Raw genomic sequence first — 72089 nt, 5'->3', positions numbered from 1 at the left:
CCAGTCAGTATCTGGTGTGACCACCATTTGCCTCACGCAGTGCAACACATCTCCTTCGCATAGAGTTGATCAGGTTGTTGATTGTGGCCTGTGGAATGTTGGTCCACTCCTCTTCAATGGCTGTGCGAAGTTGCTGGATATTGGCAGGAACTGGAACACGCTGTCGTATACGCCGATCCAGAGCATCCCAAACATGCTCAATGGGTGACATGTCCGGTGAGTATGCTGGCCATGCAAGAACTGGGATGTTTTCAGCCTCCAGGAATTGTGTACAGATCCTTGCAACATGGGGCCGTGCATTATCATGCTGCAACATGAGGTGATGGTCGTGGATGAATGGCACAACAATGGGACTCAGGATCTCTTCACGGTATCTCTGTGCATTCACAATGCCATCAATAAAATGCACCTGTGTTCGTCGTCCATAACATACGCCTGCCCATACCATAACCCCACCACCACCATGGGCCACTCGATTCACAACATTGACATCAGAAAACCGCTCACCCACACGACGCCACACACGCTGTCTGCCATCTGCCCTGAACAGTGAAAACCGGGATTCATCCGTGAAGAGAACACCTCTCCAACGTGCCAGACACCATCGAATGTGAACATTTGCCCGAACCGGAGTCAGGTCGAGACCCCGATGAGGACGACGAGCATGCAGATGAGCTTCCCTGAGACGGTTTCTGACAGCAGAAATTCTTTGGTTATGCAAACCGATTGTTGCAGCAGCTGTCCGAGTGGCTGGTCTCAGACGATCTTGGAGGTGAACATGCTGGATGTGGAGGTCCTGGGCTGGTGTGGTTACACGTGGTCTGCGGTTGTGAGGCCGGTTGGATGTACTGCCAAATTCTCTGAAACGCCTTTGGAGACGGCTTATGGTAGAGAAATGAACATTCAATTCACGGGCAACAGCTCTGGTGGACATTCCTGCTGTCAGCATGCCAATTGCACGCTCCCTCAAAAACTTGCGACATCTGTGGCATTGTGCTGTGTGACAAAACTGAACGTTTTAAAGTGGCCTTTTATTGTGGCCAGCCTAAGGCACACCTGTGCAATAATCATGCTGTCTAATCAGCATCTTGATATGCCACACCTGTGAGGTGGGATGGATTATCTCGGCAAAGGAGAAGTGCTCACTATCACAGATTTTTTCAGATTTGTGAACAATATTTGAGAGAAATGGTTATTTTGTGTATATAGAAAATGTTTTAGATCTTTGAGTTCATCTCATGAAAAATGGGAGCAAAAACAAAAGTGTTGCATTTATATTTTTGTTCAGTGTATTTGTGATAGGAAGTAGGAAAGTATTGGGACAGAAACAAATATTGTCTTTTTGCAAATAAATTAATTAATTACAGACAGAAGTAGTGTCCTTTCACTTGAGGTGTAATCACATATTTATATATAGAGGAAAAATGATTATATGTATTAAAATAATGTACTTTATAAGGCGAAATGGCCTATACACTTCGTATTATAATACCATTAATATTGCATTGTTGCATTATCTTAAAAAAAGTATTTTACTGTTGTTGCTGGTCTTAATTGAGCTACTTTTTCTACTAGTGTGTATTTAAACCTGAAACAGATCTATATAATATTGTAGTGGAGTGAAGTAGCAAAATGTAAAAGTCCTTGAGATGTATATTATCATTCCTCACTGGATTTTGACCTGAAACCAACTTTCTGGTTGGTGTAAAAGCCAAAGATAATTAGCATAATAGCCCTGAGGCTGTATTAGACAGGTGTGCTTGTCTTCTCATCCAACCACTGTGAAAAAAACTCCATTAAGTCAGACCCCCAGCCCTAATGTTTACCTATTGAGTGTAACACTGTAATATGGTCCCTGTATGAGAACAAGCTTCACTATATGGCAGTTATGAGGTGGAAACAATCATGCGATACATGGCCCTCGTCCGTTGGGCTCGAGTCCATTGTCGCAAGCTTCTGTTACAGAGCAATCTATAAGTACTTAGCTGCTAAGGAAATTAGCCGCTCCACCGGCTGGAGAATGGAGAAATCATTGTGGGGCCCGGTATGCTTCTGTGCGCTTGTGTAATTGTGTTTCTAACAAATGCACTCGCCAAGTAGGGGGCTCCGGACCTTTTTCCTCCTTCCAACTCCTCCTCCTCCTCCTCCCTTAACATGCGCGTACCAGCTATGCGCGCACAGGGGCCACGCTAGCGCACCGCAGCCAACCTCATTACCGTGTGATTATGCGAAATCAGCAGAGAGGAGCGAGAGAATCAAAGCCGCCACTGGAGATGAGTGAGTTGTACAGTAAGTGTCCCTGCCCCACCGGATTGGTAGTGGGGAAAGATTAGAGAACTCGCTCCCAGAGACTCGCGAAGATCAAATTCTCTCTTAGTTTGCCTCCCTCTTGGGCGTCAAATGAGTTTCAGTGATGAGACAGATGTCGAGGTCTATCCTCCAGTTGCTGTGGGGATGTGAGGGGAGCAGGTTTGGGGTAAGCTTAGAAAATGAAGGAGATCCACACTATGATAGCCATAAAGAATTCTGGGAGCCTTGCAGAGAGGAGTGGGCTGAAACATTTCATTTATATTCAAGGACAGCTGCAGCCGAGGAGTGGGTATAAAATCGATGCGGGGGCTTTACCTCGTCTCATCCTTACTTTTTGTTCATGCTGAAAAGACGGCTCACTGTTGCGGGCCTCAATAATGGCTGGAATGATGTTAAGGGGGAATTGAACATGCATACACAAATAGGAGCACGAATGCAAGCACACACAGTCTGGCTCAGCAACCATCAGTGTTGTGTGAGATAACAAGACCGTATTGAGGATGACCGGAGGGGCGGAGAAAGGGAAAGGAAAGGTGGATGAGTGAAGGCGTAAGAAAGTGGTCACGCTTGGCTTCCTTTTGCCATGTAGCTGCCCTATCTCCCCGCCGCACTGACCCTCTCCACGGCTATAGCTCTGCTGCCTTATCAGCGCTCGCCTCGGTCCCTCGGTCTTTCTCCCCTGGCACCGCATGGAACGCCACGCTGCAAACGTGACGCCAGATATAGGTTGAGTCACAGAGCGGCACTATCATCTTCCTGCACGGAGCCCGACGGCTTGCAGTCATCAGGCAGTTCAAGGTGCGATTTAAAAAGTGTCTCACCCTCAGGCTGACAGACATATGTTGATGGAGTACACACGCACACACTACAGTATGAAAATACACGGTTAAGTGCGGCCTTTAATTTAAGTGGTAGTTGCAGGTAAAGAGCTCATCTATATGCATTTCTTTAGCCTAAAGCCGATGGCGGACACACATACACACACACACACACACACACACACACACACACACACACACACACACACACACACACACACACACACACACACACACACACAATGGCAACAATACTTATTGAAGCTGACAGGGGCCTTATCCGCTTAATCCACATTTACATACACCACTTCCGCTTGGTATTCCAACAAAAGCATTAGCCCCCTCCCTCTCCCATGCAAATAACCCCAACATTGGGCGTTTTGTCACTGGTGGGGCTTTGCGTGCCAGCCAGTTTGGACTAAAGGTCCAAGATCTGGAACTGCTAAAAGTCAAATGTAAATCCAGCTGCAATGGCCGTTTATTGGTGCTCAATGGAGGGGTTGCGACCCAAAAAATTGAATGCACAATTTCCTTTATTTGAGTTGTCCACTAGACGCCTAAACGGGTTGAAAGCTTTCACCTTATTCTTCAGCAATAGTTATAGTTTGCTCTGATTGGTTATTTTAGAGTCAGTCTGATCATACAAGCGATTTTCTACAGCTGCTGGCGGTGTTGTAGCAAATGCAGTATGTGCTTTTAAAACAGGAACAGGACAAACACTGCCCCAATCAGTCATTAACAAATGCATAGATCCTGGCATGAATAATTTGGAGTCCCTAGTAGCCCTCTTTGGGACGTGCAGAGGGGGGTGCTGCCGAATCAATAGCCATAAGGAGTCTGGCTCTCGTTTGCTTTCAAGATCTACAGCCAAAGGACCCAGTCATCAAAAGTTAATGAGCTATTTAGATCATGCTGTTTCCTCTGCTCTCTACTGAGAAAACACGGCTGGACTACGGGGGGAAAGATCCCAAGTGCGAGTGTGTATTTGTGATTTTATTTTAAATGTGATTTATGTGAGTCCTATAGATCTACAGAGGGAGATTGGCAGCTGAGGAAGAACAAAGCTGGGAAAATGCATGTGCAGTTGTAGTCGCTTTTTTCATTCTAAACGGCTGAGATGGGACCCCTTTTTTTTGTAATGTGAAACAAAGGCTATTTTTGACCCTCCAGTGTAACACTATGATTGGCGTTGCAGTAGCCACATTATTTTTGCTCTAGTTCTCAAAGCAGTACAAAACATGTATCCTTGCTTTTCCACTTGTTAAAGGTGGGCTAGGTAATTTTGGAGAAACCAGCTCGAGTGCGCTAGAATTTGAAAATACACAGCAGGAAAAAAAATCTGCCACTTCCTTACAGAGCCCCTCCTCCAACACACACAAACGCGCACATGACCAATGAGGGCACGAGATAAATTTGTGCACCGATGGAAGGCTGACAGGCAGGTAGGTAGGCCATCCAGTTATTTTAGCGAGGCCGGCTAAAATGTATGGTCGAGCCGGTTTCTCAAACTTACCTACCCCACCTTTAAGTTAAATTCTAGGGCTAAATAATTGTTGTTAATGTAATTTATTTATGTGTGAACACTGAGAAAAGTTAATTTTCTCTGCAATTTGGTCCAAGCCTAAATGATCTTCTATGGCAGAACAATATTTCCAATGGTTTCCAATGGTTTCCAAAGCCTTCGTTATTTTTACTTGTTCCTTCTGGTGGACATTTATTGCATTTCCCCATGATTTGAATCCGGGTAGTAATGATGCAACCAACGTTCATTAGGTTGATTGATGCTGGTCTCACACTGGTTTGTTACTCCCCTTAAAATGATGGTCATTGCAGAGACTTCCTCCCTTGTTTCCCACCTTCTCCCCCAGCTCCTTTATGTCTTCCCACCTCCCTTCCCTTCCTCCTCCACCTGCTAATGACGCTGACATGTCACCCAGGACTGCTGCCTGGTTCCCTCGCTGGCTGTTTCCCTGGCCACTGGCCTTGTTAAAGGGATGGCACATAAACGTGGCAGAGCAAGAAGAAGTTATGGCTATCTCTGGGACTCCTTGTAGCTTTGGCCACAAAACGCGTGTATGTGCAGCAAGAAAGAAATACGTGATCATTAAGAATTCACATTATTCCCACTGTGGCTCTTTTGGAGACATGGGGAAACAACCCGATAGACGTATATAACCTATATATAACTCAGGGCGGCCAGTATTCCCAATCCAAAATGTTATATGTGTTCAATATCGTCGCTGTGGGAGCATGGTGTAACTTTTCTAGGAGTGTTACTAGAAGATTTTGACCACCTTGCCAGCCAAGACGCTTTGAAAAAAAGGAATCAAACTTAGGTGAGGCTAGCAAACATTGATTGTCAGCGTATACCCAGTGGAGGATCTGTTGTGTTCTCCACAGATGAACATTAACCTCCAGCTCTCTTTGAAATACTCCCAAAGCCCAGAGGACGCAAACCTCACCGGGGACGATTAATTGGTCAACCCCTCTGTCCTGCCGCCTCTGCCAGTCTGCCCAGTCGGCTTTTTATTTGTCTCCTTCCATCTGACTGTCGGCTTTGATGCCTTTCCATCTCCAGAGCCTTTTCCCACAAAAAATAAATCTTGCAGCTCTGAGAATCTGGCAGCAGGGGTTCCGAGAGAATAAAGAGATCGGAGAGAACTTTGGCCTGCTGTTGAGTTTGGCAACTCTTCAACATAAGAACTCTAAGAACTAGCATGCTGATCAATGACCACTGGCTGGGAGACTCTTCATTGTAAGACAGTTGCACAAACTTTATCTTGTCTATCTGCTGTGTTCTTTTCAGTCATACTTTACAGGCCTGAATGATAAGACAACCTTCTTCTTAATTGGCTGATGTCAAACTGCAGATTACGCCACATTCTCCATTGACCATTCAAATTGCTGCTGTCCAACTTTAACTGTGGTTTTGTCTGTTGTTGTCAGCTGTCATTTTAAAATAGTTGCAGCTCCTTTAGTCATCATGTCCGGTCTATTCCTCATTACTTCCACGTATGGCTTCAAAACCGCCTTAAAATATATGATGTCACAATGGGGTCTAACTGCCACAGACTTCCTATTTCTCATCCTTTTGGGCACATTTCTTCATGCAGTCAAACGTTGCCGCGGATATATCTGCAAATCCTGTTTCCTGTCTACTTTTTTTTCATCATAAAGTGACAGAAGATTTACATTTTTCAATTAAGAGTGATCTTTTTGACATTCCTTAATTGTGACTTGCCGTTACAAGAAATGGGAGGGAAGAGTAAAATCTAAGTTTTCTCAATTTGACTGAATAATTTAGTTTTCTGCTAGACCTCTGCTTAGGTTGAGGTTTGGCTGTGAGTTAACCAAAGCTGGAAGTCTTCTGTAAAACTACTTATTTTTTAATAAACCTACCCAAGAAGAAGTATGAAGTATAATGAAGAAACCAGACAGGTAAATATCACCCACCTGTAAAGAGGTCTAATCAGCCGGAATAAGTGGAAACAGCTGTGTGTGAACAATGGCTGTGACAATATGGGGTAAAACAAATGTAAACCCATGGTAATTAGCAGCTGAATTTAACATGTGGCCAACTGAAGACAGGAAAAATGTGTTCCGGGATGGAGCTAGGGCCCACTAGGGATGTTCATCGGTCACTGATGAGCGCTCTCCACAGGGCTGGAGCAACAGCCACTGAATTATTGAACACAGCGGCGTCCCTAAGGTGAAGCGCTGCATGGAAGTCTTCCGTCTCCGGCCCTGACAAAGAGAGGAGAAGGCTTGATGAAACATGGTGGGATGCTTACAAGCCATCCGTCACGGCGCCTCCCCATTCACACAGAGGCGGGATTGGATTTCCGGCCAGGGGGATTTGTCGTGCCGGGCAGGGGGAGTGGGGATTGAGCAATACTTCAGCAGGATGGCGTGATAAGAGTAGCCATGATTGTTTCCAGAAATCTTCATGAAAGAAATCTTTTTTAATGTCAATCCTCCCCCTTATATCTGTGGTGGGGAAACATTTATGTGCATACATACAATTATGTGGGTCTATTTTCTTCCATATGCACACATACGAGTAAGTTATGCGTCTGCGCCCGTGAGCCTCATGCCTGACCCAGTGCACCAGTAGTAATACCATCAGAGCTCTCCCGCTGAGCACCTGTTTTATTACATTACATACCCCTGATCCTCAGGCTGCATATGAAACCTGATAACAAGCCACAAGCCTTTGATTTACCTGCCAGAGAGACCGGCTTTGGGCTCATGTTGTCGGTAAAAGCTGGCTCCACTGAAATCAATTGCTAAATCTGCAATCTAATGGTGTTGGTGAGGTATCAATATTGCATCAGATAATGTAGGCTTGTTGTCGAGGGGGGGGGGGGTAATCTTATCGTGCTTATTGTGTTGATGCAGAGAAGCGGGCAGGGTGATTTGGGTTATAAAGCATAGGTTAAGGACGTATATGCAGGCATTGCAACGATACGGTTTCTGATGATAATCTTTGGATAATAAATAGATCGATTTGCATCATTTACACAGAGATTCAATATGCAGATTTGTTGTTGGTACCTTCGCCATGGAAATATGTCTTAAGCCCGTTATGTTGGTCTGTCAGAAGGTTTACAAAAAATAATATAGACAAGATTTTTGTGAAATTTGGTGGAACTGTGTAAAATGTTATAATAAAGAATCCATCATAAGTGGATCCGAATGGCAGGGCAGAAACACACACTGAGTTTAACTTTCTTTAACATTGCGAGATAGGGCTTTTTTGCCATATTCATAATCGGAAAAAGACTGGTCAAATGTTAATTCCGTTGTAGATATTTCATGACTTACATGATCTTTGCTTTACATTAACAAACAAATAGTGGAGTAATTAAGTAGGCCCATAACACATCTTCTTTGTAGAAGTTTGAAGAACGACTATTCCCAAATGAACAAATTGGACCCTCCATTTTATGTACCATTGGCCTAAAATACAGCACTTATTTTTTGTATTTTATTTTTTTCCCCATGCTATTTTTGTCCTGCAGCTTCACATGTCAAACAATAGAGAATATGTTCTTCTATCTCTTGAATGAAACACCCAAGGAGTGAGAGCACCATCCATTCGTCTCCCTAAACAGACATCTCCAGTGCACCCTTACACACAGAAACTGACACATACACAGCTTCTTACACATGCCAACACCTTTCCCATCTCCCCCCGTGTCCCATGTGGGCGCTTGCATCAGCACCGGGGCCTCTGACTGTTGTCATGGTGTGAAATATCCCTGTAACCTCAACGGGTTTACCCACCCCCCCCCTCCGCCTGTGTGTACCTCGCAAGCACCCTGCTACCCAGCCAGCTGCTTTCCACAGGTGTTGTGAACAGATACAAGATACGAGGAAACAAACACAGGCCAACCTCGTCCTACCTGATGGAGTGTATTCTCAGCGAGGCTCCTGAACCCCTAGATGCTTACTTTTACAGGCTTTTCAGACAGGTGCGTCACAAATTGCCTAGCAACCGCACCTGGCGTCATCATTGTGACCCTCGGGAGAATTGGCTATGCACAAACACCTGCTAAATAGCTTTAAAACCACCAGGCTAAAAGGAGAGACTTACCTGCAACAAGATTGTTTGTAAATCAATTCAGAAAAGAGGGGATATTGACTCGAGAGAGCATCTTGATGATACAGAAAGGAGTGGTCATTTTCTCAACATTATTCCTCCGTTACAGTTTAATTACATGGGTTTTTTAATTGCAGAGAAAAACCCATGTATTTTAGGAACAGGACTAAATAACCATGTGATCTAATTTCTACTTATCTTATCGAAGCCCCCAACGTCATTAGACTGAAGATTTTGGTGTTGTTTCTTGACGTAGAATGTATGTGCGTTACTTAGTGACATAAAGTCGTTTAACCCGAGTTAATATTGTAAAACAGTATTTTAAAGGGGACCTATCATGCAAAATGCACTTTGTGATGTCTTTTATACATAAATATGTGTCCCCGGTGCGTCAGGGAACTCACGCAGCGTCAGAAAATAAAACCCTCTCTCTTTTCCTCCGTACCCAAATCTTTTAAAAACGGGTGTACAACGAGCGGATACAGATTTCCATCCGAACTGACGTGTCCATCCGTGGTGAAGTCGGCGGACCCAAAGAAAGTTGCTATCGGAAACAATGCCTGACGTGTTTTGGACGTAATCTCGTTTTTGTTTACATTAGCAAGCCTCGCTAACACTCAGAGCTAACCTGTACTGTAGAGCACATGTGTTTGAAAAGCAGGAAATAAAAAAAGAACTCACCTTGTGGTAAACCTGCAAGAGAAAAAGCATTTGAGCTCCATACTATTTCAGAAATAATCCTTGACGTGGTTTAAACAGGATGGCGTTTTATCACAACCGAATTTTACTTTATCTCCGGTAGATCAGGCATTAGCTCCGCCTCCTCTTCGTTCTTTTTTTTCAAGCTAAGGACCCAAGATCCGCGTTTCTCTAACAGGGCTTCAAAAGAGGGATTTGAGCAGTATGAGGCATGGCTACAATGGGTGATCTGTTTGGTATTTTGAAAAAAAAACTTCACAGACATGTTTTGTATAGGTATGGCCCTACAATATATTTTTCCAAATATAGCATGATAGGTCCACTTTAAGCTACACAACTACTTGGTTAGGCTGGAAAAAAGATCAGCGTTTGGAGTTAAAGGGGACATATTATGCTTATTTTTAGGTTCATTTATTCATTAATGTACAATAAGGTCTCTATTTTTCTCATACTGCCTCTTGTCACCCTCTGTCTAAACTAAGCTATGTACGGAACGTCATGTGATTCAGTTATGTTGCAACATGTGATGTAATATAGCAAATAAAAATAACTCGGAACATGAACGCCAGTCCTGTGGGTGAATGTCCGGTGTTTATTTGACCTACCCCTTTCTCCAACCTGTAATTCACTTTCCCTGTATTTGTACGACGTCCAATGCTTTGCCTGTCTCATGGGTTTACATTGGAGTTATTTGAAAGCCCAGTCATCCTCACAAAGACGCTAGGAGGTCCTTGTGCATCAGTTTCAAAAAGCTGATCTCACTGCCCATGCGTCTTTATTTAACACCCTATAAGTATGGCCAGGCGGTAAAGAAAGCACGAGCTCCATCAACTCCCAATTAGGAGAGCCCTGATCCAATGGCGGAAAGAATAGAGGCTAAAGATTACAGCGTGTGCAAGACAATAAAAGAGCAAGGTAGGACAAATAGATGTAGATAGAGAGAGACTCGATGCAAAAGAGCAGGAATCAGCTAATGGTCAGAATGGGGCCTGGCTGCTTCCTGAATTGTTAATAAACCCTCTCAGAGACCCTGATGAGAGTGATTGATTGGAGCAGGCCTGTAACAATGTGAGCCTCTCCAGTGCACTCATTTACCTTTCAGCGTCTCCGCCTTTGTCCGACTGTGACTTTATCTTTGCCGATCCCCAATAAGACTTTATGCAGAGAATATTAGAGTGAGTCCAAACAGTAATTCATCACCGTATCTCACCAAGGCTCTTGTAAAAGTGCTCAATCGTGTGTACCTGGGATCGCTATCGGCCTCTGTTTGTGCTGCCGCTGCGAAGATAACCATCATTGTGTACTCAAACGTGTGCTAAATGGATATGCATGTCCACCGTGTGTACTTTATTACATGCGACTGTGCGCGATAGCTATCGGTTTGTGTTTGGGCTCCTGTTTGGTAGATAGCTATCTCGGGGTGTGTGTTTACGTGTGTTTTTTAGTGTGTTACACCCCAGACACGGCAGGTAAACACCATCACCGGGGCCTCCTTCTCCCCCGTTCAGATACCGTCTCTCATCTTGCTGACTTCACACACGCCTCCAGATTTGTATTTTGACAAGCGCCGATCATCTCGCTCCGTTCCTGGCATCCGACGGCAGCCAAGATCTTATTAAACAGAAGGGGAGACGGGGAAGAGGAAGTGGTGCGGAACAAAAACAGGGAGAAAACTTCCACAGTGAGTTCATTTCCAATAAGAAATCCTTACAAAATGATGTCCATGTTTGCGGGAAGGTCACTTTTCCGAGTGTGTCTCAAAGGCACTTTAACTGAGAAAGAGAGCAAAACAGAGACACTAAAGTGCAAGCTAATGTGTTGTCAAGGCTGAAGCGACACGCCTAAGATGGAGAGGATAAGATAGGAGGCCCTGGCAGCATTGTGGATGCGGTTGCCAGGGAGCTTCCCGGAATAATCTATGCACGGCGAGATTGGAGCGGAAGAGCCAAACATTATTCAAACATAGGTGAGGAAATGAAAATGGCCAGTAAGAAAAGGAGAAGTGAATCCTTTTGTAAAATATTCCTGATGTAAGTGAGTTGGATTTGACAGCCTTTATTCAAGACTTTTGGTTAATGCATACCCTCGACTAGCCTAGCATCTTCTCCTCCTACCTTTGTGCCACTCATTCCTTTTACTCAGGTGTACTAAAGCCGAGGCCAATCTGTCCCCGAACCATCCATCCACTTCAGCCCCCATCTTCACTCTGTCTTCTTTCCCCCCCCGCTCCTATCACTCATCCATCTCATCTCCTTCCCTGTGCTGCCTCCCCCGCCTCTTTCACTCTCACCTTGCTATCTCATTTCTTCTTCTTTTCTCCCTCTTTGAAATGCCTGTTGCTGATCCGTCAGGCTGCCGGCGGAGTATGTTCCCACTCGTTTCTCACAGTGAGTAAAGTCTGTCTCAGAGGAGGCTGGGAGGTAGCATCTACTCCAGTAGGGTACCAGCCAGTTATTAATTACTCCCCAATTCCTCATCTGTTCTCCGTCTGCCGAGAGAAGTAATTACGTCTCTCCCCGTTTCTACCCCTCGTCGGCATCAGAAATGACGCGATAACCAGAAACCCAAATTACTCCTGCTGATGAGACAATCATTGAGTGAGAGAGAGCACGGCGGAGATTTTTCAGCCCCACCGTGCTTCACCCGTCGGGGTGAATGGCACCTCGATTCGGTTTGGGATGTCTCCCGGGCGCATTTACGGGGCGTTTCCAATTTCCACTTGGAAACACTAGAAGATGGAGGAAGAGATAGGCAGAATTAAATGAAGATTTTCATTTCATTCTGTTTTTTGCTCCCAATAAGCGAGTGCAATCATGAGGCGGTTCCAGCTCCAATCAGTGTTTTGCAGCTGGAGAGGAGCGTGATGGAAGAGGGACATTAGCACCGGATCCTCGTCTGCTACAGATGACAGAGGGAAAGAAAGGGTGGAAAAACAATTAAGGAAGCTTTCTTTCTTCCTTCATTCATTTATTTCGTTCGAAAAAAATCTAAATTGGTGACAACAGGTGTCTTCACAGGTGTGTTCGGGTACATCTCGGCCTGTGTTTGCCATGCCCAAAACAAACAGACAAACCCCACAGAAAAGCTTTTTTTCATTTACATTTACAAATCTGTCAAATGACTTTCTACAATCTTGCGTCAAGATATAAAGTATCCTTGAAACACATCTGCAACTTTCAATTTTGAATACATGCAAAACGTGATTTGTTTGTATGAATTCAGGTATAATTTGGAGACGGATTTCTGAACTACATCGTGGAAAAGCACGTGATAGCATAGCATAGCAGCACAGGTGTGATTCGATTGGGCTGGAGCCTCGTTAAGGAAATGGTTTCACCTGTGCAATCAAGATGGCTGCCGTTAGCGCTATAGCACCTTTAAGACATCAAGGCTTCGTGTTCTATACAGCCTGATTATCCATTCAATGCCTGCTCCTTTTGGTGTTAGCAAGCACAACCAAAATAGCCTAGCTTGCTGATAAGGCATGCCTTTTTCATGGATGACATTTAGACATGTAGAAAAAACACATAATGCAATTAATTAGACTGTATTCCATCAGGGTCTTGACATTGTGCATGTTAGCTCCCCATCACACTGTCATGGCTTACAACTCGTGAATAGAACCGAGCTCTGATTAATGCTATCAATAACACCTGTGCTTTTCCTGTTATGTAACAGATGGCACAGCTTGAGCAGTACGTCTTCAATCAAGCAGATTACTGTTTTTGAGACACAGGAGCGACTCCTGAAAATCACATTCTTTTAACAAACAGCAAATGTACGCATAACTGTTCAGGTTAAGATCCTGGTGTTGGATAAAATAAGTACATCTGTGACGTTACTCAATGTTCTTTTTGGACATGAGTATGTACATAACGTGGAATGAGGGTTGTGTCAACATTGACATATGTAAGACTGGTTGCTCATACTACGTAACCTTAATTTCAAATTCAGCAAATTCAATATTCAGCAAACATTTGAATTCAATGCTCTGACATACAACAACATGACACTTGATTCAAGAAACACCTTGTTTTCTATGGAAACAGCTCTAGAAACAACACATTTTACTCACAAATTGGACTTCTAGGAATCCATAATAGACACAAATAAGGTTTTTTCAGTAGCCACATTTTCGGCTCCCCTATATAAACCATGTGTTAGAGCCAATCGAGACATCTCCAAACGCCTCTCCCCGCTGCTTCCCTCCTTAGCTGTCAAACTGCAGTTTAAAGGGAGCAGAAGAACCAGCAGGCTAGAGCTGTTCTCTATATTGTATTTCAGTACCTGTCAAGTGCTTATTGATTGGCTGCGGTGGATTAGGATGGCTACGTTGCTGCAGAGTGCGAGCGTGCAGTGTGTGTATATATTTATATATCAATGTTAGTCCATGTGTGCATGTGGAGCCACGCTGGAGGTCTCTGAACTGACAACAAACCCTCCAAGTAATCCCCCACCCTCGTACTTTATCTCTTGTCTTCTCTTCTCCCCCATCAGCCCCTCGCTAACGTCCCCTAGCCTCGTCGTCTTCGGTTCAGAATGATTTGGATGCTAATAGTCTTTTTACAGCCGCTGGCTAATGTTGCCATGGGGGAATGTAACGGGGCCATAACGAGACAATCCCATCCCATATGCAGAGGATATGAGGGGGAATTTGTCTGCTTCAGCGGTGACAGGAGCAATCTGTACTGTGGGGCAGTTCCAATGAAGGGCCCATCGAAAGAGAAAACCCTCAGTGTATTCAGGATTATGGTGTAGGAGCCCATTGAAAGTCTAATGGACTAGTCACATCAAATAGACTCGGTAGGAGCATGCTCAGATGAATACATGTTTGCCACCGCGCACACACACTCACAAGCCCAAAGAGAAGCCATTACTAACAGGGGTTGGGCTATTACTCTCTGTCCAGTATGTCAGCATGGGTGTGTGTGTGTCCCAGCCATAATGTATCCAGTCCCAGAGGGGTCTGAGTACAGTACGACCCTCCTAAATAATTACCACAGCTCTCTTTATATAAGAACAGGGGAAGGCAATAAAGAGACCTGCGATATTGCATTGTGCATACTACACCGTGTAGAGAGTTTAAGGAGGAGTGCTTGGAAATATGCCAGGTGGTCATTTCATAGACATGCAATGAAAACATGTTGGCAATTTTGAGAGTGGCTGCTGCTTTATCATACACAGTCTTAGATGCATATTTGAGGCTCTTATTCCCCAAATGTCAAGTAAAAGTTGATTCCATTTTCTCATTAGTTAAGTTATGAGTGTGTGCTGTTTTAAGCTTTATGTTTTATATTATAAATGTCAACATAAAGCCCAAGTCGAAATTAAAACAGTTCATTAGCATGTATGCAATTTGTATAAATCCAAATTATACAAATACCATGCTAACGTTACAGCTAACATTTTAATGAAAAGTCAACTAAAGATGTAAAATGAAAATTAATAAACTGAAAACGTTATTCATCCCATATGGATGCCTATATATTAGATTAAAACAAAGTACTAGCCAGCATGTTAAAGCTAATATTGGTTCATGTGGCAGCAAAATATAAGGCAATATTGTTTATGTGAAGATTGTTATTACTGGGCATCCTGTCCTTAATACCCTTCATTAATATTCATTTCCACAACTTAAAAGACTCACTCTGAGTCTTTAACGACAACAATACTAATAATAAGTACAGTAATAAAAAGTATAATAATAACAAGTGTCCCGTGGAGGCATGCACAATGAACAATAATAAATGTTGAAATGATATGGTGGTTAATTTGATCTTTAGCATGTATTGGATGCTCGTATACATGCGACAACAACAGCTAAAATGAAACAATCATTGTTTTGTTTCCCTCCAGAGGGGCAACTCCCCCAAAGAGGTCACATGGGCTGTTCCTCCAGCAACTTTGGCCCGGTCTTGTGCAGAGAAGGTAATTTATGTTATTGTGTACACTCACTCTTTTCCTAGTCCGACATGTCAAAATCTCTCTTAACTTCAACCATTGCAGAGGTTTAATAAACCAGAAAAGCGTTGGACACTAAATGAATTCATCCTCAAATCCGAGCCTCTCCTCTCACCTGATGACGGCCTTAAGGAAAATTAACATTTTGAAACAACATGAATCTGCCTTTAAGGAATAACTGTACTTTCATAGGCTATACTTAAAAACATTGACATGAACAGGATGTCTTTGTAACTTCTAATCATTGTTATAACTGCATTTGAATAACTATATTTCCAAAGTGGACTGTAGTTTGGAGCAGCATGCTTTCATTCGGTTTTTATTCCACTCTGAAAGAACCGAATTATTGCTACAACCAACTTCGACATTTGAATTTTCTGACAAAATTGTTCAGCTGTCATCTACTCATCTTTCCCAATCTCCCCACAAGCGTGTCAATCTTCATCCTTTCTGTCATTCAGAACGGGGGATATTAAATATAACTGCTTCAAATCACATTTTATGGTAATTACCTGCTTCTTTTTCACATAAAAGCCAAGTGTCATATTTCATTTTTAACAAGTAAAATAAAGTTTTTTCAGGAGTGGGTGGATGTTTTTCAGGAAAACCCCTCCTAAAATATGATTTAAACACATTTCCCTAAGCCCGGTCCCCAGGCCGCTTTAGGAAGAGGGATACGTGCCTGCCGACATGGCACATAGGCCGGCGTCTGCTGCCTCCGATTCCCCACCCCCCCCACCACTCATAATCTGCGTAAGTCATCCTTGATTAACCCCTCCTGAATGACTCTAATTAGAGCCAATTAGCCCAGGCAGAATGAGACGCTCTCCTACAGATAAACGCAGTGGAGAGGTGGAAGGATGGATGGAGCGGGGTCGAAGTGGAGGTGTGGAGAGCCGGGGACGTGCAGCATGAGTGAGGGATGGAGGGGCTCGGGGCATGGAAGAGAGCCGAGATGTGGTGGGAGGCGGGATGGTTGAGAGAGAAATAATGAGGAGATGAAAGAGGGGAAGGGTGGCAGGATCTGAAGAAGCCATGGCTGCTGGATGGCTATCCATGCAGTCAAGCAGTCATCAAAAACACTTGTAGGGGCGGGATGTGTCGCAACTTTCTAATGGGAACAACAAAAGATGCAGTTGAGCTGCTTTATGGGCCTTGTAACATGTATTTCACTTTACAAGTACAACTTATACGACTTTTTATACCTCTAAAAGGAAAATATAATACAATTTCAGCTGCAAAAGATAATCAAAAACATCCATAGAGCAATGGAAATAGCCTTGATTCCAAATCTGTCCCTTTTCAACAAGTCGTAGGGCTCTCTGTACGGTTGTGATGTCACAACAATATAACATATTGGTAGAAAGTGCCACTTCAGTTATTCCCCTGGTGCTATCATGGTGCAGAGGCGACTAAAATGCACATTAGTCGCAATAACCCAGAAACGCCGACCAATCGGTGCAGGCTGGGCTTTTCGGATCTTTCAAATAATTGTGACTACTTTGGGAGAAAATGAGAATCTGTCTCTTTAAATGATAAACATATCCATCCTAGCACAGAGTAGTTTTTCTTGTTTTTAATTAGTGTTTTTTGCCATCTCCGTACCTTTAACCTCCTCGTGCGTCCATCCCGTCTGCCAGGCAGCCCGGGTTGCTCGGAGGCCTACCCCCCATGGTACTGGTGCCAGCCCCCCCCCAGGCCCCCCCCCTGCTATCAACCAGCAGCAGGGGTGGAGAGGCCAGACTGAAGAGCCCACTCAGCCTGCCCAGTGATTGCCTCAGTCTATCATCAGCCAGAAGATTTCTATTATTGCAGATGGATGATTGGTCTGGCTAGCTGCCGGCCTGGCAAAGCAAGCTCATTTTAGAGCGTTCTGAAGTGCGAGCCCCACTGTACTGAGGCAAACGGGAGGGGGACAACAAATCGGAAAAAAAGGGGGATTCGGTGTTGAAATAATGGAGCAGAAATGGTCGTAATGACAAGGCACGCTGAGGCCGGAAGCATTATGCACAGAGGACGAGGTTGTTAATGTGGACTGCCTGTATATCCGACAGCAATTTAACCGCTAATGGGGAGCGCTTTTCTGCTAAACAAATAGACGCCCCGCTCTTAGAACAAGGAGTTTGTTTACTGTTTGCACGCCGATGCCGGATCAACCCAAAACACCATGGCGGATTCATTGCATCTGTGTAAGCGTCATGCTTTCCTTATCACTCAGTGACAGAGATGGGATGAAGGCTGCTTTCATGAAATCAGTTTATGCATTCGAAAGAAGCCTTGACCTGCTTCAAAAAAAATCACAACATTTGGACTCTATGTGTGTGTGTCTTCCTTTTCTTCCCTCCTCTGCAAAGATGTTGTCGGAGCAGTAAAACCCCCCTCTTTGCTACATCGAACAAAAGACCCAGTGTGTTTAAAGCACAGGGTTACCATCATATGACTATCATATGGCTTCGCTCCTTCATGTTGTTCTTCTGCAGCAAATCAAATTACTGCCACACATTTCATCTATGAATATGGGCTATTTAAAGAACTTCATGGTGTAACTTCGCAGCATTGGCTTTACTTTGCCGCCTGACCCGAGGTCAGTCTGCTCGGTTGTCGACGCTCCGGACTCTGCGACCTGCGACTCGAATCGATAGTCTTAAGGGAATTTACAGTATCTGACTACATGGCCTCTGCACTTGGGGGATTGGAGAAGTACAGAGGAAATGCAACCCTACATGTTTTTATACAGTATTGATCCTCGCATCTAGAGCTTTAAAATGGTGTATTACAAAACAGGGGTAAATGTACGATGCTCTTCTATTACTTTTGATGTAAAAAGCCCCTTCCTTTACAGGCAGCATATGGGTGGGCTAAACACTACCATATAAGTAGTATAGGAGCAAAAACTGTTTTTTCATGCCAAAACTTTTTTTAAATCTTGGTCTATTTTGCTTTCATAACTTGTCTTCTTTTACACTGAAAGAACATCCAAAAAACACAATTAGGTACTTATAAAACACCTGAACTGTTGAAGCTAAATCTGTTAAACACCTGAACAGTTGAAACAACATCCCTAATATTCATCTGGCTGCTACTTAAAAAATATTTTAAAAATATGTATCTATTTAACTTTATATCCTATTTCAATAACTTGCATATAGACTCTTATTGCACTATTTCACTATTTACTTTTTTTAAACTATTTTTCTTTTTGTATTACTATTTAATATTTACTTGCACTATATTTTTTTCTGTTTATCTGTGTTTTGTGTTGCTCTGTTGGAGAAGCCTGTGACACAAGATTTTCATCGGCGTGACTACTCTGTAGCTATGTTCGTTAATATGTCGTTTAATATGTCAGAATTCTGAACCTGTCTTCATCCAGTGTACCGATTTCTGTCCAGAAGCATTAACAAATCAATGACTAAGATTTCAGAAAATTGTGCTTCGTTTTTTAACACAATTCCGGACATGTATGATCTTCTTTGAGCGGAGCTACTTTACTCTTTGCTCCCTTTCCCTCTCCCTGACTTTCTTTTCGTCTCATCTATTTGCATAGCAGAGGCTCTTTGAACCTGGAACGCGTCGGTGGCTCTGCGGCTGTCACCTGCTAGTGTCACCGGCGAAGATGTGAAGCTGCTTTCCCCTGAAACGCCGTCACAGGGCCACGACTCAATCATTGCATTTAAGCAAAACAAAGTGCGACAGCAGCAACTGCGAACGAGCCCAGAGAGAGAGGAGCGGCGGCGCTTTCGTCTGCAAATCATTTTGCTAACACCTTTGAAGTGGTGACACAGCTCTGGAAAATGTAAAGACGAGCTCCCGATTCACAGGATGAAAGTGAAGTCTGCTTTTTGTCAACTTTTGACCTCCATACAGGCGGGATCACTCGGGGTTCGGGCCAGCTGCTGCTCCAGATGCTGCTGCGCTGTTTGATAAACGACAGTGAGAGTTCTCTCCTGCGTTTATCGAGTTGAGCTGAGAAAAGGAATCTGAAATGAACTGAACTGAAAGAGAACTGAATCACAGAAATCCATTTACCCGGGAATGAGTTGTTTGTTTCTTCTGGGTCGCGGGGGTTAGCTACAGGGCAGCAACCAGGCAAGGTTTGTCTTGCTTAAGGACACTTCAACAGAGAGGATTATGGGTATACAGACCCATCTCGTGCATGAAAGAGACTGTTATCCTCAGTGTGACCTTACTACAGGACTTTGGTATCCATCTCAATAATTAAAAAGACATAAATATTTGAAATGTGTTCCTTAAAAACACTTGACCTTGCCTAATCTGAGTTCACCTCTCCCTGGTTGACCTCTCACAGCTGTCAGTAGGCCTACTGGTCACTATAGACTGCTGCTCATGTGAAGTAGGCCTTATTGAATTGAGAGAGGTTAAGACATGCAAAGCGCTAAGCTGCAGATCTTTGGCAGATGTTATCAACCAATCAGCATCCACCTTAAAAAGACAACCCCCTTTCCTTTTTTGGAATAATGCTAATAAAGGTTCCTGTTCTTAGCAACTTAACCACTACTTAGCAGGAAATAATCCATATTGCGTGACTTAACATCTGCTAGGAACTCACTGCCCAACAGTGCCATCATTTAGAAGAATTTTAAATAATGTTGGGATCAATTGGAGACTAGACCCTTCCACTTGGGTTAAAACAAAATGGCAAATTTAGAAAGTAGTTTAAATATGATCATTTTCCTTTAACATACAATCATTTTAAGCATCTAGTATGATAGTTTAACATGTCCCATTTGGCATTGCTGCATGTAAATACATCACAAATTAACCTTTTATTTTGACTTTATGAATGATAACATTGTAGTATCACAGTTTGTTGAAGTAAAGCTAAGACAGTCACTGATTCATGATCACCTTGGCTGAATGTTGGCACACTCGTTCTGGATCACAGTTGGCTGCACAATAAAATATTTGGGGGGAATTTTTGGATGAATTTGGCTGAAAGTGAACTCTATTTAGCAGCACTGGTTCAGCTTAGGGCTATTGGCAGGACCTGGACGCAGACTACTGTGCTTGTACTGATTCTGGGGCGCCGGACATAAATAGGCTTCAGTAATTCTATTCTTGTATCTCGGTATTGCATTTAGGTGACTTTCTCTTAATCTACATTTCTGACTGTAGCTTTCCTGACATGCAAATAGGCCAAAACACTGTGCATTACCAGCAGCAGGATGGGGACATCACATAAATCATCACTCCTCACCGACAAGAGTACATTTAGCATTTGCATTGATTCCCCGTGAGCATTGTTTTCCAACGCTCCAGCCTCCTCATTGAATTCAGCTCGGAACCTGTGAATCTAGTGCTCGCTAAGCCCTTACAATGATCGCTGATGCGGTGGGCGTGCTGTCAATATTGGCCCATTCGCTGTGAGTGAGCAAATCTCCCCTTGACATGGCCAGCCATGCAAGTAATAGCTAGGATTAAGATAGGAAGGTACACACATGAATATACAAAACGCAGTATGGCGCGGGCGGATCTGAGGTGGCAGCCGGGGGAAATTACAGAGGCCTCAGATGTGCGACGTGCATAGAAACAAGATTGACTGGGAGCTCGGACATGAAAAGACTCATTCATCGCCGGTGACCCTGATGACGAATGACGCTTTCACGTTCAGAGACATTATAAATCTATCAAGGTAATTTGGAGCGTTGTACAGATCGGTGTGAACAAAGGATAGCAAATCATGCTTGATTATATGTTGCTGTGACTCAGTGCACCTGCGACTGCTTGATTCAGATAATGTAAATGTCATCTTTTGCAGCAAACAAGGTCAGACGCCTGGCTATTGCCATAGCTCCCTGTAGACGAAGTGTGTTATTCCTGACCTCACTGCTCTTGTTTAGGCTAAGTCACCTCTTGAATCATACACTGAACAAAAATATAAATGCAACACTTTTGTTTTTGCTCCCATTTTTCATGAGATGAACTCAAAGATCTAAAACATTTTCTATATACATAAAATAACCATTTCTCTCAAATATTGTTCACAAATCTGAAAAAATCTGTGATAGTGAGCACTTCTCCTTTGCCGAGATAATCCATCCCACCTCACAGGTGTGGCATATCAAGATGCTGATTAGACAGCATGATGATTGCACAGGTGTGCCTTAGGCTGGCCACAATAAAAGGCCACTCTAAAATGTTCAGTTTTGTCACACAGCACAATGCCACAGATGTCGCAAGTTTTTGAGGGAGCGTGCAATTGGCATGCTGACAGCAGGAATGTCCACCAGAGCTGTTGCCCGTGAATTGAATGTTCATTTCTCTACCATAAGCCGTCTCCAAAGGCGTTTCAGAGAATTTGGCAGTACATCCAACCGGCCTCACAACCGCAGACCACGTGTAACCACACCAGCCCAGGACCTCCACATCCAGCATGTTCACCTCCAAGATCGTCTGAGACCAGCCACTCGGACAGCTGCTGCAGCAATCGGTTTGCATAACCAAATAATTTCTGCTGTCAGAAACCGTCTCAGGGAAGCTCATCTGCATGCTCGTCGTCCTCATCGGGGTCTCGACCTGACTCCGGTTCGTCGTCGTAACCGACTTGAGTGGGCAAATGCTCACATTCGATGGCGTCTGGCACGTTGGAGAGGTGTTCTCTTCACGGATGAATCCCGGTTTTCACTGTTTAGGGCAGATGGCAGACAGCGTGTGTGGCGTCGTGTGGGTGAGCGGTTTTCTGATGTCAATGTTGTGAATCGAGTGGCCCATGGTGGTGGTGGGGTTATGGTATGGGCAGGCGTATGTTATGGACGACGAACACAGGTGCATTTTATTGATGGCATTGTGAATGCACAGAGATACCGTGACGAGATCCTGAGGCCCATTGTTGTGCCATTCATCCACGACCATCACCTCATGTTGCAGCATGATAATGCACGGCCCCATGTTGCAAGGATCTGTACACAATTCCTGGAGGCTGAACACATCCCAGTTCTTGCATGGCCAGCAAACTCACCGGACATGTCACCCATTGAGCATGTTTGGGATGCTCTGGATCGGCGTATACGACAGCGTGTTCCAGTTCCTGCCAATATCCAGCAACTTGGCACAGCCATTGAAGAGGAGTGGACCAACATCCCACAGGCCACAATCAACAACCTGATCAACTCTATGCGAAGGAGATGTGTTGCACTGCGTGAGGCAAATGGTGGTCACACCAGATACTGACTGGTTTTCGGACCCCCCAGACCCCCCCAATAAAGCAAAACTGCACGTTTCAGAGTGGCCTTTTATTGTGGCCAGCCTAAGGCACACCTGTGCAATAATCATGCTGTCTAATCAGCATCTTGATATGCCACACCTGTGAGGTGGGATGGATTATCTCGGCAAAGGAGAAGTGCTCACTATCACAGATTGTTTCAGATTTGTGAACAATATTTGAGAGAAATGGTTATTTTGTGTATATAGAAAATGTTTTAGATCTTTGAGTTCATCTCATGAAAAATGGGAGCAAAAACAAAAGTGTTGCATTTATATTTTTGTTCAGTCTATATTCTTCCAAAGGTGGAATAGACATGCACAGATATGCAGGCACCAACAGATGAAGTAAAGACTGATTAGCACATTTAGCTTGTCCCAATCAGAGTGGGTTTCACAGTGTGCTAATTAAAGCGGTCTAATACCAAAGTTAATTTGCTAAGCGGTGTGTTCTAAGGGGCTTTCGTTTCAAGACTATGAATCGCAGACTTTGAAGAATTACTTTTGAAGTTGTTTCACTTTGATAAGACCCTGATCTACTGTGCGCACAAATCTCGTCTCCCCAAGTTTATCTCAACAGACTGTTTTAAAATGTCACTAGTCTCTGGTACTTTATTTTGATGTTGTCTTATATGTCAAGCACATATCAGACTTCTGCAGAAGAAGAGCTCATCCACGTCAGTCCATTCCAAAGATTCCTGCGCAGGAAGCCATTCATTGTGAATTTTGGGTAGCTTTTCTGTGATTAGGTTGGAAGTGCCCAACCACAAAGTCTTGTGCCATTCGTGGCTCCATTTCGCTCATCCTACCTTATCATTTTGTCTGCCATGGACTTTAAAACGTGAATGAATCTGCTCCCTAATTGGTAGCCTGACACGAGGCATTGTCCTTTGCCATAATGTGACAAGCTCTTACAAAACGTTTGTTTAATTTGCCTTCAAGAGAGGGCCGTGGCCAGACAGAGACGCGACTAAATGGAACAGCGGATCATGGTGCACATTTTCAGCCGACTCTGATATGACGTTACCTAACAGGCAGGAGGGGAGATAGAGGGGTGAGTGGGGGTGGGGGGAGACTCTGGGAAAACTGACAGGGATTAGGCCCTATTTGTTTCACTTTTTGCCTGCTCCTCCCTGCCTTCTTGCAGGAAAGAGTGTGCAAATGGGTATTTCCGTCTCCCACTCATCGTCGCCTAATTGGCACTTAACAGCTGCCCCTCATGGCCTCCTCGCTGGCTGTGTTTCCGCTCGTTCTTCCCAGCGTAGGAAGCATCAGCGCCGCATCAAACATCACCCAGCTGAGAGGGCACTTTCCCCTGCACCCTTTACTCTCTCCCCCCCCCCCCCCCCCCCCCCTTCCACATTCCCTTCCCTTGCAGCTATCTCGTGTGGGAAGCAGTTTGCACCCCAGACAGCCCCAAGCGCTCATTATTGCTTTTTCTCAGTCGGCCTGTCGCTCTGAAATCCACCCCTCGTTGCCCACCTCCACCTCCACCTCCATATTTCCCCCCCTTCCCCCGGCTCTTACCCCCCGATGGAAGAGCAGTGTGAGGCATGAAGACGTCAGGATATTGAAGATGTTCAGCATCCAGGCTCCGAGCCAAAAGGCACGGTGCATACGGCAGACATATGGCCACGTTTTTCTAAATCTTATCTTTATTTAACCAGACCCATCAATCACAAGGAAATTCACTTTGCCTCGCTGATGGCCGGGCAAAAGCCAGGCTCGAGGACAGATGTTGGAGGAACATTTGAATATCCGTATTTCCTCTAAACATAAAGGTTATCAAAACACTCTGCCGGAGCCATTTGCACTGGAAGAAAGTGCACCGGATTTGCGTAACTGTTATGTTGAAACACATCCGAGCGGATGTCATATTACGCCAAATGAGGCAAAATGAAGTAAAGCAAAGCCCTGACACTGTGTTGCAGGAAAATAATGGATAGACAGGCGAGCTGGGGATTGTCTTGCTGCGAACATCAGGTGCTATTTCCAATGTTTATTGACTTTTGCTACTTTAACTATGTTATGTTAGAATAAAACAGCCTCGGAAACAAGTTTTGGTTTGTGTTTTGACATAACGTCCAGCAAACGTTCCCAAAAAAGCTCAGGAAAGTTACTTTAAAGTGAACATTTCCGATAGAATGCCGTTATGAAGTTTTAACCCTGCCAATGTCAGCTAGCCATATTAGCATTCCCACATGCCGTCCCGGCTGTGCGTTGGAATAGAAATGGGCTGGTTCAGTAAGCAGAGGGAGTGGAGGTCCCATTCGTCTTGTCCTGTTTAAATACACTGGTTAACTCCTGCCAACAGGGAAGCCATTCAGCAAAAGGCCAAGGGCATCTGTCATGTGTTCAGCACATTGATATTGTCCCCTTCCATCTCCCTCTCTCTTCCCCTCTTTCTCCCTATCATTCCCCCCTCTCTTTGTTTATCTCACCACCACTACTCCTCTCCGTCTGCCTCTCTCCCCTACTACCTCCCCTCCTCTTTTGATGAAGGGAGTGAATATGCAGGGAACTGACATGATTAGCAGCCTCATATCCCCATGATGGATGGCGCCTGCTCCATTATTAATATAGTAAAAGCACCAACTGCCAGGTAAGAGCAATGTCAGCATCCACAATATAACGCTGTGTGCCCACGGATAATGGTGAGCACTTATTTTGTATCTATGATATGCATGGACTTAGGCCGAGGAAGACGGAAAAGGAGGAGGAGGAGGAGGAGGAGGAGGAGGAGGAGGAGGAGGAGGAGGAGGAGGAGGAGGAGGAGGAGGAGGAGGAGGAGGAGGAGGAGGAGGCGGGGTACACAGCTGAAAACGAGGCTTTCAGTTTGGGTAATTCCCAGTGATGGCTGCATGGGTGGTACACAGCAAAACAAACAATTCAATACATATCTGCCTTTCTTTCAATGCACGAACTTGCTTCAAACAAGTGCAGTCCTAAAGATCAGATCAAATAAAAAGGAAGATTTATTTCAATGGAAAAGTAAAGTACCCATAACTTTGCTACATATAAATCAAGTCAGCTCATAGTGTCCGTAATAACATTTACAGTTGTATAGGTATACTTTATAGTTGATCTTTTATCTCTTATAGGATTATTCGGATAGATGGAGTATAATTTATAGTTTTAGTTCGACATGTGTAACCCTGCCACAGACATAAAAACTGTCATTTACAATTGTAGGCTCTTAAGTTTTATTATACACATGAAGAAGATATTACAGCCTCATATGTTGAGGATTTTACTACTCGGCGGGACTTTTTAAACGGCTAGACAAAAATTCCATTGAGGGTTTAGAGATTGTGCTGGGGTTATTTGGAACCTTTATCTTGGGTTTAACGACCCTGTTTTCCATCAATTATGCTTTAGTTTGAATGCTTTAAGTACTTTGCATTGCAGCCGTGTGTTATCGAGTATTAATAACCTTTGAAATGTCAAAATGGACCAATCAGAATCAAGTATTCGACTAAGCCGTGTCATTTCTATTGATAATGCTCATTTATTCAACTAATAACATTAAAAAAGTGTGCCCTGGTGTTTTGTAATGATGTTAACATGGTGCTTGGATAACTCAGTTCAGTAAAAAAAAACATTGCTAACAAAGATTGACTCACTTTTATTGTTAAATCTATTTGTTTGAACTGTTTTTGTGGCTTGGCTAGTCTGCAGAGCCACATAAAATATGCACTAAAATAACAGGATTTATCTGTTTAATATTTTACACTCCAGTCAGCCGTGTGGAAATCGGCTAAACAGGACAAAGAAGTCCCAGACCCTCTTTTTGTTGATTTATAGTCAGCTGACCGACCTCAACCCTTTGTCTGTCATGTGTTTTCAATCTGTCTAACTGTAAGCTTTTCATTCCTGAGTACAGCACAGGAAAATGGGGATAGATGGAGCACTAAAAGAGGGAAATGGTATTCGAGGAACTAGATATATAAGGGGCAGACGTGAGGAGCAAACGAAAAGTGAAAAAAGGGTGAATGAGAGGAAGGAGAAGGAAAGAGAGATGGAGTGAGTTGTGTCAAATGGATAAATGTCAGCGGGAGCTCCATCGTGTGTCTGAGCTCGGCTCCCCCTGTGTAAATCGCGTAGCCGGGGCCCTCGGCCAGCCTTCCCCTAGCACTGTAATGAGATTACAGACCTCTACAACACTGTGTGTGTGTGTGTGTGTGTGTGTGTGTGTGTGTGTGTATGTGTGTGTGTGTGTGTGTGTGTGTGTGTGTGTGTGTGTGTGTGTGTGTGTGTGTGTGTGTGTGTGTGTGTGTGTGTGTGTGTGTGTGTGTGTGTGTGTGTGTGTGTGTGTGTGTGTGTGTGTGTGTGTGTGTGTGTGTGTGTGTGTGTGACAGAGAGAATACTATTGAGCCTGCGTGGAAGTGAACAATTTTCTAAAGGCTTACACGGCGGCGAGTGAATAAGCGGCATTACTCACACCACCAAACAAGACGTATCGAGGAAGATTTGGCTACTTATCTATCATTCCTCTCACACACACACACACACACACACACTCGGGGGCATTTGTTTCCCCTCTTCTTTAACTTGCGCTGCGTAAAAGAAGTGCAGATGCTGATTTACTTTATAAATGTGTGAGTATGATAAGCTGTGCCATATTACAAGACATTTAATTTGACCTTTAACCTCTGTTTGGATGTTTCTTTTGTAACATAGTGCTAATATGGTATTACAAATATAAAATAAACACCCATAATCCTAATTAAAGGTACAAACAATATTTAATAATACACTCCACAGAAACACAGCAACTGCATATTATAGGAGATTAAAATATTGTTAAGTTTACTCATTATTTAAGCATTTAGCCCCTATACAGCGATATGTCATCTACAGTCTAAAGCATCTTATTTTAATAACTGTTTACACCATATAGCACCCTATTAACACAGTGTCCAGCTCCTGTTAGTGAGCACATGATGTTTACTCCACGGCTTCTCCTCTCAGACTAGCCTTTTAGACCTTCTCCCAAATCTAATATACCCATCCATAAATAGCTCACCTATCGAGCACATACTCGGCTTGAGTGACGTGCCAACGTAGCCAATCCTGCTCGCTAAATATGCCTAACCCCGCCTCTCCTCGCTCCACCGCCACTCAAACAACTCCTCCACCTCCCATTCGCCTTAAATGGACACGCAGGGGAGTTGATTGACAAACTAAACGACGCCCCTTCGTTTATCAAGCCCCTCCCCTTGCCCTGGCTCCCTATCAGTGTCTAGTTTGGCAACACGGATACGCATGGAGCCTCCATCACCCCCTGTCTCTTTTACGCACCGAGTCCGATGATGCGCGCAGGTACAGGGACCCTAACCGCCACGTTTCCAGCGACACTCACCGATGAATCTCCTCTTACATGGACTAATATGAAAGAAGTGGATGCAGAGGTCTGACACAGCCGAGAAAGGAGGCACGTTTCTTGTGGAGCATTCTGGTTTTCCATCCCCGAGCGTCAGCATGGATGTCTTAGCGAACTACAGTATCTTTCAGGAACTTCAGATCGTGCACGACACCGGCTACTTCTCCGCCATGCCTTCGCTGGAGGAGAACTGGCAGCAGGTACGTGTCAACTTTCGATCCTCTAGCCAGTCTGCACCACCTCCATCACGGGGCTCACTGACATGCGCTCGAGATGCAACTTTTCCACCTACAAGCAGCGTGCATGTGTGAGATGAAATGTCCCCATCACTCATATATGTGATCATTCTCCCAGAGATGGAAAAGTGGATAAGATGCGAGCGCACCCCGGCGCGTAATAAAGCTGTCAAATGCGATTTGGGAAGATGAAGACCCGAATCCCATAATAGGGACTGAATTGGTCGTGAATAATACATCTGCATCCCTAAGATTACTGAGTTGTAAACCCCCCCTTTGCATGGAGGGAGAAGTCCCCTCACTTATTCATTATAGATACCCTAACATGTCTGGCTTTGAAGCTTATTTAAATGCAGTGGTGGCCAAAACGTGTGAAGGCAGCGCAGGCAAAATAATAACTGTCACTGGCATGTACGCGTGCACTTTTAAAAAAAAAACCCATCTCACACTCACACTTCCTCCATCCAAGTTCAGAGGGGTGCATTTGGAGAGATAAGCACGCGGCCACATGGTGATAGATGCGTGGGGAGGCGCACCGGCACTTTGCAAGGCCATTATTGCCCTCAAACTCCCCACTTTTGTGTTAAAGTCAGTCCAAAATTCCATTGTGGGAAGTTTATTATCATACCTAACTGTGTATTCATACAATATAAGTCTTACAAATGTAATCATATAGGCTTTCTTTTTGCATTTTCTTGCGAAAAAATCGTAAAGATCTGCACTTTCTCAAAAGTCATCTACATTTGTCAGCTTTATCTTTAATCGTTTACAATATTAATGAATTACATGCTTAAATATGAGCACCTCCTTTCATTTATAACAATACATGTCCCATCTAAGTCATAATAATGGCCATGCATCATCAGTATGCCCACCTGCACTGCTGCTACTGCTGCTGGTGATGATGTTTTCCATGCTGCACTTGACTGACCGAGCAAAAGAAAAAAAATCATTGCATGGAAATTCGATGCCGGTATTGTTCATGCAATAGGAGCTGGAGCTTTTCCCCACTTCTCTGCTCCACGCGTATGAGGAAGGGAGGGAGGGGGGAGTGACAGGGGGGAGAAGGAGAGAGAGAAACCGGTGCGTGACCGCGGATCCATTCGTTGTGGCCAAGCAGCCTAATTGGCATCCTACTGTTAGGATCTTTTTATAACAAGTCTCCAACTCCCAGCTACACTGTCAGTGGATTCTGAATTGTGTGGGGCCATGTGTGCAGTCCTCTCCCTGTTTCTCACCCACAGCCTGCATATCAAAAAATCGATCCCTAATGCAAACGGAAGAGAGACAGCTGCGTGTGTAGGCAGGGGAAGCTGTGAGGACTGGAAATGTCTCTCCCTGGCCATTTCTGCAGTTTATGCTCCCCTCAGACAACGTCCATTTTGGAATTCGGCAAGTTTTGCAGTCATTATCTGTAGAAAATGTAATTTAATATTTGTAATCTAAGCATTCATCTACTCCTTTTTAGAAGCTGCTTTTCATCGTGTTTGGTCAAAAATGTCACTTTAACACGTGATATCGGAGATAAACTCTTCTCTTGAACATGGATTCAGTGTGGGATTGACTTTAAAATGTCACAGCTTGATAGCATCTATAATCCTGCATCACATTTCTCTCACCTTTAGCCACTAAATGTGCCGATTTTAAAGCATAAATATGTATTTTCATCATGATCCTGATTCAAAGTATAACACAATTAAAGAAAACAGGGGGGTAATGTATCTTTCCTAGAGTTTAAATAACAGTTTTTCTCCGATTTGCAGCCTTTGACTCAAACCCCTTGTGCCTCGATAGGAATAATTGGAGTAAATATCAAAGTTTTTGGGAAAACAACCCATATTTGGGCTAAGAAGATTGCACAGTGTCCTTGTGAGCATGAGGATTACGACTCGCCCCACACTGTGAAACCCCCTCTCCCCCGCGCAGCAGAGAGATGTTCTTGGCAGAGCGGTCCCTGCGTTCATTGTCGCCACACGAAGATGCCAGCGAGCCCTCCTGAATACATGAATTATGAGTTGTGGCTAGCCTTAAAAGCTCCACGCGACTGGAGCAATCCCCCTCTGTATTCCAGGCACAATTTAGAATTTGATGCTTTTATGGCGCCTGATGCTGAGATAGGAGGCCGTTGTAGTCAGACCCTAAATGGCTCCCTGAGATGTGATGGCCAGAATGATGACTGTGTCCCCTGTTGGTGTCTGTGAGGCATGATTCAGGCGCTTATAGGGGGATGGGGAGCAGAAAGAAACAAGGAAAGTGTTTTGAAGGTCTGCAGATGGTACATTTGGGGCTGCTATTTGTTCCATTATTGAACCAAATAGAGCCAAACTCAACTGTGCTGTCTCGCTTCCAAATCCCAGTACAGTCGGTTGCTCAGAGTTGGAACAAACAGAAGGGCTGAGCTGGATTTGGAACAAGCATAACTTTATATGTGGAACCAGAGAAAAGTGTTATGCATCTTCGTAGGGACAGAAATTGTTTATGTCGGCTTCCTTTAACGTCCTCTGTAACGTTCAGGTGCTGAAATATGAACGACAAAACATCTGGATTGAAATTCATGTCTTTGACATCTCATCCAAAGCACTTGACCCTGATGGATAGGACGTAACGGGACACTGCAAATGGCTGTCTGTCATTGACCCCAGGACACACTCCATACTCCTCCAACACATATATTATCCCTGAGGGGCTCGACACACACATGTAGACTGAGTGCGTGATGCCTACCCAAGCGAAAACTCTGTCTGTACGTCGCCGCACGGTGCATTATGGGCTTCCATACTGACTGAACGTGGCTTTTCTAAATGTGGAAGGAGCGGGACCTCCATATGCAAGCTCACATGCATCCACTCTGGCTCACAACACGCACCTTTCCCAGGCAGGCCGCTCCAGCCTCAGCGTCTGGGGGTGGCGAAAAAACGTAGAGGTGGAGGAAGTTGCAGAGCACGCACATTCTCCCCGCTGCAGGGTTTCGCATTTCACAGACCGGTGGGCTCGAAAACCCCCCTAGGAGCGCACTCGGGAAGACAGTCGGAGAAGAAGAAGAGAGGAGTCCTTAGGAAACGGGGGTGAAAGAAGTAGGGATGGGGGAAGAATTTACTAAAGAAGGCCCAGAGAGATGACCCATGTCCCGGGCTCTAGAGAGATCAGAAAGGAGATAGAATGTACATTGAAACATTAAATATCCATATGCATCCATACACTGCCGTGTGCACATCTGCGTACATGCACGCCGGCCCGTATGTGTCTCAGTGTGTTATGTAATCCTCAGTAGACCACAGCTGCTTTCTCACACACAGCAAGCATGCCGGGGAGCGCAGCCAAGCGGCCCCCTCCATCCTGTCTGCGTCTTCCTCCATCCATTCTCCCCCCCCCCCCCCCCTCTTATAGAATAAGCAGTGTATGGATTTTTGGAATCTCTGCAGGGCTGTTGTGTAAACTTCTGCATTTCTGTCCCCGTCACACTCCAGGTAACAATTATCCCTAAGTCCCTTTATTGCTTGGCAGAGCATTAGCTATAGGAATTAGCGAGTTCTGATTCATGTATTTCCTGTCCATGTAGGAAGTTAAAGTTAACCAACCAGCTAAAAAAAACGCACCCCAACCCCCCCCCCCCCTGTCTTCTCCGTGACCTTTTACTCGCTGCTGTTTGATGTAATTTTATGCAAATTCAAATTAAATCAATCCTGTAACGGGCACAGTTCAGTATTCTGCAGGGCAGGAGGAGGAAGGACAAACTGGGATTTAATCAGATTTGTCTCAAAAGAGCTCCTGGTGGTGTCTTCAGTCTGTGCCTCTGGCTTTATTAAAAATGTCAACTGGAAGTATGAGATTCCCGAAATCAAGTTTGGACGCTCTCCAAAGAAGAAACGTAGTTAATTCCCTTTTAGTTTAACTGACATGTGGTTTAGTTTGTGTTATTCACATGAGGCCTGTATTCATTTACAGACATCCCTCCCAGCATTCCATCCAACCTCATGACGCTCAATATGAAATTGATTTCTCACAGCGTTGTTTTGCTCGCATCGCTGTCAGAAGATCTCGAGGATGGACACCGCGTACAGTACAATCTATTTGACATGGCTGGGATATGAAAGGGTACCTTTGTAGCATCTCTGCTGGACGCCTGTGAGTGTTCCCAGGCACAAGGTTATTACTTTATGCATCGATTCCGAGAGAAGATAAGTCGGCCCGTTGGAATAGAGGCTGTAATAAAAGCAGCTATGAGTTCATCTAATTGGTATAAACAAATAAATGAGCTAGAACGGCAAAAAAGCAATTTGGCTCCTGAGCAGCAGCCGTTATGCTAACAAGACAGGGCTGGCTGTTTTCTAGGAAGTGTAGACGCTCAGTATAAGCTTCACAACATCCTCTTATCCGTGCTAAATGCATGAGCCCGTCCACACAGCGGCGTGCGTTGAAGCTTCCAACGCTTCTGCCCATTCACTTTGAATGGGATGACGTCACTTTTAGCCGAACTGCATTTTGGGAAGCGACGTGGAGCGTTGCTCGCTTCAAAAGTTGAGCAATGTTGAACTTTTGGCGCCTCGACAGAAGCGTCAGCCAATGAAATCCCGTTTATGCAAATCTGCCAGTACAAGCGCTAGCCAATCAAACGGCGTGTATGCTGGGAGAGACTACGCAGGTCATTTCCTCATATTTAAAAAAATGGAGGGAAAATTCATTATAGCGGTAGTGAATCACCCGGTGCTGTATGATCAGTCTCTGTTCATCTACCGGGATACAAACCGGAGGAGCGAGGCATGGAGGGAGGAGGCAGAGACAGTGGGTGAATCTGGTAGGTTTTCGCCTGATTTTATATCCAGTTTACTTCGTTTTAACATTGCTATTGCTTTGTATGTCGGGGGCGGGAGATTCATGTGATTGGTTGTTGGTCGCGTTGCTTGCAAAAAATCCCCAAGTTTCAGACACGCCCACCTCCAAGCGTCAACGCACGCTGCTGTGTGGACGGGCCGTTAGAATTCTTCTGCAGGATTCTCCGTGCATCGCCTCACACAGGTTTGTTGTGTAATGGGATGTGCGAGCGACCCCCTGACCCAGTAACATCCATCCTGCAATAAAGCGCTTACTGAACTCTGCCACCTCTGTCTCATCACTCAGGCGTCTGAGAGGCCATTGCCATTGACGGGTGCCTTCCATTGCTTTATGGGCGTTGATGAAAAGGTTGGAAGCGCTGATGAAAGAGAGGACGCGTTCATTTGTCTGATGCTCACGGTGACTGGCATCAGAGGGAGAGGAGGTGGTGTAGATGGAGGAAAGGGAAGAAGAAGAAAAAGGCAGTGGTGTTGAACAAGCACATCTTTATGTATGGCTTCCGTCTGCAAAACGCTCTGCCACCCCAGGTTTGATTAACAGTGAGAAGAGGAGCCAGTCATTTTTTTCGCCTCACACCAGCACACATGGCTTGGCAGTGACTTTCACATCATTTGAGGCGAAATCGGGAAGCCGTTACAGCACCTTACAGTGATCCGACATGCTTCGCTGCTGCCATCCGGCTTGCCATCCACAGGCAGAGAAGAGAAAGGAAGAGAAGTCTCAGGCGCTCGTTGTATGCTCTGAAACCACCAGCAACTCTTTCTCTCTTCTTTTTTTCTTTATCTCATGACTCTCTCTGCTCTGTGTCTCTTCCTTAAATGCTGAGAAGTCACAGCTGCCGTGTTTGATTTGCCCTGCTCTAACCCCTATTTAAAGTCTTCTTCTTCTTCCGCAAAAAAGTTGGAGAGTTATGCAATCCAAATTTGGCACAATGCTGAATTTTGAATTCAAACGGAGCGTGTCATAAATAAACGGCACCAAGGCATCAATTCATGAAAACTATTCGAAGAAGAGCCATACTGATATCAGCTCTGCATGATACTCATTGTCAGAATATGCTATGTATGCTGAGACTGTGGCAAACTTCTTTGACTTTTGATCAGGTAAAAAATAGTTTTAGAGAGGCCCTTTTGTGCCTTTTTGGGTTTCCATTTCCTGTAGGTTTTCAACTATAAACGTTGGTGATTTACAAAGTGCCAATTCAGAATCTCAATATTTCTTTATTGGCTGTTTTAAAGAGCATCGGCCACTTCATGTCCATTTAGCCGGTGGCACGATTGACATAGCTTGTTGTAATGCCTGTAATGATATGTATTTCAAATAAATTAATACCCATGAATCACTACAAGTATGTAAAGGCTTCAGATGATAGCTGGTTGCCGTGGTTACCTCCTATCTTCCAACTTGGACTGCAGTGTGTTTAATCTTCCATACTGCTCACATATTTGGAAACCATTGGCTTTGAGACTTTCAAACCATGTCCGGGCATTTTATTGCCATGGCTGGCTGTGACATACCAAGCGGCACATCTCACTGCCTACCTGTTGCTAGGCAGCCTTGGCAAAGAGGAAGACCAGCTTTGGCCTATTTGTTTGTTTAGCTGTCATTCTGGGAGGCTAATCCCACCCCGAGGGACTCATATCCATCCAGAAACTAGAGATCCAGCCATGTGGACCATCCCTCTCCAAAGATTGAGCAAGGGAAAGGGGGGATAAAGAGATGGAAGGTGGGGAGAGAGACAAGGGCAATTTGCCCTGAGTAAACACCACTGCTTGTTGTTGTCATCCGAAGCCAATCATCAATCACGGCCCTAAGCTCTTGGTGGTGACAGCCGCAAGGACGCGACACGCTCTGAAACCGCTCGGATAGTTTATAAAGCAAGACAGTCATTGGTCAAGATCACAGCTGCCCAATGCAGGCCTTGGTCCTTTAGGAACGTGTGCTATTGTAAAGGTATTTTAGGAGAATGTTATCTTTGCTTGGAGTTCCATTCAGGGCGTCTACAACAATATCAGTTGGCCTAGAGACAGGGGTATGAGTTCAAGCTGTATTATGTAAGCTACACCAAGTTTGTGTGTTTTAATAAGTCACATGGGCACGTGCTTTGCATGCCAGACGCAACACTCAGCTGCAGTTGTCCAACATGCAAAGCAAGTGGTGTTTTTCCACCTGGTATTGCTCTCTGCTACAAAGCACTCCGCCTGGATGGCAGATGTGTCAGGGCCTTTTCCCCCTTTCAATGTCGCCTTCCTTCCTATCTGTTCTCCAAAAATGACTTCATTACCCTTTCCTACCCTAACCCTAATCCATTCCCTCTTTGAGTTTCTGTCTACTTCTTTTTGTAAGCCTCTGTGCCTGCAAAAGCCACTGCCAAAGGAGTTGTGTTTTCGGGTGATGTGATATTTCAAAAACCACGTGGAGTAGGAAGGACATTTGGTAGAAGTGTCCAGTTGGGCTGAATGATGAATTGATAGATAAAGAGTTGGGTGGTCAAATGTCAAAGGTCTAGGTCACTGTGACCTTACGTCCGGTCCCATTTTCTCGAACACATCCTAGGAATCTCTTTAGTGTTATTCTTCAAATTTGGCTAAACGTGAACTTTGACTTGACTGGTTAGCAGAAGGGGTAATTGAGGTTTTATGTATACAAAAGCAAGCTTTTAACTTGATATCAAAGTACATTTATTAGAAATCAGGGGTGAGGACATTGAAGGGCAGTTGAATGCGGGTGAAGGGTGTGTTCCATTGTCAGCAGCGGCTGCTACATTTACTGGAAGATCAAACTAGGCCCCATATTACCCTAAAGACACTGGTATCTCCGGCCAACTGGGCACGTCATGTAGCTTCAGTCATTCCAACCTCCTGCGGGGCTGAGTTGTCTGAATAAGATACGGCTTGTATCCTCAAAACCAGGGGGATTCAGCTTGAATTGGTATTAGCCTATATGTCAAAGCCTGAAAGCGCAATTTTTCACTAAGAAAAATATTATTTTGACGTGCAGCCTTGCTAAAAACAAAAGGGCGATATAAGTGTCAAAGTAGACATAGAAGGAGAGAGGGTTGGATGATTTTGCACCCTGCTTAACTCTCGGAACAACCTGGGAAGTGCCCTTCTGTGATTTAATGAGACCTGTGGGAAGAGCCATTCATCAGCGTGACAGCCTACCTCTGTTTCCCATTGTTCTGTTCTGGTATGTGAGGGGAGCAGTGTGTGTTTTAGCCTTAATGATGGGCTGGCAACCCTTGGATTAGATGAATCTCCCGGTGCTAATTAAGATTTGGGCTGCCAAAAGACATTGGCGTTCATGCCTTCCTCCCTCCATCGCTCTCCTTGTATGGCCAGCATGTGAGTGTGTGTGTGAGAAGTTTACAGTGTTGGTGTTCTTTCTGGGCTTAAGTGGGTTTGGTGTAATTTTGTGGGCTAACATAATTGCAGGCCCTAGGCACAAACATCTGGCCATTTCAAGGAATTCACGATGCAAAAATAGTTTGTTTTGGTTCTTGAAAGGCTTTTTTTCTGAAGGTAAACATTGGTCAATTGGGCATAAATTGTTCTAAGCAAGTGTTTAACCTTTATCCAGGAAATAGCTCATACACACTTGACAGTAAAGTACATGTGCTTATTTCCTTATAAATCTGTCTTACCAAACTTGAGTCTTGGAAGATGTGGATTTGTATTGGAAAGGTATTACTTAAATAGACACTTGTATTGTGTCTATCATTTCTATTTGTGCATCTTTGCGCTCATTCTTGGCCGAATGTGTGTAAATTCCCTTATTTATTGCTAAATCAATCAAAATCATAGCATCCATTTGGGGATATGTGCTACAAATACCAGTTTACGACTTAAAACATGTAAGAACCCCTGCTGTAGATGTTTTCCCCCATCTTTTAACTAAACTGATGGTGTCACATACATGTTTCACTACCCAATTCCCCCTTGTGTATTTTCCGAGAATTTGATAACTTATGCTAACAAGAACGAAGGCATCCCAGACCCTCCCTTCCCTTTAATCACCCCCTCCTCTCTTCTCTGAGAGTATTTGTGTGGCTAGACAGCACATCCTCCTGCTCTCCAGTTTATTACTATGTGTTATCCCGTCTTTTGCCCCAGATATTATTTCATTGTAAAATGCGACCAATTAGTAAAGCCAGTCGCCGGTGGCTGTGGTCTGGCTCCGTCTTTCGTTCCGGCGGGGAAAGTTATTTGGGTCGGCTGCTATTTTCAGCCTGTGATGTTGCCAGGAATACTTCAGGGAGCAGCCACTGTTTTATAAGAGAGCACATCAATAATTTTCATTGGTGTGTGTAAGCAAAGGAAGAGACTGAGAGAGCCTCACAGACGGAGTTCATTGGGTTTATGTGTTTGTACCTGCATCAGAAAGTAAAGTGGCTGTTGTCTCTTGAACAATGTGTGTGTTCACGCTGGACATGTTTCATTGTAACTGTCACGACCGCCCGTTCATTTGAAATTAATTTGCCAGCCGTTGAACTTTAACTCGGAGTCTTAACACGGCTTTTATTCGGGGCTTTAAATTTGAATGTTGGATTTGTGAGCCACACAAACACACACACACACACACACACACACACACACACACACACACACATACACACACACACACACACACACACACACACACACACACACACACACACACACACACACACACACACACACAGCTAAAGGCCAAAGTCAATGAGTTCCTAACACCATTCTCAGTGCGTCTAACTGCTCTCTCCCCTCTCCGCTGGGTAGACGTACATTGCCAGGATGAAATTGAGGTGAAGAGTCCTCGCACTGCGCTGATGCTCCCCGCTCAGAAGGGTGAACAGGTTCATCTCCAACTCTCTCTCTCTCTCCTCAATCACTTGGCGGAGAGCCCACAGCAGCGGCGAGGAGACGTCTTTCAATATTTGAAGCGGCTCGGGCTAATCTTGGTCGCTCAGGTTTGTTTTGAAAGTGCTGCCGTGGAAATAAAGACGCAACGACAGTTCCCCCACCTCTTGTTTGTTGTGCACATAGACGTTCTTGCGTAACCGCCCAGACAATTCCGAGCTAATCCAACGTGGCCTTGCGAGGATGTGTCACTGACCTGCTTTTTGCTGCTTGTTCCCGCACAAACAGCCGTAACTAACCCTGTGGTTTGTTGTTGGAATAAATAGCCTGAAACTGTGGCCATGACAAACACCTGCATGGCAAAAGCAGGGGTGGCTTGCCTTTTAGTTGTACAGAAGCTTGTAAGAATGAACCATTTGGGCTCTTATCAGTGCAAACACGGCGCCACAGTCGCACTTAACGGTTTGCGGACGTGATCGGGGTGTCGAGCGGCCCTCTCCGACTGCCACTGTATGAGGAGGAATCGGAGTTTTTCCGCTTCACTGTCCCCTTTATCTCCCCCTCTCCCCTCTGTTATTTTCGGCCCTCCTCCCCTCTCTCTTTCTCCTCTCGCCGCTCTTTTGTTTCTCCGTGCCATTTCCAGCCAAGGCCCCCATTCTCTCGCCCCGTCATTGTGTGTGGTAATGAAGATTAGCCAGCCTGCCGCACACAATGGGGTCCCCACATCCGGAGCGCAGACTCCCCAAATCCTGCTGCAAGCTGCTAACGTCGGGTGTAAAACCACTGTTGTCGCCGAACACCACCCCCCCCCCATATATACACTGGTTCCTTCACACACGTATGCAAACATGTCCGATATGCACTCTAAACTCTGCCGTGTTGAAAGCAAATGGCTGAAATGTCTCCTGATTAGATTAGGGTGTTTTTGACAGCTGAGAGGGGGCGCTTGGCGACTCATTCACCGATAAACAGCAGCTCACCCAAATCCAGTTAAAGAGAGACAGAGTTCCCCTCCCCGGCGAGTGCAACACGGCTCCACTCGTTGGGATTATACCCCCAATCCTCCCCCCCCAATCCTCCATACCCCTGCTATTCTGCTCTCCGCTCTGATTTCATCCTCCTCCCCATCTTCTCCAGTCTCAAGATGCTTCTTCTCTTCTGTTCCCTTTCTATCCTATTTCACCCTCACCTCTCCGATCCCCGACTTAATACCAGAACAAAGACATTTTGCACACTTTGTCACAAGCTATTTAGATGGAACCGCAGAGGTCTTTATATGCCGTGCACTTGTTGTACCCTGAGCCTAAAACCTCTTCATAATGTCTGTATCTCGCTCAAGGTCGGCAGATCTTCAGTCTGTTTGCTTGTCAGGTCTCTTTCAGCCTGTCTGTGTGGAAGGATGGATTTTAATTCAGATGTGACAGTTGTTTAGTGTGGCACACAATAAAACTGAAGGAGAAAGAAGCAGCATGTCCACTCATTTGAGAAAATGGAATTAATCATTTGTGCATTTTAGTCCATCATTTTATGGTAAATTAATATATCTTCATCAGAAACCCAAGTGCTTTTAACTCTCATTCTCTTGTATTGGCTAGGGGATTGCAGAATATATCCGATTGTATGAAAGTCTATGAAAAAATTACCTTACATCCGAATCGATTTTTTACCTCAGTTAACATTTAACTGATGATTTGAATCGCCCAATAGCTAGTTTTTTGGGCTTCTTTAATGCAGCTAGTAATACATGTAATACACGAGGCTAGTTTTTTTGTTTACGGTCTAATGTACAGTACAACTGTCAATAAAGTTTGTTGTTTGTGTAACTCTTTATTGAAAGATTAAAACCCTTACTGTATTAGATTGTGCTTTCAATTCTTTAAAGGTAGGCTATTTGAAACATTTTGCTGGCCTTACTTGTTCAGCATTGTCACTTCTGATTCAAAAGAAACCAATATGGAAGCTGTGACCTGTCCTTATAATAAATCTGGTCAATGGAACATTTGTTTACATAACAACTGATCTCCAACACTTTCTTTACATTTTACAGAGGGTTCTCCATGCTGTATGTAGGTCCATGTTGCGGTATGGGAAGACAGGGGTGAGGTGGTGTCATGGATGATGCGGATGTGTGGTTTCTGTTGTGTCTGCTCGGAGAAAGCAATGGGAAATGTCTTTCTGCTCCATTAAGCAGAGGTCACAGGTTTTTGCGCTCTGAGTGCTCCATCACTGTTGCTTTCCTGCTAGATGAAAGGTGCTTTGAAGATCCCTCATCACGCACAAACACACATACACGTGTCGCGTCAATCGCCAGATACGGAGGGCTTAGTGCGGAGATGTCTTACCTCAGAAAGAGCAAAAGTGATATTGGTGAAAAAAACAGGTGCATGTCCGAGCGAGCAATACTCTGAAGACGGAACCTTAAATTAAAGTGTCAGGTTAAGTGTGTGAAATGAAATCTAGGCATTTAGAATTGAAAGTGTCTTTTAGCGCATCCATCCACACCAAAATTGACTGTGTGCAAAGGAGGTGTCTGGTTTACAACCATATGTGCATTATTCCCTCAAACTCTGTCAGCAAATTGTGATTTAACAACTGGCGGTGTCTGTTATCAGCCCGCAGCCCGCACTGTGTAAAAGCGCCTCAAGGTGCTGCGTTGCCAAGCTTTGACGAAGAGGCTGACGGCGGCCCTGATTATTACTGTGAGGCTAATGTCGCCTGATAAGACTGTGTGTGTAATTAAGCTGTTTCCGCACCGCGTTATCTGCAGCTAGGTGAGGCTCAGCTGCCTGGAGAGATGGAGCTGTTAGTCAGTGAGGAGGAGGAGGAGGAGGAGGAGGAGGAGGAGGAGGAGGAGGAGGAGGAGGAGGAGGAGGAGGAGGAGGAGGAGGAGGAGGAGGAGGAGGAGGAGGAGGAGGAGGAGGAGGAGGAGGAGGAGGAGGAGGAGGAGGAGGAGGAGGAGGAGGAGGAGGAGGAGGATTCCTGTCTCCTGTCTGTGGTGTTTCAATCTTCCACTATCTACAAAGTAAAAAATGTGCACCTGTAAGTGTGGAAGATGCCACTACTTTCACCCCCTTGGAACTTTCTACTCCTAATCTTTCGCATATAGAGACCTGTTTCTCCGTCCCTCACCTGTCCCGCTATCTCAGATGAATTAGCTCCCCTCTAGCTCTGTCTCTTTGTGTCTCCACTCCCTCTGTCTCTCCTTTGCTTCATTGTTCCGGAGCCCCGTTGGGGAATCAGGAGCTCTAAGTTCCCTCAAGCCAAACACCGCACCCCCTGCCGCTTTCTCCGTAGAGAATAAGGGTGAAGCAAGGGCGCCCTGCTATTCAGATCAGTGTCGGGGGAAAACTGAAGCGTTATCTCCCCACCCCGCCACCCCACCCTTCCCTTCCGCCTGGCCCCCCGAAGGCAGGTTCCCCGCGCAACTGGGATCCACCGGTGACGCCATGCTGCTCTCCAATGAGTCTGGGGTCGGAGCTCTTGGTGAGTTTGAGTAAAAAAAAACCTTAAGGGCAGCTTAGAAGAGAGGGGTGCTTTTTGAGATTTTGTGTGTATACGTGTGTGGGGGGAGTTGTGTAAGTATTGCTCAGTGAAGCTATAGATTACCGTCCCTGTCAGCTGCGACGGCCACCGCTGATGAGCTCCTGCGCGGTATCATTTGGTATCGATTAGGCACTGCGACGCAAACACACAAAGGCTGCTGGCGAGATGGCCACTGCCTTGGGCTACTGGTCATTTAGCTGTCACCTCAAAGTGATGGCTTGGCCTGGCTCACCAAATCAATGGGAGACATAGGCCCTATAACACCCCATGGCAGGATAAGACACATACATGTGCATAGACACACTCGCATGGTACACACATGCACACTCGGTGACAGAGAATTAAGTGCCTGCCCAAACTTTTCCTTCGATAAAAGTGCCAAGGGTGGTGCTGAATTACAAATAGTGATGGCCGTAAACATAGTCAGTATAGACAAAGAGTGAGTTATAAAAGTCAAATCAAAAGAAGGAGATAAAAGGAGATAAGACAATTTGGTGACCTGGTTCAATGAAGGTTAGATTTCCCATTGATCGTGTCATTCTTTAAAGCAGCCAGCATGAGACTGGATATGGCATCTTTTCCAATGCTTCCACATGCCAACTTTAGAAGCATATATGTGCATATGACATGCTGGTTTTTATATAGATAGAAGCATGCTGATAATGATGGTTATTTTAGAGAATATATGATTGGCATCATTGTGAAATTACTTATGTGCCATGTCACCAAACCCTAGGTACAGCCTTATGTTAAAGATAAAACTGTGATTCATTTCTCAGAAGGATTGTAATCAAAGCAGCGATATTGCATTCACACCCCGTGAATCAGACAAAGCCCTTCTCATTTTCTGTGACCAATGACATTGTGCGATTTAAATGAAATCATGCAGCGAGCAATAAACAGTTGAATGTGAAACAACAGAAGAAGAGAAGCGAAGCTGCGGAGAAGCCGCTGTTAATTCATCCGTGACGTGAATGTTACTTACTTTTCAAAATGAATAATCAAACCCCTGCTAGATATAGACATGGTCGAACCAAGCAATCAAAATGTCATATTGTTGCTGAAAACAAATCTTTTTGCAATTTGTACAAAGTGATGACGGCAATCAAAAGCTCATTCTGTGAAAACACTGTTTTGTGGCCAAAGCATCAAAAGTCAACAACAAACTATCACAAGAAAATACAATATTAGGAAGATAAATGAAATATGAATCTGCAGCCAGTTAGCTTAGCATTGATGTTAGCTTAGCATTAATGAATACAATCTCAATCCCTGCAAGGAAAGTGCTGTAGGGAATCATTGGTCATCTTTGAGAAGATGTGACAGCCCCCCCCGCCCCCCTAAACAATAGTGCTGCATCACCCCCTCCAGCTCAGGGCCCCCCAACACTCCTGCCCTTTTCAACCCTGCTAGCATCGGCGCTGGATATTATTCATAGCACCTTGTCTCTATCACGGCATCTAAAAACTAAACACGATTATCCTAAAATTAATGAGCCGTATCCACCCCATTACATCTATCTGTTAAGTGGTGGTTTGGGCCTTCCTTCAGGGCATTATGCATGCTCTTCTGTTCATATTTATAACCCAGGCTTTTTATTAGCAACGTAGCGGGGTGCTAACAGTTGGGAGGCATCCTCCGCTTTGATGCTGATGGCAGGCGGTTCTGCACAGGCCAAATGTGAATGGGAGGAGAGGAGAGGGGATCAGCTGCCAGGCCAAGGGCCCTGTGGATGAGGGGAGGAGAGGGTGAGGCAGAGGGGAGGAGGAGAGAGAAATTAGAAGTTAGTGAATCAGGACAGCTCTCTCAGCCGGAGAAGTGTGTCTCGTGATCAGCGTATTTTTGTCACACCTGCCGTATTTGAAGCCTTGCTAACCTGAGGTGTTTTATGCATGTGTTATTCAGAGTGCATGTGTACGAAACATAATCTACGAGTGACTTTTTTTCTTTTTTATTGGCTTTTGTTTCAGCTTGTTTTGTTGAATTATTTATAGAACAATTGAGGCGTAAAGAGGACAATATGTACTGTTAGTGGCATGACCTTAACCCTAACCCTAACATGTGTTTTTCCTATCTGTGTGAATACACTAGTGTTTTCAAACTGTGCTAAACGACGCTGAATTGTGCCCTCTGACAAAAATGTTAATGACGAAAAAAGATTATAATGAACCTTGCTTATCATTCATCAGTTATGACTGACAGCTCTATTTCCTTGATACAAAGCTGCTAACAGCATGCCATTTTTAACATGCTTGAAGGCTAACAGTCACTGAAGACGCAGCTGAAAATCGTCACGCTAATTAGCAGTGCAATTAATTGCTGCTGTGCTCAACTCATTACCCTTTCCTGGAAGTGACATTGTTAATGGCTAGAAAACAAGAACAAATGACAAAGTAAGTTAAGACTTACCTCAACTATATCGATTAATGACTAATCATTTCAATTGATATTAGTTTCTAGTTGTTTTTTTGTTACTTTTGGTCAAACAAATCAGGCAATTTGAACATGAGTAGTCAAGCTCAAAGATACAGCACATCTAGCAGGCTCGTACTCACCTTAATCTTAGTGACAACATCACCTTGCAGTCGCGCTGCTGTTTTGGATTTAATGCCTGAACGCTCAGACTTCAATCAGTGTCAACATTGACCTTAGTTAGGTGTCGTGTTTCACCGCGCAGCCACTCAGAAGAGACATTACCTGACATAACCTGAACGTGATTTGTGATGAAATAACTTGTTGTGATGGATCTTGATTGGCCTTTTCATGGAAAACATTTTGGCACGGGTGTAAATAACATTATAATGATAACTGCTTTAGTGTAGGGTTCATAGTATAGTGAAACAAATGAAGGAAGGAATTCTCTTTATTTATATTGCACATAAAATAAGGGTCTCTATTATCTAAGAATGACATACAAGCATTAGAAATAAAAACAGACAGCTTGACAATACTCTTAATATCATATTAAATAGAAAACGATATGAAAAGATGTGTTTTGTAAGAGCAGCCGGAGGACCTAAGAGTTCGGGGAGGATCATAAAATAATAGGATGTCTTGAATAGGGAATGTTTTTGCTTTAAAAACGAAGGGAAACACTTTAGAATACATTCTTAAAATACAGAGCGACAGTCAAGGTTGTGTAAAACTTCACTTCTATCATCTCATTTTGGTTTTTTCAAACCTTAAAGCGTTTTAAAAGCTTTTATTGTTCTCGGTCAAGGCCTCACCTTCCCTTGAGCTAGGCTTGGTCAATGGTCATTAGATTGCAGTAATGTAAAATGTTTGAGAACAGACCCGAAGTTGATGAGTCTCTTGTTCAAAGGAAATGCTTAACAATACTCAAACGTGAATTTGTTGAAAGGCATCCCACTGCCCTGCTCCCCCTACCCAATTCCTCCAGTTTTAGGTAGAGGTGGGGCTGCTGGATCAGCCATTGGATTGTCTGAGCTTATCCTGGCTCGCATGAGGGAATCATCCCGAAAGCCCTTTAGGAAACCAACCTTGGCTTTATGCAGCGCCAATTGATATTGGCCGTCCAGATCGGCGTTTGTCCAAACCGAGCCATGAGCGCTCTTCTATCTTGGCTATGCTTTTGGCTCCTGATTCCTTATGCCTACACACACACACACACACACACACACACTCAGGAAATAGACGCTGCTGTACTTGGTGTGTAGGTGTTCCGGCAAACATGCGGACACAAGAGCAGCATAATTACGCACGGGGTAGCATAATTATGCTTCTCACACAGCAAACTAGCATAAATTACATACAGAACATACACCCACACCATTCCACACACAAGAGCCGCTGATCAACTGCATGACCTTCTCTCTTACAATGGTAATGTCACCACCTGGGGGAGGAGGGAGGAGGGGGAGAAGGGCTTTGATGGAATGATGGGTGGAAAGAAGGATGGGAAGAATTGGCCACGCGCTTAAGCCTGCCTGCCGTACCTGCCACCCCCCCTTACCTGCAGCCTCTTTTATCCCTCTTACCTTGTCAAACATCATGTATGCTTATAAGTACAGTATGCACACTCCCCCCTCCCCCACCCTCCACTGTCACAGCCGTCACCCCGGCACATCCTCGGGTCGTAACCCATGATTCATTGCGCATGAAACCTCTTTTCTGCACGGCCTGTGGCTTGCCCGCTGACAGGATCCTGTTATGCCAAATGTCACACTTCCAAAATGGATTCACCCCCCATGGAGAAAATGAAGTCAACACCTTCCTCGCGTACTTCGCCCCGTCCCTCCATCACTCTCCTCCTCCTCCCCCCTCTCACTTATCCGTTTCTATCCTCTTTTCCGCTCTCTTGAACTATCTCTACCTCACACTCACCTTGGTTTGCAGTCCTCAGCGTTTTGCTGAATAAAGTCCCCTTTAACGGGCCGGTTTCAGCGGATAATTAGCCCTCACCTTGGAAAAAGAGAGGACGACATAGAGAAGAAAGGGTGGGAGGAAAGGAAGATTTGGGGGAATCGATTGGGGGGAGGCAGGTGATGGTAAGACTGAGTGAGAAGGGGGGTTGAAAGATAGTGCTGCCTATACATGTACCTCTAACCGTCGCATGCTATCCCCTTCATCATCTTGTCTCAATGCCTTCAATATTTAATTGAAAAAAAGAATAAAGGAAAAAAGAACATCACGACTCACCGGCCTCAGCCATCACGGCCTCACACAGTGCATGAAAATAAGTTATTTTTTAAAGCCATCGCAGGAAATAAATAAATCTAAACATGTAGGCGTGCAGTGGAGGAAGGAGGCATTATCTCCACCTCTCGCTGTAGATGTGGAAGCAGCTTTTTAATTTTATGTCAGTATATGCAAATACCGTAAACAGTCAGAAAACAACTCCAAATCCCTTTTTGTTCCTGGAAGAAAACGACTTGGAGGAGAAATTACACTCCCTTAGCAACAGACACCCCCCCCCCCCCTCCTAAAAAGAAAAAACGTGAAGTTTTATTTTTAGAAGGTGCAAACAAGGAAGCGAAGGGGGGGGTGTAAGATTGTAAATGTCTCTGATGTGTTCAGTCTGCACAACCTTATTCCTGATAATGGAACTAGCTACTCTGTCTGTCAGTGCCTATTTACACACAAATGAAGTGGCAAGTAACACGCGCCCAGTGGAGCTGCTAGCCTCCATCTCAGCTGTCAAAACGTGTTAGTGGCTACAAGCGCAACACAACGATCCCTGGGATCAAACTGGTGGCGTCCATTCAAACATAATAGCTTCATCGTTGGACACGAGGCGTCTCTTCCCCCTCGCCGGCTCTCCTCTCAGAGCCTTGCCAGCTTGTTGTGAAGTAATGGACTTCTCGGGATGCCAGTTCGCACAAATCGGGGATGTAGCCTTTTATTTGCCCTCCGAGGGGAGAGGTGTTTGGAGTAATAGGGATGAAGCAGACCATAACTACAGCTGAATAAATCTTCCTATCTTGGCTCAGTGGAAGCCGCTGCACACATGGCTTGTCAAAGCTCTATAAAATGTTGTTTGATAGGAGTTCTGTTCAGTTTAGGACTTCTCCGCCTGCTATCCACTCGGCTTGCTTTCGTTCCGCGCTACAGCGGTTGCAATCAATCAGTGTGTAATCAGCCGTCGAGCTGTGGCTGCCAGGTAATCCTGGCTGTCTTGGTGGCTATCTGTGCGTGTGCGCATGTGACAGCTGGCAGAGCTGCTAAGTTGCCTGTCTGGGTGAGTGGATGGCACCATGCAGATTTCCTCTCCGCGCTGTGTGAAAGGCGTATCGAACGATCTGATTGCTGTTGAAATTGTCAAATGGGATTGGAGAGTGGGCATTTTCAGTGCAGATGTACCTGAATTGGGTCTAATTGAAGTATTTTTTCTTTCTTGTAGACCTGCCTAGAATTGGAGCGTTATCTTCAGACGGAGCCCAAGCGTCTGTCAGAACTCTTCGACCAAGACCTGGACGGCCTACTAACTCCCGCCTACCTGAAGGAGGACGGCGAGGAGGACGGCGAGGAGGAGCTGACGGACGCTCTGCTGCCAGACCTGCCCAACCTTCCGGAGCCCCCGAGCCCCCCTCCGGTCATCCTCTGCCCAACGCGGAAGAATATCCCCTCCTCCGGTGCAATGAAAAGAGACCTCAAACCTAAGGGCCAAGGCCTGGAAAACGTAGAAGCGATGGAAGGGGTCCACCAGGCGCAGCTGAGCGCCGTCACCTCCCTGACGCCCCCCTCGTCGCCAGAACTGGGCCGACACCTCTTCAAACCCAACCAGACTCTGACAGCCTCCGCCGACGGGACGCTGACCCTAAAGCTCGTCGCCAGGAAGGCGGGGCTCAGCGCGGCTCGGCTGGTGGCGGCGCACTCGCTCCCGGTTCGGATGAAGGACGAAGAGGAGGGGGCGGCGTGTGTTATCGGGGTGGGGGAGCTACCGGAGAACAAGAAGAGGATCCATCGCTGTCAATTCAACGGCTGCAGGAAGGTGTACACCAAGAGCTCCCACCTAAAGGCCCACCAGAGGACACACACAGGTGAGAGTCTAAAGAGTCTTTCAGATTGTATTATCCTGCACAATACTGTTAGAGATGGAATATTAAGCAGCTTTTAGGATTTTGCCAACACAATTGTTTGTTCATTCAATTACTAAAAATGTTTCAGCTTGCTTGCTCAGCACAAGATAGTAAAATGCTCTTTTCTGCAAGGACTCTTTAATGTGCATTTAGCTTCAGGATTGGTGCAATATAATTATTCAGAATTGCCCACACAGCTCACATTAATATACAACATTGTGTGTATGCTTATAGGAGTCGTACAGAGACACAAGGTTTCATAATCTCGTGTGTTTGAGAATATTAGTGCTTTTCCAGCTATATTATCAGTAAGTGGCCCTCTGGGACTTTCAGCCAGGCAGCTCTGAGGACACCTCTCCTACCAGAGCTGGCCACTTGATACACCTGCAGGTGATAAAATTGATTGACACTCATTGTTGGTGACAGGCTAAAAAGGCTCAATCCTGAAGCTAAATGACTGCTGCACACTGGAGGAGACACTGCCGGAGAGTGTGCACTGAAAATAGAAACTGAAAGAGCAGTCTATCAGAATTAAATGTATCGTTGTGTTGACTTAAAATCTCAGACAGTAAATCAGAGATGTATATTATATGGGAAAAAGCATTTTATAGTTTATTATCCAAGTCTTTGAGGGTATATTAACACATGTAGACAGTGTTGTCTCTGTTTAATCAGCCTACTTTGTTTATGTCTCAATCTATGCCTCTATTTGTATATTTATATATACTTTTAAACACATTTGATGGTTCATTATTTAGGAGATAAACTTTAAGAATTATCGTGTGTCCATAAATCCTTTCCTAGATAACCTGACGTGAGATAATTGAGGGAAATCCCCCTGCTTCACATTCTTGGAAGAAGTACAAAACCACATAAAGTGATAAGAAATATAAAGAAAAAATCAGCCATGTAATCACAGCAAAGGCTTAAGGCTGAGTCCCCGTGTTGCCCTATGAAAATATCACCATGTACGATCAAAATGTGATGATTTAAGAAAACCCACATTTCTTATCCCGCTTCTACCTAAAACCAGGACGGGTCCTTCCTGTCAAGGTTCTTCTCGAGACGGAAGGGGGGAGGGTTCAGTAGCTATAACTCCTTCGCTCTTCCATCTCAATCCCAAACCACTCAGACCCCTGTCGAGGAGCTGTCCTCTGTCTGAGTAACTGCGCAGTGATGGATGGATTGACCTGGATAGGCTTCCATTTCCCCGGTTTATTTCAGGCGCTCCCGTCCTCTGTGCGTTCTGTACTGTAAGTCTAGGTCAGTGGTTCTCCTTCTGAGGTTGGATATAATGGTGTCGTAGGAGGCGGGTCACGAGGGGTGCCATCTGTGTGCTTATTCCAACAATTAAAGGGGAAGGAAAACAGGAATAGCTGTTTGGTGCCTGTGTTTGCAATATTAATTAGCAGGGTTAGGGTTCAGCCGCCATATGCCTTTGGGTTTCATCACACCTCACACGGGGAGGGTTTGTTTGAACTCTAGTGTGATCTGTGTGGAAAGGTTAGAAGATCCAAATCTGTTGGAAATAAGAAGTACTTTTTCTCAAGTATTGTACTTTAGTGTACTTTATATAATCATCTTTTCTTACATCTTATTTCCTTATACTGTGTTTATGTTTGCCCCACCATACACCAAAGAGAACTACCTGATTCTAACTTTTACTGCTAACAGAGTAGATTTACAGTGTGGTATAAAGCATCTGAATACTTCCTCCGACTGTGGTACCTACCTCTTTGAATATGACACCTGAACGATAGCCAATCGCTCAAGCCTGGAGAAACAAATGAAATGCTTGGTGGCCTGCAGTCTTTGCTAATATATAGCTGTTTCTTTATGTGTTTGGAGGTACAGCAAAGAGCGTCCATCAGGCTAAATGAAGTTACAAGGACTCTAATTAAATGTCCTCGCCACCCTCCATGTAAATCCCTACACTTAATGGTTGACGGATCACCAAGGCTGTCCGATTCAGAAGCCACACACACACACACACACACACACACACACACACACACACACACACACACACACACACACACACACACACACACACACACACACACACACACACACACACACACACAACTCGTTTCTAAGCTCTGGCTCCGAGCCAACTTGTCAACAACTATATGTTGAGAATGAAGCAAACACGCTGTATGTGTGATCCCACCCGCGGTGATGCACACCACAGGTTTAGGCGTGAGCCCGACTGGAACAAAGGGCACAGACACCCGATCATTGATTTCCCCGGTGGTGCTGAAACTCCATGCCAACTGGGCAAACCCTGGGAGACCAGCCCACTGATGCTGTGCGTTACCAATGTCAATACAAGCCAAGGGATAAGGGATGAAACAATATAATCCTTTATTCTGACATCTCAATATTCCGATAAGTCCTCAAATTGGACTCCTGTTTACTTCTGTAACATAGCGACATCACTATGTAACACTGGCGCTTCTCGCGTTCTAACACATTGTAAGAGATAGGCTAAGAGGAGGGACATCTCTAAGCGGTTTACAAATCACAACAGATTTGACCAGCTAACCAATCAGAGCAGACTGGGCTCTGGTTTCAGACAGAGGGTGAAAAGAGGTGCCGCAGCACAGGCAGTATGAGAAAAATAAAGAGCTGTTTGAACATTAGCGCATGGAGACATGTCACAGTAGAGGCACAACATACAAATTATACCTTTTATGGCTTAATATGTCATCTTTAAGCTGTTGAGTTGAGTTTCCCTTTCACACATTTGGCACACAACAGGAGATGGTCCGTGTCAAACGCGTTCTCACTTGGTTTTAGCGCCTGGGGGAAGCGTGCAGGGGGCAGGACATGACGTGGATCACACCAACCATGTCAGAGTGGTGGTGTCTTTTGTTATTTCCATTTTCTTTTGTTGCTGGAGGTTGTGACTCCTATTGTTTCCTACTACGAAAAGAGTGTTTGTGTTCATACTGGAAACATGAAGTACATTTATTTAAACTATTCCATTCCCCAATGTAAATTTGAAAATATTAACCATTTCTCTGAATTATAAACTAATAAAACTACTGCACTTTAAATACACTGGCCAATCTGAAAAATAACAAGTGAAGAATATCCTTTTGGATCAAAATATCACCTTTACTGTAAGCCTTTTTCATTCTCTATCCAGTGAATTATTCAAAAACATATATGATTGCGATTTAATGACACACACTGTTTCATATAGTACCATAAAAGGGCTCAGTTTCCAGAGGAACCCCTCCCCCCAAGCGTATCGTTCAGGTGCTTTGGATAAAAGCAACATCTGTCTTGTTATTCACACCAGGAAAGTGGAATGATAAAGGGGGGGAAATGTCGACACGCGATGTCACAAAGAAAAACACAAAAGGCAGAAGAAGAGGAGATAGTGAGTGAAACAAAGAGTAGATGAAGACAGGAATGGGGGAGGTACAGTAGCGCGACCCTCTTCAGCAGAAAGACAGCGGTGCCACAGGCTCCCCCATTCTCTGAGCCATTATCCTGACAAGTTTAAAGATGTCATTACTCAAATCCGCTTTTTCTTAGTTGTTATTTCCATAAATTACCCACGAAGAAAAGGCTGCGATTTAATCTGGAATTAGACGGGCTGAGTTGAAATGACAGTGCCCTGTAGAGCTTTTTGTGAATAGGCTTATGGCAGATAAGGAATGGTACAATTCGATTTTGGGCAGAGTGAGGGAACAAGTAAAACTGTTCTCTCTATCCCTCTGTTCCCTCTTTGGCTCTTTCTAATCTTCCGCACTCTGTGTATCAGTCTTCTCGGAGCATGTCTGTCTCTGTGTACGCTTCTGCCTCCCACTCTTATGTTGTTGCTTCGCTCTTTTGCCACTTTCTGCTTCTCTGTTTTTGGACCCAGGCCAGCCATTTGAGGATTTGACTAAAGAAAATTGATGGACCAATGAGAATGGCCAAATGTGTTTTTAGCAAACAAACTTTCATCCAACAATGGAAGAACATGCCGTTTTTTGCATTTCCTCTCTGTTTTATATCATATTGAAGTGCTTTATTTGGGGGTTGTGGGCTCGCAGTACTGGAATTTAAAGACTATTTTTAAGAAACTGATTCATTGTCAATAACAAAAATCATTAGCTCTATATTTTACTGCAATATGATGTCCAGGTGTCTTTATACTTGAGGTCCAGAATGTGTGATGTTTCTACATAGATAATGCTCCAACAAATGTAACTTTTGCCTGTTTAATACAAAAGATTCAACCCACATTTTTAAAGATTCTGTATTTTTTTACTTAATTATTGGTCTAATTCACATCATGACATCCATTGGTCGAAATATGTCTACATGGATGTTAACAAATTCATCTTTTAGTTTTCCATGCCCCGCTCCAACATTTCTCCATCCATCCATCTGTTATCTTACTTTTTTCTCTAGTCTGCCTCCACCCCCCCCCCCCCCCCCCTCTCATCTCCAGCCCTGCGGTGGTAGTTGTGGGCAGGAGCCTGTAAAGTGTTCTCCGAGACCCCCCTCTAATGACCTCTGGGGCCCCGCTACAGCTCCGGCTAATGGAGGGAATGCAATTAACTTCAACACTGGCACCTGAGAGGCTGGACTGAGAGTGTGTGTGCGTGTGTGTGTGAGAGCATTCGGAAGTAACAGATTCCACATAATGGGATTACAGTGACTCAGGAAACACCCAGTTATCAGATTACGGAAGACAAATATTGTTTATTTGATTACTTTAGAAAACAAACTCTGAAAGGAAAAAGGATTTCTGCTTTGAATGAGATGATTGGGATTTTATTAAATAATAAACAAAGCTTTTTAACAACAGCATCCGACCACAATCCTGATGCTTTAAATGAGGAGACATAATCCCCTTAGCTCCATAATCTACGTCGTATGTTTTACTGGCAAAGTAATCCAAAAGTAACAGAGCATAATCAGATTATGTTGCAGAGTTGGGGCTAATCCAGTGGATTAGCATACTGATTGGCATTTTAAACTGCCAATCAAAGTCTGTGTAACATTTCTTTTTTAAAGAGTGTGTAAATGTGTGTTTGAGAACACCTGCCTGTTTGTATGAGGGCATCTTAAGGGAAAGGAGCGATGAGAAGGAGGAGGAAGAGAGGGGGGGGGCTCTGTTGCTAGGCAACGTGGGCAGCGTATCGTTGGAGGAGTCGGTAGCTGAGTGGTTATGTACTGCTGCAGGCTCTGGTCTCTTAGTGCCCCCCCACTTCCCTCTCCTCCTCCTGCACCTCCACCACTACTACCACCACCACCATCACTTTCACCCCCCGCTCCTCCCTCCCCCATCTTGCCCTGTACAGCTCCACGGTTGTCGTCGCTAGGCAACTGCCTCCGTGCTCTGCCAGCGTGCTCGGTAATAGGCCGGTGGCATGGCGGCGTGCCGTTGCCAGATCCAGCCAGCTGCACTGACTACTGCCTCCTCATGTTTCAGCACTCCCCCCCCCCTCTCTCTTCTCTCACACACACACACATGCATGCTCCCAACCCCCCTCGCTCCCGTTGCCAGGCAACACATTCAGGCATCCCTGCCTCACGGGAATTTCATTGGCCGGAGTGGGATGGCCCAGACCTGCTGCTCCGGGTGTTTCTGGGAAGTGAGGCAGTATGGAGGTGGCCACAATGGGGACATGCATGGATGGATAGGGCTAATTCCTGGGTCTCTAAACCAAAAAGTGCTTAAATTCAGCACAACAAATTAGTTTAGTGCCAACAATGTTTTTAGTTTTAGTTTCAAATTGACATAACATGATGTAGTTAAGAGGGAAGAGTGTAAAAATGAATCACAATTGATTAAGCGTTTCAATCTGTATTCATTGGAGGTATTTCTTGGCATTTCGTAATTGCTAATGGAGGCCATCCCTTTCACACTTGTTCATTTATCACCTCAACACGGCTGTGACCTATGCACCTCTGTTTCTCACCATCTAACTGTACATGATTCCTGTTAATAGCCCGCTCACTGACTCTGATACAAAGTGCTTGAGTGGGTCATAGTTCAGCAATTTAGTACAGCACACCATAAATGTACCTTTAATTGGAACAAAGGCATACAGTGTACAGCATTGATTTTGTACCTTCTGCCTTATGAACAGACCGGTGACTTTCCTGAACAGCTGGTGCAGATAATGACACCAAACAAACACTGTCTCTCAATCTTGGATCCATTGATCGTGTCCCTTTTTGATAATCGCATTCAACAAATGAAGTCTTGGTTTTTTGTGCCGAGGCAGCTCAAGCGAATCTGGTCAGTGTGTCAGTGTGTTCGGTCCAGATGGGATGTGACTGATGCAGGTGACATCTTTTGGACGCAGCTGGCTGGATTGTGTCTTCCTTGCCATTACGCCGTGTGACTGGCCTAATTATCAACCCCCCCCCCCCCCTCTCTCTCCCTCCACCTCCTCCCTCTATCTGCAGCCTCTTCTGCCTTAATCCACTTCTGCAGCACTTCTCTTCGACTCCTTCTCAATCTCACCTCCTCTCACCTTGCCTCTAATCCCCCCTCCTCCTTCATCCTCTCCCTCTCTCCATTTCTTCTCTCGCTCCACTTGTCTCTAGCCTCTTCCTCTTCTGCGTGTTCAGCAAGATTGAAGACCAGTGGGAGCTTCTCCATCTCCTTTATAAACGGCTCTCTTTCCAGCCTCTGAAAAAAGGGGAAAAAGTTAAAGGGATATCAGTGAAGCAGAATACAAACCCTAAAATATACTTTAAATAGAATCTCTGCACGTAGACTTGAAATCTGGAAATATATCACGTTGGAGGCATATTTGGAGGTGACCACAGTAGACAAACAGGCGTGTGATTGGTGGAGCGGCGATGAAACAGGTGCTTATGCGTGTTTTTTCATCCCCCAGGTGAGAAGCCGTACAAGTGCTCGTGGGAGGGCTGCGAGTGGCGATTCGCCCGGAGCGACGAGCTGACGAGGCACTACCGCAAACACACCGGCGCCAAGCCTTTTAAGTGCAACCACTGTGACAGGTCTGTCGAAACACACCTCTCCCTCTTTTCCTCTCCCTTGTATGTTTTTCTTCCATTTTCCCAATGCTTATTTTGAAGTACTTCCACTCGCACAGCGGGCTCCCATTGTGTTCAGTTTGGTTTAGCAGCGCTACAAGATGCCGATAACACACCCAAATGTGTTTGGTACTGACCCAGTTTGAAAGTGTGCTAGCAGGATTACTAATGTGTGCTCCTCAGCAACATACGCAAAACACAACCTGCTCAGTGTTTCAATGGGGAGGTTGCTTATTCTGCTCTATCCCCACATTAGGCCCTGTGCAGCATATTAATAGTGCACCTACTCACATGATGCTACATGGCCTTGATTTGGAGGCTGCTTTCACACTGGGACCGAGGTGTAAAATGGCTGCAGAACCCATTATAACACATCACTGAATAGAATATTAATTTAATATCACTTTGAAATGAACCATAGTAACATTTTTTAATTCTTTACAGATCAGCCACTATGACAGATTTTTCATTTAGGGTTGACAGGTCGTGAAAATCACTGCGATGGACCATCATTAACCATTAACACAGCTTATAAAACATGTATGTGTTCCTTCTTTGAAAAGGCAATTATGTGTTGGACATTTATTTGGGGAATTAACAAAGCTACCATAAGCCAAAATACACGTGTGTGTGTGTGTGTGTGTGTGTGTGTGTGTGTGTGTGTGTGTGTGTGTGTGTGTGTGTGTGTGTGTGTGTGTGTGTGTGTGTGTGTGTGTGTGTGTGTGTGTGTGTGTGTGTGTGTGTGTGTGTGTGTGTGTGTGTGTGTGTGTGTGTGATTGGAGAGACTATCCTGTAAGCCGGATGATTCCTGGTCTGATCCGCCAGATCAAGATGATATCAGACCATTTAAGAGCCCTTATCAGCGGTGATCAGCGTCCTAGATGAGGGTTAGAAAGTGCCTGCTACACCCAGAGTAGGTTCACAATGGCGTCATCATCTATTCACATGGTTACCGAGGAAGAAGTAGTTATTACGGACGCTAAGTAGGAAGCCTGTTAACGTAGTATGACTTACAAGGTCCTCTTATGTTAGTTGGGATAAGTAAATGGATGGACAGGACTTTCACCTAGGAGACGGTAGTTGTTTCCTGTGTCCCAAGGTTTGGTTATTTAGCTACCCTAACTGAGCAAAGTTCCCCAGAATACGTAATATAGGTTACGGTGCTTATTTTGAACCAAAACACAACTTTTTTCCTTGACCTAACCACGTAGTTGTGGCGCCTAAACCACTATGTTAAGTAATTTTAAAAAAACATGGTGTTTTTGCGCCCTAAATTTAACTTAAGAGTTAAATGTAAGGAAGCTGTAACCCTCCCTTATGTTGGATATGCACCATTAAACCTACCAGGCATTTTATAGCCTTATAACAGGAAATGTTATGGGATGATGGTTTAATGTGTGGCTCTCCCTAACTGTCTAATGCCACATCTTGTTTACACAGTCACAGAAGGAGCACATTTCCTCCCCTAATCTTTACCGGGGTGAAAAGGCGCTCGGCTTTGTCACTTTGAAGAGTGTTTCCGATTGTAATTTGCCCGAGACTTTGCATCTTAATCAGTCGCCCTGGCTCCTGTTTAATTATGAACCACAGCAAAATGTTAATTTGTCGAGCTCCGGTGGCAAAATCATCAAACATTCAGTGGCCATTATGAGAAGATCAGCCTGACTCAGACACAAAAATCTTTACTCCTTTTTTAATTACAACCCTCCTGTCTGTGATCTGGCCCACGCAGACACCTCTGTGGTCTCTGAGCAATATTGTCTGCGGGAGCCATCGTAGTATAACAATGTGCAAGAGACTCCGGGGTAAAAATGTGGGTGAAATGCCTCCTAACCCAAACACCTCAGACATAACAATTATTATTGTATTTCTTTGTCTTAATTTGTTCTTTTTTTCTATTATTTTCTGCCACAAACACACAATTTTGCTAATAATTTAAGTCAAATGTATCTGTTGAATAAAACAGGATTTAGTTATTTATTAATCTGAAATATGAACGAAGATCCAATGTCACATTTATTTATAAGTGATATGGTGTGTGTGTGTGTGTGGTGTGTGTGTGTGTGTGTGTGTGTGTGTGTGTGTGTGTGTGTGTGTGTGTGTGTGTGTGTTGTGTGTGTGGTGTGTGAGTGTGTGTGTGTGTGTGTGTGTGTGTGTGTGTGTTGTGTGTGTGTGTGTGTGTGTGTGTGTGTGTGTGTGTGTGTGTGTGTGTGTGTGTGTGTGTGTGTGTGTGTGTGTGTGTGTGTGTGTGTGTGTGTGTGTCCGTGAACAGAGGGCCAGGCAGTGTCAACTTAATCAGGTCTCAGCTGGACGGACTGTAAATACAGTATCCCTCCCTCCTCATCCCTTATCTCCCAACCCCCCCCCCCCCCCCCCCCCCTCCCCAACACAGGCGCCCCCCCCTGCAGGCACATCCCTAATTTGGGCCCACCTCTGTCATGTGTCACATGCAGCCAACCCCTCCAGCCCTCACACACACACACACACACACACACACCACACACACACACACACACACACACACACATGTGCACCCTGCTGAGATGAAGAAAGAGGGGAAACAGGGGAGACAGGGAGAAGACGGGGTGGAAGATTGAGCACGGGGGGTGAGTCGGGGGAGGATACAGACCCACGGTGTGCCAGCTGGTGTCGTGCCCCCGAGTCGTGACTCATACTTTACCATCTGTCTCCACCGAACACACACACACACACACACACACACACACACACACACACACACACACTCACACACAAAAACCCTGCATGTCTCCTGAGCCGTTCATTCATCTCTCGTGTGTGTGTGTGTGAGCGTGCACACACTCGGATACACTCGCAGGTGTGACAGTAAGACAGATGACTGGTGGCTCATCACAGTGTAACTCCCCCTCTTGGCCAAACACTGATTCATCTAGACATCTCAGACACTTGCCCCTGTCTCAGTGGAGAGAAACTGAAACTGGAGTACCAAAAAATCAACAGTTGCAGGAATGTGAAAAGGAATCCGACTCCCAAGCCTTCTATTTAAATGCTTAATTAAAAATGTTATATTATTTGAGGTATCATTACCAAATTGCTTGCTTGAAATATTAACACATTTCCAATTTCAGACAGTTTTGGCAACCAGACACAATCCACTTCCAAAGCACTTCCTGGCGTTCTATCTGAAAATCCAGGAGAACATTAACAAACATTTGTCAAATTAGCAGCATTGCTGCATGTAGTGTCTTGTTTTTCTCACAAACATTATTAAATAGAACCACTTTAATAGGCTCTAAAACAAGTCTCCATCTCCAATATTTCCTAACACACTAATCACCAGTACATTCAGCTCCCAATTACCTAACAGAAAGCAACACTTGCCTTTTGAATATCGCTCTTCTGGGGAATGGAGCTGCAGTTAGTTCAGCGAGCAGGTGGGAGAAATACTAGAAACATCTTTTTGTAAGCATGCATGGAAGAGACAGAGCATGTATTATGTCAAACAGGTTGAAAAATAATCAAGCATACTATAAGAAAATGTCCAATGCAATTCCATTTTACACTATTGCTATGCCTTAACATATGAGTGGCTTCTATTCATCTAATTTAGTGAACATCTTAGAGCACATGTTTCGTTTCTCTCCTCAACACTGTTTCAACAGATCCATCTGCAGGCTCTCTAGTTATTCATGGCACAGCTGAAGTCATTAGCAGTGCTGCTGAAAATGCTGATTATGAATTAGTTACACATATACTAATTGCGTGTGCATTAGTGGCTCGGCGCTCACTAGCTAACAGCAACATTTAGCTCCATCGACAAAACAAATTTATTTTTCCCCGCGTCGGTAACAAGCTAACAAGCTGCTCTCTGTTTCCCCCCTCTCTTTTGGTTTGCAGGTGTTTCTCGCGGTCGGATCACTTGGCGCTACACATGAAGAGGCACATCTGAGGAATCCGAGAGAGGTCAGCGGGAGTGGAAGAGAAGGGAAGGGGGATGGAGGCGGAGTGGAAGAAGGAGAGGGAGCTTCTTCTGCAGAGAAATAACACCATGGATGTAAGAGAGAGAGAAAAACTCTAAATTTGGCCGTTCTGGACCGGATGGAAAAGCACCGCACAAGTACGCTAGCTACGGAAACACAGAAGCCGGACATATCCCAAGTGTCAATCTGTGCTCTACTAGTTGGTCCATGATTCCACGGCGATGCCGTAACCTCACAAATGTCTCCCGGTGTTGTGGCGTGGACGATACAGACGCTCCGTCCCACCCCTCATGTGTGTCTCAGAGGGGATGGATGGTGGACCGAGTGCCTGCAGTTGGCAGCTCTTTGTCGTCCGGCGCAACCGTCCCTCGGCTTCCAAAATGTTCACCCAGCGAGCACACCAACGCCAAACTGGACCAGTTGTACAGTGATTTCTGCTCTTTGTATATTCGAGATTTCCTTTTTCTTCAAAAGTACCTTGAGTTGAGAACAGTTATTTCCTGACAGTAGCTCAACAGAATCTTCTCGCAGGGTAAGCAAGCGGGATTTCTCTCCTTCAAACCTGCCACAGCCTTTACAAATCACCAAAGGGTTTATCATCTGATATATAGTATAGATACTTTATCAATCTTCCAACTGGATACATGTATAAATCCTTCTGGTTCTTTGGCATCGGAGCGTTCGATTGGATTTGAGGATTGGATTGTTGCACTTAGGTGCTGTTAAGACAGAGGGAGGTCATCCCGAGGACTGGCTTGCTTCACGAACATCATCCATTGAGGGTCAACACTGGATGAGGCTAACTGATCCACTCTGGGAAAGACTGTTCATCTCCTTGAATGTCTTCAGGAACAGATCGTCTCATGAGAGGACAGACCATCCATCAAAAGTGTTTTCCCTCTCCAGGATCTTACGAGTTGTTGTCAGGAACGGTTGCACAATTGACAAACTTTTTGTAAAAATTCCCCCCCAAGCGCTGGCTGGCTTCCACATGCCGTCCGTGTGCGGGAAGCCACATGCACAAGTCGAAGCAGCTAGTGGACTGCAATAGCACACTGAACAAGATTACCATGTATAATGAAGGCTACACTGAAGAAAAGATTATCCTATTTGTTGAAAACTGACATTAAAGAGACCATTTTGAAGGAAACATCGGAAAAGGAGGCAGCCAAAAAAGTGTCTACTGTAATGCCTGAAATGATCTCTTTGGCCTTTAAGAGTGATTGGCAGCTACAGTCACTGGGTTGAGGATTTTGTCCTGTTCACACCACCCATTCAGAACTCCTAAAAGCCGCATTCAACAGCTCTCCTAATCGGGCCCTATGCATTTCCAAGAACATTCCTGCAGACTTCCTGACCTCACATGCATGTCTGAACGCAGATTGCTGGACACGGAAGGACTTGTGGGACAAATTCAATCAATTGGGTGGCTCTTCTTGGAGCGAATCAATTTGAATGTATCTGTTGTAAGTCTGTACATGTTGCTAGGCCCATGAAAACACACATGTGAGTTTGTAGTTTCACTGTTGAACTGAATGGCCTCGGAAACAACTAGCTAGTCATGGCTGTTGGCTTTTTACTGGTGGGGGGGGAGTGTGGATTTCAAGTGGGTGGCAGGAATGGGTTAGGGGAGAAACACATCTGCTCCGTCAGCACATGATAACAGCCCCATCAGCTCTTGAAACTGCAGAGGAGTGAAACCCATACACACGACACATGCATACACTCCTAGAGAACTGGAATTACCATTTGTCCTTGGTGATCTGAGTCTTGTCCAACAGAACAAAGATCTAGCTTTTTGCTCTTGCCATCTTTGATCCACCGATAGAAATACATTTTCAATGAGCATCGATTCAACTCAAGCGCACATAAAACAAACAGGCAGCTCGGACAAAAAGTAGATTTTCAGGATTCCTACGAACAGAATTTGGAACTACTATGTCAATGTGTTTATTTCTTTATTTTACAAGACTTGTAATACTTTGAGGCAAAGTGAGGCACACAGCAGCCTGCTTTTTTGGCAGGGGAAGCAGTAAATTGATTTCACTCTGTATACCAGCGGCGCATTTCAATTTCGGGTATGAATGCAGCCCCGCTCAATCATATCTGCACATGATCTGTCCGCGGCTCTGGAAGTAGAAGCTGTGTGCTGCTTTGCATAAATATTGAACTCCTTCTGTCTAAACGTGCAAATACACCAGGCTCACTTTTTATATTGAACATCTCGGTGACAGGCGTTTATTTGCAAAGACAACATGGAGGGACCACAATAGAAACCACGTTTTTCTCCTGGTTTATTTTCAAAAAGACCAAAAATTCTCAACAACCATTCAGGTTGCAACGCTTTCAATGCTACCATCCACACTTGGAATAAGCGAAAACCGTAGCAACGTTTGTAGAAAATGTAAAAATGTCCAGTTCAGATGGGAAAGTCGGAGCAGGTTTGTGGTTTTCCTGCTCATGGATTAAATGAAGAATAGCAGTTTAACTCATGGGTTAAAATGGTATCATCAATGGCAGCTCTACTTGTGTGTTTCAGTATTTCAATGGGCACCCTCTTGTTGCGAATGTGTGGGAATGTGCAGATCTGAAGTGTTTTTTTGTCCTGTACCAATCACAGAAACACTCAATGTGTTTCATTTTCCGGAGCGGAGACATGGGAATATTCAAAATACTGAACAATTTTAACAAATGTCAAAGACTGGAGGGTTTCAAAATGTGAATGTGTTTTCCGGAAAGGTTGTTTCATGTTGTCAGAGGAAGCGGTTGAGTTCTGTGTCATCTTAATGAATGATTGTCAATTCTGCCGTGCCTGTGTGTTCTTCGTCTGTTTGTATTTGCACTCTAAATTTTTCGGGGGAGAAATCACTCGCATATCTGATGTTTCCTGTCCGCTCTGACACTTCACACGACGACCCCCCGGGTGATAAAACACTGATCACAAAGTCTGTATAGTAACTGTTTTTTAGCACAAATGTACACACGCTCACACACATGCATGCAAACACCCCCTAAACAGACATAAACATACATGCACATTCAAAATCACACACACACACACACACACTCCGTTCTCCTTGTGTGTTTTTCACAGTTTCTTCATGCCACCTTGTGGGAGTCAGAGATCCAGACTGCAGCTTTTGCTCTGCTGAGGGGGGGGGGACATTACTATGTGTGACACCACCTCTGTTTCCACTAGGTCTGAATTTCAAATCAAACGCACCCCCCTTTTCTACCAGCATTCCCTCATCGCCCCCCCTTTCTCCCTCTTCCATTTTCTCAGATATGATCCCTTTCAACTCCTCTCCTCTGTCCAACTCCCCCCCCCCCACCTCCCTCCCTCCCCCCGCCCTCTCCTCCACCTTTTTCCTCCGTTGTCTTTCTCCTTTTCTTTCTTCGCTGTACAAAGTGTTTCAAATTTATCATTTGTATATTATGATGTATGGGTACGATAATGTTCTTTATTATGGAAAAATGAGAAAGATTTATTTTTGTTACCGGTTTGTTTCATAATTCCTTTTTTAAATTGGTATTGTAATATCTCTATGCAAGGAACTGTTCGGTGAATCGTTTTTATTTAAGAATGTAATTATGTGTAATAAATGGTAGAAGCAGTTGGAGTATTCACAGTCTGTTCGTCCGGCAACAATATGCGCCTTATCGTCCATCTTCTCACAGAATATCTTTTTTTATTTCTTATCCACTCTCAATCACAGGGCTATTCAGTGTGCTAACAAAGAGCTCCCACAGTATATCCCACTGACCAGACAACTCCTCAGGCTCGGCTGCTTCAGGTTTGCTGCATTTTTCCGAGCTAAATCAGCGCACTAAGTGGGTTAAAGTGGGCAGGAAAATTAATTTACACCCCCCTTTTTCTTCAATTTGCAGCAATGCACTCCTAGATGGATAGAAAGACCCTCTGATTTATCGTTCCTTTTGATCAGACGCAGGAAATGGGCCAGAATGCCTTCCCTTAGCCGGAATGCGCTCCCTCCGAGGGAGTTACCGCATGTTAATTATATCTGTTACCAACCAAGGTGATGACTTATCCGCTATTCCTGCCTTTTTGACCATGACTAGCTGATAAAAGGGTAATCGAATAACTAATGGCTAATTAGGGAGTAATTACTCCTTGGTAAATGGCCCTATGCAGTGTATTAATTCTCCTTGGGTCTGGCAGTGAGAAACTCCCATAAGGTTTTTTGTTTCATGTAATGCTCCCTAATTGAAATGGGCACCCTCATCAAGAAGCTTACGAACTGCTGTCGAACCTAATGTTCTTTTATCGGTAATTACAGACAGCCCCACATTATCTACCTAACTACACCTACTACGTCAATCCGACAGACGCGTTATGAAATTAGAAGGGATGGAGTCATTTTTCAATAAAGGTCGCACGTCCCATGAACGCTTTCCAATCGTCATTTCCCATTCCATGTGATGGAAATGAGGTTGCATGTGAGTTCACAGCAGCACCAAACGGTTCTTAATGTGTTTCAGCAGAGAAAGGACCACATTTTCATCAACACACATTCCAAAAGGTTAATGCACTTATTCGAAAAGTATGTCTGCAGGCAATCCTTTTTTATTTGGTATGTATGAAACAGCTCCAGTACCAATAAGACTACTCTGAAGACATCTTAACATCTGGGAAATTTGCAATTGTATGTGTTTACACACCAAAGAAGCAAGATGAGAATAGAAAGGTCTTCATTTTCTTATGAAGGTGAAGAAAATAACTGAAATCTAATAAAATCTTATAGAGAATTTTCAGCTCAGTACAAACATTGTGAGGTGTCATACAAATATGTGTATATGGCAATGATTAAAAAGAAGGGCTGAATGTTCTTTGACAATTCAGCAAAAACGTATATACAAATTATATTTCAGTATCCGAGGTAAGGATTCATTAGGCTATAACAAAGAGCTAATAATCACTTCAAATGGACCAAAAAGTGAATTTGACTAATTATGCCAATTTATATTTTACTGCAATCTAAACAAATATGAGTCTTGCAGCTTATAGTTTATCCCTCAGAACTACGCGGAAAGGAAAGACATGCTAATGCTAATGCTATCGTGGCAACATAATCTACAATGTAACAAGTGCCTGAACCAATTTGAAATCCCCACTGACAATTGAATAAATAACATTTAAACATGCAACCCTTCAACACATGTTCTTGTTTTCTACATCTGAAAATGATGGAATCAACACACGGACACACTGCGGGAAGAGGTGGATTTGTTATCCGGCTAATTACACCGGGGGAACCCAAGCAGAATAATCTGAATAATAAAAAACTGAGTTGATAAACACGGCTGTTGAATGCTTGGTTACATGTGCTCAGTCCCCCTGTCCTCCTCTCCACTTATCTGCATCAAGCGATAGCATCAACGTAAATCTTGTAGGAAAATAGGATTAAAACATCTCCTGATGTTATCTTGTTATATTATTCTAAACATCGCCTTCAGATCGAGCCGCTTATTCGAAGTACTTGACCTTAAAATATGTAGATACCTTTTATGCCATGCATGGCAGCATCTTACTTTATATGCACAGAAGTGGAAATAGAAAATAAATGGAATGGAAATGGGAAAAAATGGACCCTAGGTGATTATGTTGGCGCCGTATATGCGTCAAATTAAGGCCTGGACAGCTGTCTATTACTTAAATGGAGATTAAACATTTAAAAGCAAAATGTAAGAACAAAAATGAAGACCTAAGGACCGTTTTTTTATCCCCAGAGTTTTCAAATATACTCTCATTGTTCAGCATCCTGCAGGCTTATCAGCTTGCCCTTGAAGTCCTCCTGTCTCTGCTCAGCTATTCACCGTCGCAACACCTGAGCACATTTCAGAAATGTTGTCTTTGTTTCATACACAATGATTCTGACGCCATTGAAGGAAGGCATAAAAGGTGTGACGGTTCTGAATCGAAGCGCCTGTAATGAAAGAAAGAAGCCATTCTTCCTGCGAGGAAGTGATTCACTTAACAAACATAAGGCTCCTTTTTTCGTGTGGTTGTGCAACACAAGATTTAACCAAGGCCGCTGCCAATGCCTGTGGGTGTCTTGTAGGCGTTTGGCAGCCATTTAGGGATGTTATTGTCACATCTGGCACTGTTGAGATGCCAGCATACTGGGATGAAGAGCTTCAAGTCTCACCATATCTTATTCCAGGCTTATCTTCAGTGGAAAGTCTCAAAATCTCCTGTTGCTGGAGAATAAAGCTGGTCCTACGAAGGGTTGCGAACCGTGGATTCTCTGGTTTCGTGCCACAAGCAGCCAAGTGCTTAGGTATTTCCAATTATAGGGAATATGTCGAGGTGGCCCTCGGTAATTAAAGCCTAATCATGCTGCTGGATTCAGAGAAGCATCCTCATCAAGCTTTCATTAGTCTGCCTCCTTGTGATGCAGCAACCCAGCCCCCTTTAGCATTGCTCAGATATGTTCCCAATCAGAAATTCTGTAATTTAGTGGTGTATTCCGTCAAGGTACTTTTGAAATTCAACACCAAAAAAAAATGAAGCAATACCTGCTTAGTGTTGAGCTAGTTAATTTCCAAAAAAAAGTGTATAGACAAGCGTGGAAAAATGTATTGTCATGGTAACATTTTGAACATTTTGACTTGATTTCTGAAAATAAAGAAAAATGTTGCACTGGCCAAGCTTGTTTTAAGAAAATGGGACTTAATAATAGACTAAATGAAACTTTGACTGTTATTTTGCAAAAGAAAGATTGAACTGTGGGTACTACATTGTGTTTATCCCGAAGCCTATACAGTATAGTGGTTGCATGTGAACTCAATCCAGGAGTTGCCACTCAGTTTTGCTAAAGAACAAAAAGTATCCCCATTCCAGCTGGGGCGATGAATCTGTTCTTGTTTCCCTGCAGCTCCTGGATGCTGTTACTCTTCAGAGCTGGGTTTGAGTGAGAGTACAGTCAGGGATCTTCGTGTTAGGGGGGCAGGCGAGCAGCTGGAGAGGCTGGTGGTCTTGTGCTCTGACAAAGATCAACAGGAGCGCCGTGTTCGAGCACCTGGCTCTCCTAGATTCTGCCTGTTTGACAGACAGCGTAGACACCTGGAAGCCCGGTGAGAGATGGCAGTGTAAAAGCCACTGCTGCTCTACAGGGCCATGCATTATGCAGGAAGCTTTCTCTCTTCCTCTCCCTCCCTCTGCCCCCTGCTCTGCGGTAAAAATAGATCAACAGACCTGAGCTCTTTTTTTTTTTTTCCTGCTTCTCACTTTCACTTGCATCTCACCAGGTGCAGCTGCTGTTGGCTCCTCACTTGTGTTTGTGTACCTGATTTACACACACGTGCGTTTGCATACACACACACACTTTTGAGAGCATGTGCTGAAGCATGTGTGCGTGTCAACCAGGGTTAGACTGTGTGCCGCTGCACTCAGATTTCTAATAAAAGCGGCATGTTGTTGTTGCAGTCCTTTTATTCCTAGGAAGGAGGATATGATTGGATCGCACAAGGTCATTTTTGGCTTGAAATTTGTTTGAAAACCTGGAGAATGTACTACAGCAAGAAGCCAAATGTTTGTGGACACATTGGTTAACACTAAAATGGAGACATTTGAGGAAAGAAATCAGAAATCAGGCCCAAAATAATAATAATTTTTGACAAACTGCACATTTCTCAGTGGAAAAAATATCAGAAATAAGGATAATATTGTACTTTCCTGGTTAAACCCATCTTGAAGCAGCCATTTTGAAAAACTAACACTCTGTAAGTCTTCAGGCTGTCATAAAATCCTTATTGCAAAAAAAAAATAGAAGACATTAGATGTTAAATATCCACATAGGGGTGTCATCTTTCAAATATTTGTACAGAGTTTGACCTGCATTAAACATTTATCCGTCCATTGACGAAACAACCACAAGAAAATCTGCCAAAATCCCGAATGTTTAGTAAACTGTATAATTACATGTGTATGCATGCACAAAAGGCCTAAAGGTCCCTGTTCGCAGTGCGAAGGCTCCCTGAAGACCATTGATCCGTGTGTGTGACCACAGAGGGCTCCGGCCCCTCCCTGATTGCCTTTCCTCTGCTAATTAAACAGCCCTGCTTAACGAGTTCACGTCGGTAACAAGGTTGGAAGGAAAGGTCACCCTATCATGCTCGCTTCAAGTGGACACCGTCAATAACCATCCAGCGCTAGAGGGACAGGTACACACACACACACACACACACACACACACACACACACACACACACACACACACACACATAATCACCCTAAAGGAAAGATTTTCCATTCATTTTGCCAATTCAAGTTTTCCGTCTTTCATCTTGCCTTTTAGCAGCACTTCAAGGGTACTGGTGGTTTTGCATTTTTCAGCCCATTAAGTATACATTTACATTACCCATAACCAAGCACATTTTTAGAATCCATTTGAATCATTAAACAACTTGCAAAGGCCTGCTAGAGATGGACATCAATGTGGAAATGTCCTTACTAAAAGTTACAGGGGACATACAGACAGACTGGTAACATACTTTTGGAATAGCAACTTTAAACAACATTTAAAAAGGTTAAGAAACCCAAGTAAAGAGAGACACAATAAAAAGGGTAGAGAGGATTTCAGACATGTCTTCCAAGGTTTCATAGCTGTCAGGATCAAACAGTGTCATGCTAATTGAATTGGTTTTAAATGGACACAATACAGACCCTGTGTCTGATATGAAGCACTGGCAGCTTGGGTGTGTGTTAATGGGCTGCTGACACAGGGGGGTTTGTCAGCCTGTCAGCGGCAGCAAATAAGAGCGTGCTTTATTATTCTATTTGGCAATGATGACAGAAAGAAAAGACCGCCTACCTGATGTTTAACACAGGGACATGTTGTGAGTTAGAAGCATTGTGTGCCAATTTGTGACGTTTAGTTTTATCGTAGATGAGACAGATCTGTTGATTAATAAAGAATTAACTTAAAAAAGCACAAGAGGGCTTCTTTTATGTTCAAAACATTCAATATTCTATCCTCAAAGCCAACAGACTCCATTGACAGAAACATTAGTTATACCTTGCTGATCAATGTAAAAAACAAATCTAAACCGTCTTAGTTTTTCTGTCCAAATCACACAATTCTGGCTAAAGAGTTTGAAAGTTAGACTGACTGATTGACGAATATTAAAAAACAAAAGGCATACTCTTCTTTTGTCATTGAGAAAGGAGTTTATTGCATATTTTAGCAGTTTGTTTTCATTTAAAAACCTGTGATCATGATAAACAGAAATAGCAGTCCGGAAATAAGCAGAAGTAGCAGTTCTATGAATGTAGCTCATGTTTGCTCCTTCTTTAAATGAACCTGCGTCCCTAGGAGGAAAGTGCCTGTGCAGTATTTTTCCAGCCGGCCTGTAAATGTCCACAGACAAACCTCGAGCCAGACACACACACTCACGACCTATATATACTATCTGGCCTCCTCATCATTTATCTTACAGCAGCAGAATCAGGATAGATTGGTTCAATTAGACTGGCCTTTAATGTAATCTGTTTAATCCATTTCTATCATCAAAGCCAATACCTACCTCTCCCCTTGGAGAGTGGGATTAGAGTGTATCTCAGAGAGAGCATCTCGGCTATAAAAACCAGCCTCCGAGTCACTCACATCCCCTACATATTTGTTTTTTACAACTGGCTGTGGAGCAAAAGCAGAGGGTCTCAAGTGAAGTTTTAATGGGTAAAGATTTAAGATCTTCATAACCTAGCAGAGATTGCAAAAGCTGTTTGGCACAATGCACAGTGCCACAATAAAAAAAGGCGAGAGGATTTGTCCTTTCCCTTTTTCTACAAAGATTGCAGCATTGGACGGAAAAACCCCAGGATTAGGTTGCACCAGCTATTTGTAATTCCCTCACTAAGTTCGTACAGTAATTACTGATTTCAAACCATCCATATACACAGTCAAATTCCAGCAGCTGCCTCCTTCTCATTTAAAGGTGTTTTTTTTCCCTGTTCTCCTGCATTGCATCCAACAGCTGCAATCTGCTTCTTACCTGCTGAGATTTTCGCAGGGAAGTGGGATTTTAGTCTCAATAGCCATCTATCCATCTCCCCTACCCAGCATGTGTCTGCACACTCTGAAATAGGAAGGAAGCACATATTTACTACTGCAGGTCTATTTCAGACTTCATCCCCTATTCCCCAATCCCAGGCTCAGTTCCGTACAAATTCAACCAGTTTGGAAGATATTAAGATTCCCCTGCACCAGTTCAGATTCTCCTCTCCTACATTGTGGATTACCTGTGTGATTGCCTTTCAGGAGAATACCCCACACGCTTATTTGCTCGTAACAGTCGATGAAAGCATTTTTTTACTGTGCCAGAAACTCTTGCTTTTCTGAACCCTGACTTTGTGTTTTTTAAAATGCTTCTTTAGAAACAACAGTATGTGTTTTTATCATAGCAGTGGATGTTGTAGGAGTGCAGCTGGCAGTTTTGATTAAAGCCGATTGATTGGATGACACCAGGCAGGGCGGCACATAGCAACACGGTGGGGTTAAGGGTTGGGGGCTCTCGAGGTGTACGGAAAAAAAAAACCTTTCCCACCCCCCCCCCCCCCACCCCCGTTTGTTAACACAAACCATGCAAACCATATCTGACAATAGCTATTGATCAGGTTAGCGGGGAGGATCAATACTTGTTGATTGGGCAGAAAATACAAGCCAGGCCATACAGGTTTAGGGTATTCCAATTTAAATCATCTGTAAATATTCTAATATAGGGTTTGACTTAAAAAGTATAATTGTTCCTACAAACAGACACGTTTCTGGTACACAACAACTGGTACTGTTCTTGTTTAAAGATTTTGATCAGATTTTTGGACACACATTTCTTTAGATACTTCATATTTTAGCCTGAAATATATATATTATTAGTAGGTTATAGAGCAACAAGGCTGTGGGAGATGAAATAAGGGAATGCATTAATGATATTGGTACTAATATGTACTGAGGAATTACAAGAACACCTGACTCCCAAGCACTCACCAGCTATTTCCTATACTGTATCATTTATGTGTGTTTACTGCCATCTGCTGCTTTTTGCAAGCATGTGCATGGGCAAACATCGGAATAAATGCTTAGGATGTGTTGACGGAAGAAGCATGCCATTTTTCAAGGGTTACACATATCTCACACTTTGTGCTATTCTTGAATTGAATACCTTAAATATCTAAAAAAAAAATAGATATTGGCATGTGTATGTCCATGTTAATGTACCTAATGTTATCAACTTCAACCTTGCAAATCTCCTTGTGTATATTTATCTAGGCAAAGTATTATGAATTAAATGTATTACTTCCAACATTTCAAAAAATATATATATTTAAAGATAAGTCTTAATATTTTCACAAATTGTATTGAGTTAATATTGGGGGTACACAAAAAGCCTTTAAAATAATCACACCTCCTTATGTGCGACATCAACAATACATTTAACCATACATGTAATTTGTGACATGATTTGATGTCTAAAGCACTTACAATGGCAGTGTAAGTGACAACAGTTATTGTTTAAGCTATTTAGAAAATAACATTTGGCTCTACAAACTTTATTGGTAACAAAACTAATTTTCTTTCTCTTTTTTTGATAGTTTTACTCTGTCCTGCATCTGTTCTGAAACCCCTTATGTAGGAACATGCACCAAGAAGATGTACTCAGACATGTTTGTCTCCCCGGAATAAGAAAGGTGAGTGTTTCAGATTGAACCTGAATTCAGATCTAGAAGAAGTTTTTGTTGACTAGGAGCGTTAATTCTACGATTACCTTCATCTGTCATTGTGGAGTTAAGAGAAATATTCATCTCCAACTCGTGCAAAAGTCATCTTTGACTTCTAGCCTTGACCTCTCACCGTCACTCTCCTGCAGATGAATTTCGATCTGTTAATTCCCACCTAAATGAATTTATCATTATCAGAAACTGCTGAAATGTGTCTTTGAATGCTGTCAGAGTCCTGGGCATTAATCAGAAAAGCCAAACATTGCTTGACTAAGCTTAACCGTTGAAAGCTTTCACTGCTTTGATAATATAGCCACCATTAATTCCCCTGCCACTGACAGGCAAGAACAGCGCAGCAAGCAAAATATATGGAGGGGAAGTGCTGAGCCGTAACTTGTACATGGATAAAAAGAAGTATGACATTGTATTTAATTACTATCACACTTTGGGAAGATTTAAACACAGTTCTGCTCTCTGTCTACAGAAACAAATGGATCTGCGATTTATCTTATAGGGAGGACTGAGGTTTAACTCAAGTAAACAATATATTTCCTCAGCTACATTAAACTCCATTCAACCATTAATTCATTTCAGATCCATTTTGTTTTGTTTTCCATCCCAGGTTGGTGTCTTCTCCGGATACAGCACTTATGATAATTTCTCTTGGCTGGTGTCCAAAACCTTTTAACCCTGAATCCTGTGTTTCTTATTTGATGAAAAACAGATTTGGACACTGTCAAACCTCCAAAACCACTTATTTGTTTCTCTTCTTGAGTCATATTTCTACATTTTCTTCTTTACTTCCCTCTTTTCCAACTGCTAACAATCATATATCCAAGTCATAATGAGTTTCCTCATCTTTACGGTTTATTTACGTGTTCTTGGATTGTGTAGGGCTATGAGAACAGATGGTAATTAACATGCATGGCTTCGAATTCCCCTGAATCTGAAAGACCTTTATTCATTCCCCCTGCCAAACCTTGACACTACCATATTGCAGATGTGACCTCCAGATAAATTCTATTTTCATACCTTTTTATTACATATTAAAGTCAACCTGCTGCTCTTCATGAGCAACCATCTATTCACTCATGGGAATAAAACAATGCAAGAAAAAAATGATAAGTGCATCAGCTTAATATATGAAGAAAAATCACATGCTACGCTTCACATCAGAAGTCCATATGTATTTACAAGACCCTATAAAACCCCCTCTGTGCGTTTGCTCCTCCACACCACTAGTGCAGTCATAAGCAGGGTGATCAGCACCGGCACGGCGATGAACGGGGCCAGGATGCTGGTGGGGGGGTCGTGGAGGAGCCGGCCTGTCAGAGCGCAGTCGTGGAAGTAGATCCGGTGAATCTGCATGAAGAAGCGGTCCACTATCTGATTG

General features: G+C 44.1%; 2 protein-coding genes across 2 annotated transcripts in view; one reads left to right on the top strand and one right to left on the bottom strand.

Moving 5' to 3' along the window:
* Positions 1 to 27869: 27869 nt before the first annotated feature.
* Positions 27870 to 62574, top strand: LOC117539308 (Krueppel-like factor 7). Its single transcript, XM_034205423.1, has 4 exons — positions 27870 to 28194; positions 47305 to 47944; positions 54841 to 54964; positions 58877 to 62574. Exons 1-4 carry the CDS (start codon positions 28015 to 28017, stop codon positions 58926 to 58928), a joined length of 996 nt encoding a protein of 331 aa, XP_034061314.1. The 5' UTR covers positions 27870 to 28014; the 3' UTR covers positions 58929 to 62574.
* A 9140-nt stretch (positions 62575 to 71714) lies between these two features.
* Positions 71715 to 72089, bottom strand: part of LOC117539336 (receptor activity-modifying protein 1-like) — a 7640-nt gene continuing 7265 nt past the window's right edge. Inside the window, exon 3 of the mRNA XM_034205486.1 lies at positions 71715 to 72089. This exon is cut by the window's right edge and continues 63 nt beyond it. Coding sequence (XP_034061377.1) covers positions 71897 to 72089 — 193 coding nt within the window. The 3' untranslated portion in view covers positions 71715 to 71896.

Source organism: Gymnodraco acuticeps, unplaced genomic scaffold (assembly GCF_902827175.1).
Source record: "Gymnodraco acuticeps unplaced genomic scaffold, fGymAcu1.1, whole genome shotgun sequence".
Classification (NCBI taxonomy): domain Eukaryota; kingdom Metazoa; phylum Chordata; class Actinopteri; order Perciformes; family Bathydraconidae; genus Gymnodraco; species Gymnodraco acuticeps.
The sequence above is the reverse complement of the archived record's forward strand: the minus strand, read 5'-3'. Positions and strand labels throughout refer to the sequence as shown.

Excerpts from the sequence above, each read along its gene's own strand:
- LOC117539308 (XM_034205423.1), top strand. The coding sequence starts at position 28,015 with ATGCAGAGGTCTGACACAGCCGAGAAAGGAGGCACGTTTCTTGTGGAG. Across the intron at positions 28,195-47,304 it reads TGGAGGAGAACTGGCAGCAG|ACCTGCCTAGAATTGGAGCG; the intron begins GTACGTGTCAAC and ends TCTTTCTTGTAG. Across the intron at positions 47,945-54,840 it reads CCACCAGAGGACACACACAG|GTGAGAAGCCGTACAAGTGC; the intron begins GTGAGAGTCTAA and ends TTCATCCCCCAG.